The following is a 63035-nucleotide window of genomic DNA, read 5'->3' on the forward strand; positions in this document are numbered from 1 at the left end:
TAATCCCACCTTCTCCCGTATCCCTCAATCCCACCTTCTCCCCGTATCCCTCCATCCCACCGTCGCCCCGTATCACTCAATCCACCGTCTCCCGTATCCCTCAATTCCACCATCGCCCCGTATCCTCCATCCCACCTTCTCCCCGTATCCCTCCATCCACCTTCTCCCGTATCCTCCATCCCACCATCTCCCCGTATCCCTCCATCCCACCTTCTCCCCGTATCCCTCCATCCCACCTTCTCCCGTATCCCTCCATCCCACCTTCTCCCTGTATCCCTCCGATCCACCTTCTCCCGTATCCCTCCATCCCACCTTCTCCCCGTATCCCTCCATCCCACCGTCGCCCCGTATCACTCAATCCCACCGTCTCCCCGTATCCTCAATCCACCATCGCCCGTATCCCTCCATCCCACCTTCTCCCCGTATCCCTCCATCCCACCTTCTCCCGTATCCCTCAATCCCACCTTCTCCCCGTATCCCTCCATCCCACCGTCTCCCCGTATCCCTCCATCCCACCATCTCCCCGTATCCCTCCATCCCACCTTCTCCCGTATCCCTCCATCCCACCATCTCCCGTCCCGTATCCCTCAATCCCACCTTCTCCCCGTGTCCCTCAATCCACCTTCTCCCCGTATCCCTCCATCCCACCGTCTCCCCGTATCCCTCCATCCCACCATCTCCCGTATCCCTCCATCCCACCTTCTCCCCGTATCCCTCCATCCCACCTTCTCCCCGTATCACTCAATCCCACCTTCTCCCCGTATCCCTCCATCCCACCTTCTCCCCGTATCCCTCCATCCCACCATCTCCCCGTATCCCTCCATCCCACCGTCTCCCCGTATCCTCCATCCCACCTTCTCCCCATCCCACCGTCTCCCGTATCCCTCCATCCCACCGTCTCCCGTATCCCTCCATCCACCTCTCCCAATCCACCTTCTCCCCGTATCCCTCCATCCCACCTTCTCCCCGTATCCTCAATCCACCTTCTCCCCAATCCACCGTCTCCCCGTATCCCTCCATCCCACCGTCTCCCCGTATCCCTCCATCCACCTCTCCCGTATCACTCAATCCCACCTTCTCCCGTATCCCTCCATCCACCTTCTCCCGTATCCTCCATCCCACCATCTCCCCGTATCCCTCCATCCCACCGTCTCCCCGTATCCCTCCATCCCACCTTCTCCCCAATCCCACCGTCTCCCCGTATCCCTCCATCCCACCGTCTCCCCGTATCCCTCCATCCCACCTTCTCCCCAATCCACCTTCTCCCGTATCCCTCAATCCACCTTCTCCCGTATCCCTCAATCCCACCTTCTCCCAATCCCACCTTCTCCCCGTATCCCTCCATCCCACCTTCTCCCCGTATCCCTCAATCCCACCTTCTCCCCGTATCCCTCATCCCACCTTCTCCCCAATCCCACCTTCTCCCGTATCCCTCCATCCCACCTTCTCCCCAATCCCACCGTCTCCCGTATCCTCCATCCCACCGTCTCCCCGTATCCCTCCATCCCACCTTCTCCCCAATCCCACCGTCTCCCCGTATCCCTCCATCCCACCGTCTCCCCGTATCCCTCCATCCCACCTTCTCCCCAATCCCACCGTCTCCCCGTATCCCTCCATCCACCGTCTCCCCGTATCCCTCAATCCCACCTTCTCCCCGTATCCCTCAATCCCACCTTCTCCCCAATCCCACCGTCTCCCCGTATCCCTCCATCCCACCGTCTCCCCGTATCCTCCATCCCACCTTCTCCCCGTATCCCTCCATCCCACCATCTCCCCGTATCCCTCCATCCCACCTTCTCCCCGTATCCCTCCATCCCACCTTCTCCCGTATCCCTCCATCCACCTTCTCCCGTATCCCTCCATCCCACCTTCTCCCGTATCCCTCCATCCCACCGTCGCCCCGTATCACTCAATCCCACCGTCTCCCCGTATCCTCAATCCCACCATCGCCCCGTATCCCTCCATCCCACCTTCTCCCCGTATCCCTCCATCCCACCTTCTCCCCGTATCCCTCAATCCCACCTTCTCCCCGTATCCCTCAATCCCACCGTCTCCCGTATCCCTCCATCCCACCATCTCCCCGTATCCCTCCATCCCACCTTCTCCCCGTATCCCTCCATCCACCATCTCCCCGTATCCCCGTATCCCTCAATCCCACCGACTCCCCGTGTCCCTCAATCCCACCTTCTCCCCGTATCCCTCCATCCCACCTTCTCCCCGTATCCCTCCATCCCACCTTCTCCCGTATCACTCAATCCCACCTTCTCCCCGTATCCCTCCATCCCACCTTCTCCCGTATCCCTCCATCCCACCATCTCCCCGTATCCCTCCATCCCACCGTCTCCCCAATCCCACCGTCTCCCCGTATCCCTCCATCCCACCGTCTCCCCGTATCACTCAATCCCACCTTCTCCCCGTATCCCTCTATCCCACCTTCTCCCCGTATCCCTCCATCCCACCATCTCCCCGTATCCCTCCATCCCACCTTCTCCCAATCCCACCGTCTCCCCGTATCCCTCCATCCCACCGTCTCCCCGTATCCCTCCATCCCACCTTCTCCCCAATCCCACCTTCTCCCCGTATCCCTCCATCCCACCTTCTCCCCGTATCCCTCAATCCCACCTTCTCCCCGTATCCCTCAATCCCACCTTCTCCCCAATCCCACCGTCTCCCCGTATCCCTCCATCCCACCGTCTCCCCGTATCCCTCCATCCCACCGTCTCCCCGTATCACTCAATCCCACCTTCTCCCCGTATCCCTCCATCCCACCTTCTCCCCGTATCCCTCCATCCCACCGTCTCCCGTATCCCTCCATCCCACCTTCTCCCAATCCCACCGTCTCCCCGTATCCCTCCATCCCACCGTCTCCCCGTATCCCTCCATCCCACCTTCTCCCAATCCCACCTTCTCCCCGTATCCCTCAATCCCACCTTCTCCCCGTATCCCTCAATCCCACCTTCTCCCCAATCCCACCTTCTCCCCAATCCCACCTTCTCCCGTATCCCTCCATCCCACCTTCTCCCCAATCCCACCGTCTCCCCGTATCCCTCCATCCCACCGTCTCCCCGTATCCCTCCATCCCACCTTCTCCCCAATCCCACCGTCTCCCCGTATCCCTCCATCCCACCGTCTCCCCGTATCCCTCCATCCCACCTTCTCCCCAATCCCACCGTCTCCCGTATCCCTCCATCCCACCGTCTCCCCGTATCCCTCCATCCCACCGTCTCCCGTATCCCTCCATCCCACCTTCTCCCCAATCCCACCTTCTCCCCGTATCCCTCAATCCACCTTCTCCCCAATCCCACCTTCTCCTGTATCCCTCCATCCCACCTTCTCCCGTATCCCTCAATCCCACCGTCTCCCCGTATCCCTCCATCCCACCTACACCATTTACCTCAGTGCCCTTCCCCGGGAATTTATCCCACACCCTTTGGGTGATGAGTTCCTCCTGGACTGACCTTCACCCCCACAATTCCTCATGTTTAACCTACGACCCCCTGACATTTGAACCCTTTCACCTCAGCGAACGACTTAACGGGAAGATGGTGATGGAAGGCCTTCACAAACCAATTCCAGGCCCCCCCGACGTCTCTTTCCCAAAGACCCGACTCCCTTAACCTTTCTGTGGAGCGGAGATTCCTCCTACCCCCCCCCCCCGGACACTCCTGCCTTGCGTCCCTCAGGGAGGCAGCGATATCCCCCTTCTGCTGACACAACCCTGTTAAATGTTTGAAAGCAGTTGTCTTGACTCGAATATCTCAGCATCCAGGCTGAGGCGAGGTCCACGTGGGCCAATGGAGTACTTTTTGTTGAAGTGTCGTCACTGTCGTTATGTAGAAACGCGGCAGACGATGTGTGCACAGCAAGATCCCACAAACAGCAATGTGATAAACGACCAGATCGTCTGTTTTTAGGTGTTGGTCGAGGGATAAATCTCGGCCCCAGGACCCCGGGGAGAACTCCCTCCCGCCGCCTCTGCTCTTCGTCCAATAGCGGCCGTAGGATCTTTACGTCCCACCTCGGTTTAACGTCTCATCCGAAAGACGGCCCCTCCGACAGTGCGGCGCTCCCTCAGTACCGGCACCGCGGGGGGAGTGTCGGGGCCTGGATTACGGGGCTCGAGTCTCTGGAGTGGGGGCTCGAACCCTCGACCCTCTGACTCCGAGGGGGGAAGAGTGAGGCCCCACTGAGCCAGGGCTGTGTCTGCTCCCTCTCGTCAGGCGCCCTCCCCTCCAAATGAGGGGAGCTCCGCCACATTTATCGGGCCCTCGGTGAACGTGGGGCGCTGGCGGAGAGTTTGAGGGAGGAGGGGGTCTCGATGGGACGGTGTAATGGTGGGCCTCCTGTTCCAGCAGGTGCCGTTTCCCTTGGACGTGAGAGGATTCCTGTGGCTTATCAGGTGTCAGTGGGAGCCAGGGAGGGGGCTGGGGCGGTTGACCGAGGAGCTGAAGGTATCCGGAAGAGATGATGGCATCGAGGCCATGAGATCGGAGAGGGAACTACTGAGGTTTCTGGGTGAGGAATTGACGTAATGGTACTGGGGGGGGGGGGGGAGAGAGAAAGAGAGAGACAGGGACAGACAGACAGAGAGGGACAGAGAGAGAGGGAGGGAGGGACAGAGAGAGAGGGAGGGAGGGACAGAGAGAGAGAGGGAGGGAGGGACAGAGAGAGAGGGAGGGAGGGACAGAGAGAGAGGGAGGGAGGGACAGAGAAAGGGGAGGGAGGGACAGAGAGAGGGAGGGGGGGACAGAGGGAGGGAGGGAGGGACAGAGAGAGGGGGGGAGGGACAGAGAGAGGGGAGGGAGGGACAGAGAGAGGGAGGGAGGGACAGAGAGAGGGAGGGAGGGACAGAGAGAGGGGGGGAGGGACAGAGAGAGGGGAGGGAGGGACAGACAGAGAGAGACAGAGACAGAGAGAGAGGGAGGGAGGGACAGAGGGAGGGAGGGACAGAGAGAGGGGAGGGAGGGACAGACAGACAGAGGGAGGGAGGGACAGAGAGAGGGAGGGAGGGACAGAGAGAGGGGAGGGAGGGACAGACAGAGAGAGAGGGAGGGAGGGACAGACAGAGAGAGAGGGAGGGAGGGACAGACAGAGAGAGAGGGAGGGAGGGACAGAGAGAGAGGGGAGGAGGGACAGACAGACAGAGAGAGGAGGGAGGGAGGGACAGACAGAGAGAGAGGGGAGGGAGGGACAGACAGACAGAGAGGGAGGGAGGGACAGACAGACAGAGAGAGAGAGGGGAGGGAGGGACAGACAGAGAGAGAGAGAGGGGAGGGAGGGACAGACAGACAGGGAGAGAGACAGACAGAGAGAGAGGGAGGGACAGACAGAGAGGGAGGGACTGACAGAGAGGGAGGACTGACAGAGAGGGAGGGACTGACAGAGAGGGAGGGACTGACAGAGAGGGAGGGACTGACAGAGAGGAGGGACTGACAGAGAGGGAGGGACTGACAGAGAGGGAGGGACTGACAGAGAGGGAGGGACTGACAGAGAGGGAGGGACTGACAGAGAGGGAGGGACTGACAGAGAGAGGGGAGGGAGGAGGACAGAGAGAGAGAGAGAGAGGAGGGACAGACAGAGAGAGAGAGAGAGGAGGGACAGACAGAGAGAGAGAGAGAGGAGGGACAGACAGAGAGAGAGAGGGGAGGGAGGGACAGACAGAGAGAGAGAGGGGAGGGAGGGACAGACAGAGAGAGAGGAGGGACAGACAGAGAGAGAGAGGGGAGGGAGGGACAGACAGAGAGAGAGAGAGAGGGGAGCGAGGGACAGACAGGGAGGGAGGGGAGGGAGGGACAGACAGAGAGAGAGGAGGGACAGACAGAGAGAGAGAGGGGAGGGAGGGACAGACAGACCGACAGAGAGAGAGAGAGAGGGAGGGACAGAGAGAGAGGGGAGGGAGGGACAGACAGAGAGAGAGGGGAGGGAGGGACAGACAGACAGGGAGGGAGGGACAGACAGAGAGAGGGGAGGGAGGGAGGGACAGACAGAGAGAGAGAGAGAGAGGAGGGACAGACAGAGAGAGAGAGAGAGGAGGGACAGACAGAGATAGAAAGAGAGGGAGGGAGGGAGGGAGGGACAGACAGAGAGAGAGAGAGGGAGGAGGGTCAGAGAGAGAGAGAGACAGGGACAGACAGAGAGAGAGAGAGGGGAGGGAGGGACAGACAGACAGGGAGGGAGGGACAGACAGGAGGGAGGGAGGGAGGGACAGACAGAGAGAGAGAGAGGAGGGACAGACAGAGAGAGAAAGGGAGGGACAGACAGAGAGAGAGAGAAAGAGGGACAGACACAGAGAGAGAGAGAGGGACAGACACAGAGAGAGAGAGAGGGACAGACACAGAGAGAGAGGGACAGACAGAGAGAGAGAGAGGGACAGAGAGAGAGAGAGAGAGGGACAGACAGAGAGAGAGAGAGAGGAGGGACAGACAGAGATAGAAAGAGAGGAGGGAGGGAGGGAGGGACAGACAGAGAGAGAGAGAGGGAGGAGGGTCAGAGAGAGAGAGAGGGGAGGAGGGACAGACAGACAGGAGGGAGGGAGGGAGGGACAGACAGGGAGGGAGGGAGGGACAGACAGAGAGAGGGAGGGAGGGAGGGACAGACAGACAGAGAGAGAGAGAGAGAGGAGGGACAGACAGAGAGAGGGGAGGGAGGGAGGGACAGACAGAGAGAGAGAGAGGAGGGACAGACAGAGAGAGAAAGGGAGGGACAGACAGAGAGAGAGAGGAGGACAGACAGAGAGAGAGAGAGAAAGAGAGGGACAGACAGAGAGAGAAAGAGAGGGACAGACACAGAGAGAGAGAGAGGGACAGACACAGAGAGAGAGAGAGGGACAGACAGAGAGAGAGAGAGAGAGGGACAGACAGAGAGAGAGAGAGGGACAGAGAGAGAGAGAGAGGGACAGACAGAGAGAGAGAGAGAGAGGGACAGGACAGAGAGAGAGAGGGGGACAGACAGACAGAGAGAGAGAGAGAGGGACAGACAGAGAGAGAGAGAGAGGGACAGACAGAGAGAGAGAGAGAGAGGGACAGACAGAGAGAGAGAGAGAGGGACAGACAGAGAGAGAGAGAGGGACAGACAGAGAGAGAGAGAGAGAGGGACAGACAGAGAGAGAGAGAGAGAGGGACAGACAGAGAGAGAGAGAGAGAGGGACAGACAGAGAGAGAGAGAGAGAGGGACAGAGAGAGAGAGAGAGAGAGGGACAGAGAGAGGGAGGGAGGGACAGACAGAGAGAGAGAGAGAGGAGGGACAGACAGAGAGAGAGAGGGAGGGAGGGACAGACAGAGAGAGAGAGAGAGAGGAGGGACAGACAGAGAGAGAGAGAGAGAGGGACAGACAGAGAGAGAGAGAGAAAGAGAGGGACAGACAGAGAGAGAGAGAGAAAGAGAGGGACAGACAGAGAGAGAGAGAGAAAGAGAGGGACAGACAGAGAGAGAGAGAGAGGGACAGACAGAGAGAGAGAAAGAGAGGGACAGACAGAGAGAGAGAGAGAGGGACAGACAGAGAGAGAGAAAGAGAGGGACAGACAGACAGAGAGAGAGAGAGAGGGACAGACAGAGAGAGAGAGAGAGAGGGACAGACAGAGAGAGAGAGAGAGGGACAGACAGAGAGAGAGGGACAGAGAGAGAGAGAGAAAGAGACTGACCAGTGTGGACCCGGACGAGGTGCCTCCGTGCGATGCCGGACAGATTGTCAGCGTTCAGTCTCCCAGGTGATACTGGAGCCGAGTTTGTTGTTCACACTTTCAGTGGACTGAGGACATTGGCCGATCACCGGGGCGGGAACTGAAACCGATTGTCACGGTCTCCGGCCGCTGCCCCCAGGATCAGCTCTCTCTCTCACCTCCCTCCCTTATCCCACTCACTTTCTCCCTTCTCCCCGCCCCCCCCCTCTCCATGCTCCCGGTGCCAGGGTCTGAAAGTTGTCTGCCGCCCTGCTGTTACCACAGTTACCGACACCCCCACCCCCCTCCTCAGGCGAGCCCTTCCTGGAGTTACAGCTTTCACCCTGGCTCAGCTCCCCAGCAAAGTTGCCCGTTCCTTCCCGTGCATGTCCCGGACAGCGAATGGCGGGTGGATCTTCCACTGGGTGGGGCGTCACAGCCGCGCCCCAGTCTCCTGCCCTCACCAGTCAGGTACTTTCCAATTGCAGTCACTTGGTGGCGATCAGGAGCAGGACTCTTGGACAATTCACCCACCAACCCAGGATGTCTGATGCCAGCTGTGGCGCCCACTTACTCCCTCCACCTCTGGCAGGGGTGGCACCTGCGACTTGGGCAGTGGGGCTCAGTACCAGGCCGATGGTCCATTTAACCCATGGAACCATGAGTGAGGGCAGAGAGAGCGTTCAATGTCCCTTCCTTGCTGTGAAGGGCTGATGTTGGTGGTGACAGACATCAGCACTCCGGATAAAACCTCATTACATCCACAACCGGAGTCAAACGTACAAGAATCCGGCCGAGGTTCTCCTGAGCACACGGCAGGTACTCGATTTACAGATCTGGGGGTTGCCTGACCTCCATACGTTCCACACCCTCTCGACCTCTCCGTTCCCCAGTGTTCCACTCTCTCTCTCTCTACCTCTCCGTTCCCCAGTGTTCCACTCTCTCTCTCTACCTCTCCGTTCCCCGGTGTTCCACTCTCTCTCTCTCTCTACCTCTCCGTTCCCCGGTGTTCCACTCTCTCTCTCTCTACCTCTCCGTTCCCCAGTGTTCCACTCTCTCTCTCTACCTCTCCGTTCCCCAGTGTTCCACTCTCTCTCTACCTCTCCGTTCCCCAGTGTTCCACTCTCTCTCTCTACCTCTCCGTTCCCCAGTGTTCCACTCTCTCTCTCTCTACCTCTCCGTTCCCCAGTGTTCCACTCTCTCTTTCTCTACCTCTCCGTTCCCCACTGTGTTCCACTCTCTCTCTCTCCACCTCTCCGTTCCCCAGTGTTCCACTCTCTCTCTCTACCTCTCCGATCCCCAGTGTTCCACTCTCTCTCTCCACCTCTCCGTTCCCCAGTGTTCCACTCTCTCTCTCTACCTCTCCATTCCCCAGTGTTCCACTCTCTCTCTCCACCTCTCCATTCCCGTGTTCCACTCTCGACCTCTCCGTTCCCCACTGTGTTCTACTCTCTCTCTACCTCTCCGTTCCCCAGTGTGTTCCACTCTCTCTCTCTCTCCACCTCTCCATTCCCCAGTGTTCCACTCTCTCTCTCTCTACCTCTCCATTCCCCACTGTGTTCCACTCTCTCTACCTCTCCGTTCCCCAGTGTTCCACTCTCTCTCTCCACCTCTCCGTTCCCGTGTTCCACTCTCTCTCTCTACCTCTCCATTCCCCACTGTGTTCCACTCTCTCTCTCTACCTCTCCGTTCCCCACTGTGTTCCACTCTCTCTCTCTACCTCTCCATTCCCGTGTTCCACTCTCTACCTCTCCGTTCCCCACAGTATTCCACTCTCTCTCTCTACCTCTCCGTTCCCCACTGTGTTCCACTCTCTCTCTCGACATCTCCGTTCCCCACTGTGTTCCACTCTCTCTCTCTACCTCTCCATTCCCCAGTGTTCCACTCTCTCTCTCTCTACCTCTCCGTTCCCCACTGTGTTCCACTCTCTCTCTCTACCTCTCCATTCCCGTGTTCCACTCTCTACCTCTCCGTTCCCCACTGTGTTCCACTCTCTCTCTCTACCTCTCCGTTCCCGTGTTCCACTCTCTACCTCTCCGTTCCCCACAGTATTCCACTCTCTCTCTCTACCTCTCCGTTCCCCACTGTGTTCCACTCTCTCTCTCTACCTCTCCATTCCCCACTGTGTTCCACTCTCTCTCTCTACCTCTCCGTTCCCCACTGTGTTCCACTCTCTCTCTCTACCTCTCCATTCCCGTGTTCCACTCTCTACCTCTCCGTTCCCCACAGTATTCCACTCTCTCTCTCTACCTCTCCGTTCCCCACTGTGTTCCACTCTCTCTCTCTACATCTCCGTTCCCCACTGTGTTCCACTCTCTCTCTCTACCTCTCCATTCCCCAGTGTTCCACTCTCTCTCTCTCTACCTCTCCGTTCCCCACTGTGTTCCACTCTCTCTCTCTACCTCTCCATTCCCGTGTTCCACTCTCTACCTCTCCGTTCCCCACTGTGTTCCACTCTCTCTCTCTACCTCTCCGTTCCCGTGTTCCACTCTCTACCTCTCCGTTCCCCACAGTATTCCACTCTCTCTCTCTACCTCTCCGTTCCCCACTGTGTTCCACTCTCTCTCTCTACCTCTCCGTTCCAGTATTCCACTCTCTCTCTCTACCTCTCCGTTCCCCACTGTGTTCCACTCTCTCTCTCTACCTCTCCGTTCCAGTGTTCCACTCTCTCTCTCTACCTCTCCGTTCCAGTGTTCCACTCTCTCTCTCTACCTCTCCATTCCCCAGTGTTCCACTCTCTCTCTACCTCTCCATTCCCCAGTGTTCCACTCTCTCTCTCTACCTCTCCGTTCCCCACTGTGTTCCACTCTCTCTCTCTACCTCTCCGTTCCAGTGTTCCACTCTCTCTCTCTACCTCTCCATTCCCCAGTGTTCCACTCTCTCTCTCTACCGCTCCATTCCCCAGTGTTCCACTCTCTCTCTCTACCTCTCCGTTCCCCAGTGTTCCACTCTCTCTCTCTACCTCTCCGTTCCCCACTGTGTTCCACTCTCTACCTCTCCGTTCCCCAGTGTTCCACTCTCTCTCTCGACCTCTCCGTTCCCCACTGTGTTCCACTCTCTACCTCTCCGTTCCCCACTGTGTTCCACTCTCTCTCTCCACCTCTCCGTTCCCGTGTTCCACTCTCTCTCTCTACCTCTCCATTCCCCACTGTGTTCCACTCTCTCTCTCTACCTCTCTGTTCCCCACTGTGTTCCACTCTCTCTCTCTACCTCTCCATTCCCGTGTTCCACTCTCTACCTCTCCGTTCCCCACAGTATTCCACTCTCTCTCTCTACCTCTCCGTTCCCCACTGTGTTCCACTCTCTCTCTCTACCTCTCCATTCCCGTGTTCCACTCTCTACCTCTCCGTTCCCCACTGTGTTCCACTCTCTCTCTCTACCTCTCCGTTCCCGTGTTCCACTCTCTACCTCTCCGTTCCCCACAGTATTCCACTCTCTCTCTCTACCTCTCCGTTCCCCACTGTGTTCCACTCTCTCTCTCTACCTCTCCGTTCCAGTGTTCCACTCTCTCTCTCTACCTCTCCATTCCCCAGTGTTCCACTCTCTCTCTACCTCTCCATTCCCCAGTGTTCCACTCTCTCTCTCTACCTCTCCGTTCCAGTGTTCCACTCTCTCTCTCTACCTCTCCATTCCCCAGTGTTCCACTCTCTCTCTCTACCTCTCCGTTCCCCACTGTGTTCCACTCTCTCTCTCTACCTCTCCGTTCCAGTGTTCCACTCTCTCTCTCTACCTCTCCATTCCCCAGTGTTCCACTCTCTCTCTCTACCGCTCCATTCCCCAGTGTTCCACTCTCTCTCTCAACCTCTCCGTTCCCCAGTGTTCCACTCTCTCTCTCTACCTCTCCGTTCCCCAGTGTTCCACTCTCTACCTCTCCGTTCCCCACTGTGTTCCACTCTCTACCTCTCCGTTCCAGTGTTCCACTCTCTCTCTCTACCTCTCCATTCCCCAGTGTTCCACTCTCTCTCTCCACCTCTCCGTTCCCCACTGTGTTCCACTCTCTCTCTCTACCTCTCCATTCCCGTGTTCCACTCTCTACCTCTCCGTTCCCCACTGTGTTCCACTCTCTCTCTCTACCTCTCCGTTCCCGTGTTCCACTCTCTACCTCTCCGTTCCCCACTGTGTTCCACTCTCTCTCTCTACCTCTCCGTTCCCGTGTTCCACTCTCTACCTCTCCGTTCCCCACTGTGTTCCACTCTCTCTCTCTACCTCTCCGTTCCCGTGTTCCACTCTCTACCTCTCCGTTCCCCACTGTGTTCCACTCTCTCTCTCTACCTCTCCGTTCCCCAGTGTTCCACTCTCTCTCTCTTCCTCTCCATTCCCCAGTGTTCCACACTCTCTCTACCTCTCCGTTCCCCACTGTGTTCCACTCTCTCTCTCTACCTCTCCATTCCCGTGTTCCACTCTCTATCTCTCCATTCCCCAGTGTTCCACTCTCTACCTCTCCGTTCCCCAGTGTTCCACTCTCTCTCTCTACCTCTCCGTTCCCCAGTGTTCCACTCTCTACCTCTCCGTTCCCCAGTGTTCCACACTCTCTCTACCTCTCCGTTCCCCACAGTGCTCCACTCTCTCTCTCTACCTCTCCGTTCCCCAGTGTTCCACTCTCTACCTCTCCATTCCCCAGTGTTCCACTCTCTCTCTCTCTACCGCTCCATTCCCCAGTGTTCCACACTCTCTCTACCTCTCCGTTCCCCACTGTGTTCCACTCTCTCTCTCTACCTCTCCATTCCCGTGTTCCACTCTCTATCTCTCCATTCCCCAGTGTTCCACTCTCTACCTCTCCGTTCCCCAGTGTTCCACTCTCTCTCTCTACCTCTCCGTTCCCCAGTGTTCCACTCTCTACCTCTCCGTTCACCAGTGTTCCACACTCTCTCTACCTCTCCGTTCCCCACAGTGCTCCACTCTCTCTCTCTACCTCTCCGTTCCCCAGTGTTCCACTCTCTACCTCTCCATTCCCCAGTGTTCCACTCTCTCTCTCTCTACCGCTCCATTCCCCAGTGTTCCACTCTCTCTCTACCTCTCCATTCCCCACTGTGTTCCACTCTCTCTCTCTACCTCTCCATTCCCGTGTTCCACTCTCTACCTCTCCGTTCCCCACTGTGTTCTACTCTCTCCCTCTCCGTTCCCCACTGCGTTCCACTCTCTGTCTCTCCACCTCTCCGTTCCCCAGTGTTCCACTCTCTCTCTCTACCTCTCCGTTCCCCACTGTGTTCCACTCTCTCTCTACCTCTCCATTCCCGTGTTCCACTCTCTACCTCTCCGTTCCCCACTGTGTTCCACTCTCTCTCTATCTACCTCTCCGTTCCCCACTTTGTTCCACTCTCTACCTCTCCGTTCCCCAGTGTTCCACTCTCTCTCTCTACCTCTCCATTCCCCAGTGTTCCACTCTCTCTCTCTACCTCTCCGTTCCCCACTGTGTTCCACTCTCTCTCTCTACCTCTCCGTTCCCCAGTGTTCCACTCTCTCTCTACCTCTCCGTACCCGTGTTCCACTCTCTCTCTCTCTACCTCTCCGTTCCCCAGTGTTCCACTCTCTACCTCTCCGTTCCCCAGTGTTCCACACTCTCTCTACCTCTCCGTTCCCCACTGTGTTCCACTCTCTCTCTCTACCTCTCCGTTCCCCACTGTGTTCCACTCTCTCTCTCTACCTCTCCATTCCCGTGTTCCACTCTCTACCTCTCCGTTCCCCAGTGTTCCACTCTCTCTCTCTACCTCTCCGTTCCCGTGTTCCACTCTCTACCTCTCCGTTCCCCACTGTGTTCTACTCTCTCCCTCTACCTCTCCGTTCCCCACTGTGTTCCACTCTCTGTCTCTCAACCTCTCCGTTCCCCAGTGTTCCACTCTCTCTCTCTACCTCTCCGTTCCCGTGTTCCACTCTCTACCTCTCCGTTCCCCACTGTGTTCCACTCTCTACCTCTACATCTCCATTCCCCAGTGTTCCACTCTCTACCTCTCCGCTCCCCACTGTGTTCCACTCTCTCTCTCTACCTCTCCGCTCCCCACTGTGTTCCACTCTCTCTCTCTACCTCTCCGTTCCCCAGTGTTCCACTCTCTCTCTCTCTACCTCTCCATTCCCCAGTGTTCCACTCTCTCTCTCCACCTCTCCGTTCCCCACTGTGTTCCACTCTCTCTCTCTACCTCTCCGTTCCCGTGTTCCACTCTCTACCTCTCCGTTCCCCACTGTGTTCTACTCTCTCCCTCTACCTCTCCGTTCCCCACTGTGTTCCACTCTCTGTCTCTCCACCTCTCCGTTCCCCAGTGTTCCACTCTCTCTCTCTACCTCTCCGTTCCCGTGTTCCACTCTCTACCTCTCCGTTCCCCATTGTGTTCCACTCTCTGTCTCTCCACCTCTCCGTTCCCCAGTGTTCCACTCTCTCTCTACCTCTCCATTCCCGTGTTCCACTCTCTACCTCTCCGTTCCCCACTGTGTTCCACTCTCTCTCTCTACCTCTCCATTCCCCAGTGTTCCACTCTCTACCTCTCCGTTCCCCACTGTGTTCCACTCTCTCTCTCTACCTCTCCGTTCCCCAGTGTTCCACTCTCTCTACCTCTCCGTTCCCCACAGTATTCCACTCTCTCTCTCTACCTCTCCGTTCCCCACTGTGTTCCACTCTCTCTCTCTACCTCTCCGTTCCAGTGTTCCACTCTCTCTCTCTACCTCTCCATTCCCCAGTGTTCCACTCTCTCTCTACCTCTCCATTCCCCAGTGTTCCACTCTCTCTCTCTACCTCTCCGTTCCCCACTGTGTTCCACTCTCTCTCTCTACCTCTCCGTTCCAGTGTTCCACTCTCTCTCTCTACCTCTCCATTCCCCAGTGTTCCACTCTCTCTCTCTACCGCTCCATTCCCCAGTGTTCCACTCTCTCTCTCTACCTCTCCGTTCCCCAGTGTTCCACTCTCTCTCTCTACCTCTCCGTTCCCCACTGTGTTCCACTCTCTACCTCTCCGTTCCCCAGTGTTCCACTCTCTCTCTGTACCTCTCCGTTCCCCACTGTGTTCCACTCTCTACCTCTCCGTTCCAGTGTTCCACTCTCTCTCTCTACCTCTCCATTCCCCAGTGTTCCACTCTCTCTCTCCACCTCTCCGTTCCCCACTGTGTTCCACTCTCTCTCTCTACCTCTCCATTCCCGTGTTCCACTCTCTACCTCTCCGTTCCCCACTGTGTTCCACTCTCTCTCTCTACCTCTCCGTTCCCGTGTTCCACTCTCTACCTCTCCGTTCCCCACTGTGTTCCACTCTCTCTCTCTACCTCTCCGTTCCCGTGTTCCACTCTCTACCTCTCCGTTCCCCACTGTGTTCCACTCTCTCTCTCTACCTCTCCGTTCCCCAGTGTTCCACTCTCTCTCTCTTCCTCTCCATTCCCCAGTGTTCCACACTCTCTCTACCTCTCCGTTCCCCACTGTGTTCCACTCTCTCTCTCTACCTCTCCATTCCCGTGTTCCACTCTCTATCTCTCCATTCCCCAGTGTTCCACTCTCTACCTCTCCGTTCCCCAGTGTTCCACTCTCGACCTCTACCTCTCCGTTCCCCAGTGTTCCACTCTCTACCTCTCCGTTCCCCAGTGTTCCACACTCTCTCTACCTCTCCGTTCCCCACAGTGCTCCACTCTCTCTCTCTACCTCTCCGTTCCCCAGTGTTCCACTCTCTACCTCTCCATTCCCCAGTGTTCCACTCTCTCTCTCTCTCTCTACCGCTCCATTCCCCAGTGTTCCACACTCTCTCTACCTCTCCGTTCCCCACTGTGTTCCACTCTCTCTCTCTACCTCTCCATTCCCGTGTTCCACTCTCTATCTCTCCATTCCCCAGTGTTCCACTCTCTACCTCTCCGTTCCCCAGTGTTCCACTCTCTCTCTCTACCTCTCCGTTCCCCAGTGTTCCACTCTCTACCTCTCCGTTCACCAGTGTTCCACACTCTCTCTACCTCTCCGTTCCCCACAGTGCTCCACTCTCTCTCTCTACCTCTCCGTTCCCCAGTGTTCCACTCTCTACCTCTCCATTCCCCAGTGTTCCACTCTCTCTCTCTCTACCGCTCCGTTCACCAGTGTTCCACACTCTCTCTACCTCTCCGTTCCCCACAGTGCTCCACTCTCTCTCTCTACCTCTCCGTTCCCCAGTGTTCCACTCTCTACCTCTCCATTCCCCAGTGTTCCACTCTCTCTCTCTCTACATCTCCGTTCCCCAGTGTTCCACTCTCTACCTCTCCGTTCCCCACTGTGTTCCACTCTCTCTCTCTACCTCTCCGTTCCCCACTGTGTTCCACTCTCTCTCTCTACCTCTCCATTCCCGTGTTCCACTCTCTACCTCTCCGTTCCCCAGTGTTCCACTCTCTCTCTCTACCTCTCCGTTCCCGTGTTCCACTCTCTACCTCTCCGTTCCCCACTGTGTTCTACTCTCTCCCTCTACCTCTCCGTTCCCCACTGTGTTCCACTCTCTGTCTCTCAACCTCTCCGTTCCCCAGTGTTCCACTCTCTCTCTCTACCTCTCCGTTCCCGTGTTCCACTCTCTACCTCTCCGTTCCCCACTGTGTTCCACTCTCTACCTCTACATCTCCATTCCCCAGTGTTCCACTCTCTACCTCTCCGCTCCCCACTGTGTTCCACTCTCTCTCTCTACCTCTCCGCTCCCCACTGTGTTCCACTCTCTCTCTCTACCTCTCCGTTCCCCAGTGTTCCACTCTCTCTCTCTCTACCTCTCCATTCCCCAGTGTTCCACTCTCTCTCTCCACCTCTCCGTTCCCCACTGTGTTCCACTCTCTCTCTCTACCTCTCCGTTCCCGTGTTCCACTCTCTACCTCTCCGTTCCCCACTGTGTTCTACTCTCTCCCTCTACCTCTCCGTTCCCCACTGTGTTCCACTCTCTGTCTCTCCACCTCTCCGTTCCCCAGTGTTCCACTCTCTCTCTCTACCTCTCCGTTCCCGTGTTCCACTCTCTACCTCTCCGTTCCCCACTGTGTTGTACTCTCTCCCTCTACCTCTCCGTTCCCCACTGTGTTCCACTCTCTGTCTCTCCACCTCTCCGTTCCCCAGTGTTCCACTCTCTCTCTACCTCTCCATTCCCGTGTTCCACTCTCTACCTCTCCGTTCCCCACTGTGTTCCACTCTCTCTCTCTACCTCTCCATTCCCCAGTGTTCCACTCTCTACCTCTCCGTTCCCCACTGTGTTCCACTCTCTCTCTCTACCTCTCCGTTCCCCAGTGTTCCACTCTCTCTACCTCTCCGTTCCCCACTGTGTTCCACTCTCTCTCTCTACCTCTCCGTTCCCCAGTGTTCCACTCTCTCTACCTCTCCGTTCCCCACTGTGTTCCACTCTCTCTCTCTACCTCTCCGTTCCCCAGTGTTCCACTCTCTCTACCTCTCCATTCCCCACTGTGTTCCACTCTCTCTCTCTCTACCTCTCCATTCCCCACTGTGTTCCACTCTCTCTCTCTCTACCTCTCCATTCCCCAGTGTTCCACTCTCTCTCTCTACCTCTCCGTTCCCCAGTGTTCCACTCTCTCTCTCTACCTCTCCATTCCCCACTGTGTTCCACTCTCTCTCTCTCGACCTCTCCATTCCCCAGTGTTCCACTCTCTCTCTCTACCTCTCCGTTCCCCAGTGTTCCACTCTCTCTCTCTACCTCTCCGTTCCCCAGTGTTCCACTCTCTACCTCTCCGTTCACCAGTGTTCCACACTCTCTCTACCTCTCCGTTCCCCACAGTGCTCCACTCTCTCTCTCTACCTCTCCGTTCCCCAGTGTTCCACTCTCTACCTCTCCATTCCCCAGTGTTCCACTCTCTCTCTCTCTACCGCTCCGTTCACCAGTGTTCCACACTCTCTCTACCTCTCCGTTCCCCACAGTGCTCCACTCTCTCTCTCCACCTCTCCGTTCCCCAGTGTTCCACTCTCTACCTCTCCATTCCCCAGTGTTCCACTCTCTCTCTCTCTACCTCTCCGTTCCCCAGTGTTCCACTCTCTACCTCTCCGTTCCCCACTGTGTTCCACTCTCTCTCTCTACCTCTCCGTTCCCCACTGTGTTCCACTCTCTCTCTCTACCTCTCCATTCCCGTGTTCCACTCTCTACCTCTCCGTTCCCCAGTGTTCCACTCTCTCTCTCTACCTCTCCGTTCCCGTGTTCCACTCTCTACCTCTCCGTTCCCCACTGTGTTCTACTCTCTCCCTCTACCTCTCCGTTCCCCACTGTGTTCCACTCTCTGTCTCTCAACCTCTCCGTTCCCCAGTGTTCCACTCTCTCTCTCTACCTCTCCGTTCCCGTGTTCCACTCTCTACCTCTCCGTTCCCCACTGTGTTCCACTCTCTACCTCTACATCTCCATTCCCCAGTGTTCCACTCTCTACCTCTCCGCTCCCCACTGTGTTCCACTCTCTCTCTCTACCTCTCCGCTCCCCACTGTGTTCCACTCTCTCTCTCTACCTCTCCGTTCCCCAGTGTTCCACTCTCTCTCTCTCTACCTCTCCATTCCCCAGTGTTCCACTCTCTCTCTCCACCTCTCCGTTCCCCACTGTGTTCCACTCTCTCTCTCTACCTCTCCGTTCCCGTGTTCCACTCTCTACCTCTCCGTTCCCCACTGTGTTCTACTCTCTCCCTCTACCTCTCCGTTCCCCACTGTGTTCCACTCTCTGTCTCTCCACCTCTCCGTTCCCCAGTGTTCCACTCTCTCTCTCTACCTCTCCGTTCCCGTGTTCCACTCTCTACCTCTCCGTTCCCCACTGTGTTGTACTCTCTCCCTCTACCTCTCCGTTCCCCACTGTGTTCCACTCTCTGTCTCTCCACCTCTCCGTTCCCCAGTGTTCCACTCTCTCTCTACCTCTCCATTCCCGTGTTCCACTCTCTACCTCTCCGTTCCCCACTGTGTTCCACTCTCTCTCTCTACCTCTCCATTCCCCAGTGTTCCACTCTCTACCTCTCCGTTCCCCACTGTGTTCCACTCTCTCTCTCTACCTCTCCGTTCCCCAGTGTTCCACTCTCTCTACCTCTCCGTTCCCCACTGTGTTCCACTCTCTCTCTCTACCTCTCCGTTCCCCAGTGTTCCACTCTCTCTACCTCTCCGTTCCCCACTGTGTTCCACTCTCTCTCTCTACCTCTCCGTTCCGCAGTGTTCCACTCTCTCTACCTCTCCATTCCCCACTGTGTTCCACTCTCTCTCTCTCTACCTCTCCATTCCCCACTGTGTTCCACTCTCTCTCTCTCTACCTCTCCATTCCCCAGTGTTCCACTCTCTCTCTCTACCTCTCCGTTCCCCAGTGTTCCACTCTCTCTACCTCTCCATTCCCCACTGTGTTCCACTCTCTCTCTACCTCTCCGTTCCCCAGTGTTCCACTCTCTCTACCTCTCCGTTCCCCACTTTGTTCCACTCTCTCTCTCTACCTCTCCGTTCCCCAGTGTTCCACTCTCTCTCTCTCTACCTCTCCATTCCCCAGTGTGTTCCACTCTCTCTCTCTACCGCTCCATTCCCCAGTGTTCCACTCTCTCTCTCTACCTCTCCGTTCCCCAGTGTTCCACTCTCTCTCTCTACCTCTCCGTTCCCCACTGTGTTCCACTCTCTCTCTCTCTCTCTCTCTACCGCTCCATTCCCCAGTGTTCCACTCCCTCTCTCTACCTCTCCGTTCCCCACTGTGTTCCACTCTCTCTCTCTACCTCTCCGTTCCCCACTGTGTTCCACTCTCTCTCTCTACCTCTCCGTTCCCCAGTGTTCCACTCTCTCCCTCTCCGTTCCCCACTGTGTTCCACTCTCTCTCTCTACCTCTCCGTTCCCCAGTGTTCCACTCTCTCCCTCTCCGTTCCCCACTGTGTTCCACTCTCTCTCTACCTCTCCGTTCCCCACTGTGTTCCACTCTCTCTCTCTACCTCTCCATTCCCCAGTGTTCCACTCTCTCTCTCTCTCTCTCTACCGCTCCATTCCCCAGTGTTCCACTCTCTCTCTCCACCTCTCCGTTACCCAGTGTTCCACTCTCTACCTCTCCGTTCCCCAGTGTTCCACTCTCTCTACCTCTCCGTTCCCCACTGTGTTCCACTCTCTCTCTCCACCTCTCCGTTCCCCACTGTGTTCCACTCTCTCTCTCCACCTCTCCGTTCCCCAGTGTTCCACACTCTACCTCTCTATTCCCCAGTGTTCCACTCTCTCTCTCTCTACCTCTCCGTTCCCCACTGTGTTCCACTCTCTCTCTCTACCTCTCCGTTCCCGTGTTCCACTCTCTACCTCTCCGTTCCCCACTGTGTTCCACTCTCTCTACCTCTCCGTTCCCCAGTGTTCCACACTCTACCTCTCTATTCCCCAGTGTTCTACTCTCTCCCTCTACCTCTCCGTTCCGCACTGTGTTCCACTCTCTGTCTCTCCACCTCTCCGTTCCCCACTGTGTTCCTCTCTCTCTCTCTCCACCTCTCCGTTCCCCACTTTGTTCCACTCTCTACCTCTCCGTTCCCAACTGTGTTCCACTCTCTCTCTACCTCTCCGTTCCCCAGTGTTCCACTCTCTCTCTCTCTCTACCTCTCCGTTCCCCAGTGTTCCACACTCTCTCTACCTCTCCGTTCCCCACAGTGCTCCACTCTCTCTCTCTACCTCTCCGTTCCCCAGTGTTCCACTCTCTACCTCTCCGTTCCCCAGTGTTCCACTCTCTACCTCTCCGTTCCCCAGTGTTCCACTCTCTCTCTACCTCTCCATTCCCCACTGTGTTCCACTCTCTCTCTCTACCTCTCCGTTCCCCACTGTGTTCCACTCTCTCTCTCTACCTCTCCGTTCCCCACTGTGTTCCACTCTCTCTCTCTACCTCTCCGTTCCCCACTGTGTTCCACTCTCTCTACCTCTCCGTTCCCCACTGTGTTCCACTCTCTCTCTCTACCTCTCTATTCCCCAGTGTTCCACTCTCTCTCTCTCTACCTCTCCGTTCCCCACTGTGTTCCACTCTCTCTCTCTACCTCTCCGTTCCCGTGTTCCACTCTCTACCTCTCCGTTCCCCACTGTGTTCTACTCTCTCCCTCTACCTCTCCGTTCCGCACTGTGTTCCACTCTCTGTCTCTCCACCTCTCCGTTCCCCACTGTGTTCCACTCTCTCTCTCTCTCCACCTCTCCGTTCCCAACTGTGTTCCACTCTCTCTCTCTCTACCTCTCCGTTCCCCACTGTGTTCCACTCTCTCTCTCTCTCTACCTCTCCGTTCCCAACTGTGTTCCACTCTCTCTACCTCTCCGTTCCCCAGTGTTCCACTCTCTCTCTCTCTCTACCTCTCCGTTCCCCAGTGTTCCACACTCTACCTCTCCGTTCCCCACAGTGCTCCACTCTCTCTCTCTACCTCTCCGTTCCCCAGTGTTCCACTCTCTACCTCTCCATTCCCCAGTGTTCCACATTCTCTCTACCTCTCCATTCCCCACTGTGTTCCACTCTCTCTCTCTACCTCTCCGTTCCCCACTGTGTTCCACTCTCTCTCTCTACCTCTCCATTCCCGTGTTCCACTCTCTACCTCTCCGTTCCCCACTGTGTTCTACTCTCTCCCTCTCCGTTCCCCACTGTGTTCCACTCTCTGTCTCTCCACCTCTCCGTTCCCCAGTGTTCCACTCTCTCTCTACCTCTCCATTCCCGTGTTCCACTCTCTACCTCTCCGTTCCCCACTTTGTTCCACTCTCTACCTCTCCGTTCCCCAGTGTTCCACTCTCTCTCTCTCTCTCTCTACCTCTCCGTTCCCCAGTGTTCCACACTCTCTCTACCTCTCCGTTCCCCACAGTGCTCCACTCTCTCTCTCTACCTCTCCGTTCCCCACAGTGTTCCACTCTCTCTCTCTACCGCTCCATTCCCCAGTGTTCCACTCTCTCTCTCTACCTCTCCGTTCCCCACAGTGTTCCACTCTCTCTCTCTACCGCTCCATTCCCCAGTGTTCCACTCTCTCTCTCTACCTCTCCGTTCCCCACAGTGTTCCACTCTCTCTCTCTACCTCTCCATTCCCCAGTGTTCCACTCTCTCTCTCTACCGCTCCATTCCCCAGTGTTCCACTCTCTCTCTCTACCTCTCCGTTCCCCACTGTGTTCCACTCTCTCTCTCTCTCTACCTCTCCGTTCCCCAGTGTTCCACTCTCTCTCTACCTCTCCGTTCCCGTGTTCCACTCTCTCTCTCTCTACCTCTCCGTTCCCCAGTGTTCCACTCTCTACCTCTCCGTTCCCCAGTGTTCCACTCTCTCTCTCTACCTCTCCGTTCCCCACTGTGTTCCACTCTCTCTCTCTACCTCTCCATTCCCGTGTTCCACTCTCTACCTCTCCGTTCCCCAGTGTTCCACTCTCTCTCTCTACCTCTCCGTTCCCCACTGTGTTCCACTCTCTCTCTCTACCTCTCCGTTCCCCACTGTGTTCCACTCTCTCTCTCTACCTCTCCATTCCCGTGTTCCACTCTCTACCTCTCCGTTCCCCACTGTGTTCTACTCTCTCCCTCCACCTCTCCGTTCCCCACTGTGTTCCACTCTCTCTCTCTACCTCTCCATTCCCGTGTTCCACTCTCTACCTCTCCGTTCCCCAGTGTTCCACTCTCTCTCTCCACCTCTCCGTTCCCGTGTTCCACTCTCTACCTCTCCGTTCCCCACTGTGTTCTACTCTCTCCCTCCACCTCTCCGTTCCCCAGTGTTCCACTCTCTGTCTCTCCACCTCTCCGTTCCCCAGTGTTCCACTCTCTGTCTCTCCACCTCTCCGTTCCCCAGTGTTCCACTCTCTACCTCCACATCTCCATTCCCCAGTGTTCCACTCTCTACCTCTCCGCTCCCCACTGTGTTCCACTCTCTCTCTCTACCTCTCCGCTGCCCACTGTGTTCCACTCTCTCTCTCTACCTCTCCGTTCCCCAGTGTTCCACTCTCTCTCTCTCTACCTCTCCATTCCCCAGTGTTCCACTCTCTCTCTCTACCTCTCCGTTCCCCACTGTGTTCCACTCTCTCTCTCTACCTCTCCGTTCCCCAGTGTTCCACTCTCTCTCTCTACCTCTCCGTTCCCGTGTTCCACTCTCTACCTCTCCGTTCCCCACTGTGTTCTACTCTCTCCCTCGACCTCTCCGTTCCCCACTGTGTTCCACACTCTGTCTCTCCACCTCTCCGTTCCCCACTGTGTTCCACTCTCTCTACCTCTCCGTTCCCCAGTGTTCCACACTCTACCTCTCTATTCCCCAGTGTTCTACTCTCTCCCTCTACCTCTCCGTTCCGCACTGTGTTCCACTCTCTGTCTCTCCACCTCTCCGTTCCCCACTGTGTTCCTCTCTCTCTCTCTCCACCTCTCCGTTCCCCACTTTGTTCCACTCTCTACCTCTCCGTTCCCAACTGTGTTCCACTCTCTCTCTACCTCTCCGTTCCCCAGTGTTCCACTCTCTCTCTCTCTCTACCTCTCCGTTCCCCAGTGTTCCACACTCTCTCTACCTCTCCGTTCCCCACAGTGCTCCACTCTCTCTCTCTACCTCTCCGTTCCCCAGTGTTCCACTCTCTACCTCTCCGTTCCCCAGTGTTCCACTCTCTACCTCTCCGTTCCCCAGTGTTCCACTCTCTCTCTACCTCTCCATTCCCCACTGTGTTCCACTCTCTCTCTCTACCTCTCCGTTCCCCACTGTGTTCCACTCTCTCTCTCTACCTCTCCGTTCCCCACTGTGTTCCACTCTCTCTCTCTACCTCTCCGTTCCCCACTGTGTTCCACTCTCTCTACCTCTCCGTTCCCCACTGTGTTCCACTCTCTCTCTCTACCTCTCTATTCCCCAGTGTTCCACTCTCTCTCTCTCTACCTCTCCGTTCCCCACTGTGTTCCACTCTCTCTCTCTACCTCTCCGTTCCCGTGTTCCACTCTCTACCTCTCCGTTCCCCACTGTGTTCTACTCTCTCCCTCTACCTCTCCGTTCCGCACTGTGTTCCACTCTCTGTCTCTCCACCTCTCCGTTCCCCACTGTGTTCCACTCTCTCTCTCTCTCCACCTCTCCGTTCCCAACTGTGTTCCACTCTCTCTCTCTCTACCTCTCCGTTCCCCACTGTGTTCCACTCTCTCTCTCTCTCTACCTCTCCGTTCCCAACTGTGTTCCACTCTCTCTACCTCTCCGTTCCCCAGTGTTCCACTCTCTCTCTCTCTCTACCTCTCCGTTCCCCAGTGTTCCACACTCTACCTCTCCGTTCCCCACAGTGCTCCACTCTCTCTCTCTACCTCTCCGTTCCCCAGTGTTCCACTCTCTACCTCTCCATTCCCCAGTGTTCCACATTCTCTCTACCTCTCCATTCCCCACTGTGTTCCACTCTCTCTCTCTACCTCTCCGTTCCCCACTGTGTTCCACTCTCTCTCTCTACCTCTCCATTCCCGTGTTCCACTCTCTACCTCTCCGTTCCCCACTGTGTTCTACTCTCTCCCTCTCCGTTCCCCACTGTGTTCCACTCTCTGTCTCTCCACCTCTCCGTTCCCCACTGTGTTCCACTCTCTGTCTCTCCACCTCTCCGTTCCCCAGTGTTCCACTCTCTCTCTACCTCTCCATTCCCGTGTTCCACTCTCTACCTCTCCGTTCCCCACTTTGTTCCACTCTCTACCTCTCCGTTCCCCAGTGTTCCACTCTCTCTCTCTCTCTCTCTACCTCTCCGTTCCCCAGTGTTCCACACTCTCTCTACCTCTCCGTTCCCCACAGTGCTCCACTCTCTCTCTCTACCTCTCCGTTCCCCACAGTGTTCCACTCTCTCTCTCTACCGCTCCATTCCCCAGTGTTCCACTCTCTCTCTCTACCTCTCCGTTCCCCACAGTGTTCCACTCTCTCTCTCTACCGCTCCATTCCCCAGTGTTCCACTCTCTCTCTCTACCTCTCCGTTCCCCACAGTGTTCCACTCTCTCTCTCTACCTCTCCATTCCCCAGTGTTCCACTCTCTCTCTCTACCGCTCCATTCCCCAGTGTTCCACTCTCTCTCTCTACCTCTCCGTTCCCCACTGTGTTCCACTCTCTCTCTCTCCCTACCTCTCCGTTCCCCAGTGTTCCACTCTCTCTCTACCTCTCCGTTCCCGTGTTCCACTCTCTCTCTCTCTACCTCTCCGTTCCCCAGTGTTCCACTCTCTACCTCTCCGTTCCCCAGTGTTCCACTCTCTCTCTCTACCTCTCCGTTCCCCACTGTGTTCCACTCTCTCTCTCTACCTCTCCATTCCCGTGTTCCACTCTCTACCTCTCCGTTCCCCAGTGTTCCACTCTCTCTCTCTACCTCTCCGTTCCCCACTGTGTTCCACTCTCTCTCTCTACCTCTCCGTTCCCCACTGTGTTCCACTCTCTCTCTCTACCTCTCCATTCCCGTGTTCCACTCTCTACCTCTCCGTTCCCCACTGTGTTCTACTCTCTCCCTCCACCTCTCCGTTCCCCACTGTGTTCCACTCTCTCTCTCTACCTCTCCATTCCCGTGTTCCACTCTCTACCTCTCCGTTCCCCAGTGTTCCACTCTCTCTCTCCACCTCTCCGTTCCCGTGTTCCACTCTCTACCTCTCCGTTCCCCACTGTGTTCTACTCTCTCCCTCCACCTCTCCGTTCCCCAGTGTTCCACTCTCTGTCTCTCCACCTCTCCGTTCCCCAGTGTTCCACTCTCTGTCTCTCCACCTCTCCGTTCCCCAGTGTTCCACTCTCTACCTCCACATCTCCATTCCCCAGTGTTCCACTCTCTACCTCTCCGCTCCCCACTGTGTTCCACTCTCTCTCTCTACCTCTCCGCTGCCCACTGTGTTCCACTCTCTCTCTCTACCTCTCCGTTCCCCAGTGTTCCACTCTCTCTCTCTCTACCTCTCCATTCCCCAGTGTTCCACTCTCTCTCTCTACCTCTCCGTTCCCCACTGTGTTCCACTCTCTCTCTCTACCTCTCCGTTCCCCAGTGTTCCACTCTCTCTCTCTACCTCTCCGTTCCCGTGTTCCACTCTCTACCTCTCCGTTCCCCACTGTGTTCTACTCTCTCCCTCGACCTCTCCGTTCCCCACTGTGTTCCACACTCTGTCTCTCCACCTCTCCGTTCCCCAGTGTTCCACTCTCTCTCTACCTCTCCATTCCCGTGTTCCACTCTCTACCTCTCCATTCCCCAGTGTTCCACTCTCTCTCTCTACCTCTCCGTTCCCCACTGTGTTCCACTCTCTCTCTCTACCTCTCCGTTCCCCAGTGTTCCACTCTCTCTCTCTACCTCTCCATTCCCGTGTTCCACTCTCTACCTCTCCGTTCCCCACTTCGTTCCACTCTCTACCTCTCCGTTCCCCACTGTGTTCCACTCTACCTCTCCATTCCCCAGTGTTCCACTCTCTACCTCTCCGTTCCCCACTGTGTTCCACTCTCTCTCTCTCTCTCTCTACCGCTCCATTCCCCAGTGTTCCACTCTCTCTCTCTACCTCTCCGTTCCCCAGTGTTCCACACTCTCTCTACCTCTCCGTTCCCGTGTTCCACTCTCTCCCTCTCCGTTCCCCACTGTGTTCCACTCTCTCTCTCAACCTCTCCATTCCCCAGTGTTCCACTCTCTCTCTCTACCGCTCCATTCCCCAGTGTTCCACTCTCTCTCTCAACCTCTCCGTTCCCCAGTGTTCCACTCTCTCCCTCTCCGTTCCCGTGTTCCACTCTCTCCCTCTCCGTTCCCCACTGTGTTCCACTCTCTCTCTCAACCTCTCCATTCCCCAGTGTTCCACTCTCTCTCTCTACCTCTCCGTTCCCCAGTGTTCCACTCTCTACCTCTCCGTTCCCCAGTGTTCCACACTCTACCTCTCTATTCCCCAGTGTTCCACTCTCTCTCTCTCTACCTCTCCGTTCCCCACTGTGTTCCACTCTCTCTCTCTCTCTACCTCTCCGTTCCCGTGTTCCACTCTCTACCTCTCCGTTCCCCACTGTGTTCTACTCTCTCCCTCTACCTCTCCGTTCCGCACTGTGTTCCACTCTCTGTCTCTCCACCTCTCCGTTCCCCACTGTGTTCCACTCTCTCTCTCTCTCTACCTCTACCTCTCCGTTCCCCACTTTGTTCCACTCTCTACCTCTCCGTTCCCCACTGTGTTCCACTCTCTCTCTCTACCTCTCCATTCCCCAGTGTTCCACTCTCTACCTCTCCGTTCCCCACTGTGTTCCACTCTCTCTCTCTCTACCGCTCCATTCCCCAGTGTTCCACTCTCTCTCTCTACCTCTCCGTTCCCGTGTTCCACTCTCTCCCTCTCCGTTCCCCACTGTGTTCCACTCTCTCTCTCAACCTCTCCGTTCCCCAGTGTTCCACTCTCTCTCTCTCTCTCTCTACCGCTCCATTCCCCAGTGTTCCACTCTCTCTCTACCTCTCCGTTCCCCAGTGTTCCACTCTCTACCTCTCCGTTCCCCAGTGTTCCACTCTCTACCTCTCCGTTCCCCAGTGTTCCACTCTCTCCCTCTCCGTTCCCCACTGTGTTCCACTCTCTCTACCTCTCCGTTCCCCACTGTGTTCCACTCTCTCTACCTCTCCGTTCCCCACTGTGTTCCACTCTCTCTCTCTACCTCTCCGTTCCCCAGTGTTCCACACTCTACCTCTCCGTTCCCCAGTGTTCCACTCTCCCTCTCCGTTCCCCACTGTGTTCCACTCTCTCTCTCTACCTCTCCGTTCCCCAGTGTTCCACTCTCTCTCTCTGCCTCTCCATTCCCCAGTGTTCCACTCTCTCTCTACCTCTCCGTTCCCCACTGTGTTCCACTCTCTCTCTCTACCTCTCCGTTCCCGTGTTCCACTCTCTACCTCTCCGTTCCCCACTGTGTTCCACTCTCTCTCTCTACCTCTCCGTTCCCCAGTGTTCCACTCTCTACCTCTCCGTTCCCCAGTGTGTTCCACTCTCTCTCTCTCTACCTCTCCGTTCCCGTGTTCCACTCTCTACCTCTCCGTTCCCCACTGTGTTCCACTCTCTCTCTCTACCTCTCCGTTCCCCACTGTGTTCCACTCTCTACCTCTCCGTTCCCCAGTGTGTTCCACTCTCTCTCTCTCTACCTCTCCGTTCCCGTGTTCCACTCTCTACCTCTCCGTTCCCCACTGTGTTCCACTCTCTCTCTCTACCTCTCCGTTCCCCAGTGTTCCACTCTCTACCTCTCCGTTCCCCACTGTGTTCCACTCTCTCTCTCTACCTCTCCGTTCCCGTGTTCCACTCTCTACCTCTCCGTTCCCCAGTGTTCCACACTCTCTCTACCTCTCCGTTCCCCACAGTGCTCCACTCTCTCTCTCTACCTCTCCGTTCCCCACAGTGTTCCACTCTCTCTCTCTACCGCTCCATTCCCCAGTGTTCCACTCTCTCTCTCTACCTCTCCGTTCCCCACAGTGTTCCACTCTCTCTCTCTACCGCTCCATTCCCCAGTGTTCCACTCTCTCTCTCTACCTCTCCGTTCCCCACAGTGTTCCACTCTCTCTCTCTACCTCTCCATTCCCCAGTGTTCCACTCTCTCTCTCTACCGCTCCATTCCCCAGTGTTCCACTCTCTCTCTCTACCTCTCCGTTCCCCACTGTGTTCCACTCTCTCTCTCTCTCTCTCTCTCCGTTCCCCAGTGTTCCACTCTCTCTCTACCTCTCCGTTCCCGTGTTCCACTCTCTCTCTCTCTACCTCTCCGTTCCCCAGTGTTCCACTCTCTACCTCTCCGTTCCCCAGTGTTCCACTCTCTCTCTCTACCTCTCCGTTCCCCACTGTGTTCCACTCTCTCTCTCTACCTCTCCATTCCCGTGTTCCACTCTCTACCTCTCCGTTCCCCAGTGTTCCACTCTCTCTCTCTACCTCTCCGTTCCCCACTGTGTTCCACTCTCTCTCTCTACCTCTCCGTTCCCCACTGTGTTCCACTCTCTCTCTCTACCTCTCCATTCCCGTGTTCCACTCTCTACCTCTCCGTTCCCCACTGTGTTCTACTCTCTCCCTCCACCTCTCCGTTCCCCACTGTGTTCCACTCTCTCTCTCTACCTCTCCATTCCCGTGTTCCACTCTCTACCTCTCCGTTCCCCAGTGTTCCACTCTCTCTCTCCACCTCTCCGTTCCCGTGTTCCACTCTCTACCTCTCCGTTCCCCACTGTGTTCTACTCTCTCCCTCCACCTCTCCGTTCCCCAGTGTTCCACTCTCTGTCTCTCCACCTCTCCGTTCCCCAGTGTTCCACTCTCTACCTCTACATCTCCATTCCCCAGTGTTCCACTCTCTACCTCTCCGCTCCCCACTGTGTTCCACTCTCTCTCTCTACCTCTCCGCTCCCCACTGTGTTCCACTCTCTCTCTCTACCTCTCCGTTCCCCAGTGTTCCACTCTCTCTCTCTACCTCTCCGTTCCCGTGTTCCACTCTCTCTCTCTACCTCTCCGTTCCCGTGTTCCACTCTCTACCTCTCCGTTCCCCACTGTGTTCTACTCTCTCCCTCCACCTCTCCGTTCCCCAGTGTTCCACTCTCTGTCTCTCCACCTCTCCGTTCCCCAGTGTTCCACTCTCTACCTCTACATCTCCATTCCCCAGTGTTCCACTCTCTACCTCTCCGCTCCCCACTGTGTTCCACTCTCTCTCTCTACCTCTCCGCTGCCCACTGTGTTCCACTCTCTCTCTCTACCTCTCCGTTCCCCAGTGTTCCACTCTCTCTCTCTCTACCTCTCCATTCCCCAGTGTTCCACTCTCTCTCTCTACCTCTCCGTTCCCCACTGTGTTCCACTCTCTCTCTCTACCTCTCCGTTCCCCAGTGTTCCACTCTCTCTCTCTACCTCTCCGTTCCCGTGTTCCACTCTCTACCTCTCCGTTCCCCACTGTGTTCTACTCTCTCCCTCTACCTCTCCGTTCCCCACTGTGTTCCACACTCTGTCTCTCCACCTCTCCGTTCCCCAGTGTTCCACTCTCTCTCTACCTCTCCATTCCCGTGTTCCACTCTCTACCTCTCCGTTCCCCACTGTGTTCCACTCTCTCTCTCTCTCTCTACCTCTCCGTTCCCCACTTCGTTCCACTCTCTACCTCTCCGTTCCCCACTGTGTTCCACTCTACCTCTCCATTCCCCAGTGTTCCACTCTCTACCTCTCCGTTCCCCACTGTGTTCCACTCTCTCTCTCTCTCTCTCTCTACCGCTCCATTCCCCAGTGTTCCACTCTCTCTCTCTACCTCTCCGTTCCCCAGTGTTCCACACTCTCTCTACCTCTCCGTTCCCGTGTTCCACTCTCTCCCTCTCCGTTCCCCACTGTGTTCCACTCTCTCTCTCAACCTCTCCATTCCCCAGTGTTCCACTCTCTCTCTCTCTACCGCTCCATTCCCCAGTGTTCCACTCTCTCTCTCAACCTCTCCGTTCCCCAGTGTTCCACTCTCTCCCTCTCCGTTCCCGTGTTCCACTCTCTCCCTCTCCGTTCCCCACTGTGTTCCACTCTCTCTCTCTCAACCTCTCCATTCCCCAGTGTTCCACTCTCTCTCTCTACCTCTCCGTTCCCCAGTGTTCCACTCTCTACCTCTCCGTTCCCCACTGTGTTCCACTCTCTCTACCTCTCCGTTCCCCACTGTGTTCCACTCTCTCTCTCTACCTCTCCGTTCCCCAGTGTTCCACACTCTACCTCTCTATTCCCCAGTGTTCCACTCTCTCTCTCTCTACCTCTCCGTTCCCCACTGTGTTCCACTCTCTCTCTCTCTCTACCTCTCCGTTCCCGTGTTCCACTCTCTACCTCTCCGTTCCCCACTGTGTTCTACTCTCTCCCTCCACCTCTCCGTTCCCCACTGTGTTCCACTCTCTCTCTCTCTCTACCTCTACCTCTCCGTTCCCCACTTTGTTCCACTCTCTACCTCTCCGTTCCCCACTGTGTTCCACTCTCTCTCTCTACCTCTCCATTCCCCAGTGTTCCACTCTCTACCTCTCCGTTCCCCACTGTGTTCCACTCTCTCTCTCTCTACCGCTCCATTCCCCAGTGTTCCACTCTCTCTCTCTACCTCTCCGTTCCCGTGTTCCACTCTCTCCCTCTCCGTTCCCCACTGTGTTCCACTCTCTCTCTCAACCTCTCCGTTCCCCAGTGTTCCACTCTCTCTCTCTCTCTCTCTACCGCTCCATTCCCCAGTGTTCCACTCTCTCTCTACCTCTCCGTTCCCCAGTGTTCCACTCTCCACCTCTCCGTTCCCCAGTGTTCCACTCTCTCTCTACCTCTCCGTTCCCCAGTGTTCCACTCTCTACCTCTCCGTTCCCCAGTGTTCCACTCTCTACCTCTCCGTTCCCCAGTGTTCCACTCTCTCCCTCTCCGTTCCCCACTGTGTTCCACTCTCTCTACCTCTCCGTTCCCCACTGTGTTCCACTCTCTCTACCTCTCCGTTCCCCACTGTGTTCCACTCTCTCTCTCTACCTCTCCGTTCCCCAGTGTTCCACACTCTACCTCTCCGTTCCCCAGTGTTCCACTCTCCCTCTCCGTTCCCCACTGTGTTCCACTCTCTCTCTCTACCTCTCCGTTCCCCAGTGTTCCACTCTCTCTCTCTGCCTCTCCATTCCCCAGTGTTCCACTCTCTCTCTACCTCTCCGTTCCCCACTGTGTTCCACTCTCTCTCTCTACCTCTCCGTTCCCGTGTTCCACTCTCTACCTCTCCGTTCCCCACTGTGTTCCACTCTCTCTCTCTACCTCTCCGTTCCCCAGTGTTCCACTCTCTACCTCTCCGTTCCCCAGTGTGTTCCACTCTCTCTCTCTCTACCTCTCCGTTCCCGTGTTCCACTCTCTACCTCTCCGTTCCCCACTGTGTTCCACTCTCTCTCTCTACCTCTCCGTTCCCCACTGTGTTCCACTCTCTACCTCTCCGTTCCCCAGTGTGTTCCACTCTCTCTCTCTCTACCTCTCCGTTCCCGTGTTCCACTCTCTACCTCTCCGTTCCCCACTGTGTTCCACTCTCTCTCTCTACCTCTCCGTTCCCCAGTGTTCCACTCTCTCTCTCTGCCTCTCCATTCCCCAGTGTTCCACTCTCTCTCTACCTCTCCGTTCCCCACTGTGTTCCACTCTCTCTCTCTACCTCTCCGTTCCCGTGTTCCACTCTCTACCTCTCCGTTCCCCACTGTGTTCCACTCTCTCTCTCTACCTCTCCGTTCCCCAGTGTTCCACTCTCTACCTCTCCGTTCCCCAGTGTGTTCCACTCTCTCTCTCTCTACCTCTCCGTTCCCGTGTTCCACTCTCTACCTCTCCGTTCCCCACTGTGTTCCACTCTCTCTCTCTACCTCTCCGTTCCCCACTGTGTTCCACTCTCTACCTCTCCGTTCCCCAGTGTGTTCCACTCTCTCTCTCTCTACCTCTCTGTTCCCGTGTTCCACTCTCTACCTCTCCGTTCCCCACTGTGTTCCACTCTCTCTCTCTACCTCTCCGTTCCCCAGTGTGTTCCACTCTCTCTCTCTCTACCTCTCCGTTCCCGTGTTCCACTCTCTACCTCTCCGTTCCCCACTGTGTTCCACTCTCTCTCTCTACCTCTCCGTTCCCCAGTGTTCCACTCTCTACCTCTCCGTTCCCCACTGTGTTCCACTCTCTCTCTCTACCTCTCCGTTCCCGTGTTCCACTCTCTACCTCTCCGTTCCCCAGTGTTCCACACTCTCTCTACCTCTCCGTTCCCCACAGTGCTCCACTCTCTCTCTCTACCTCTCCGTTCCCCACAGTGTTCCACTCTCTCTCTCTACCGCTCCATTCCCCAGTGTTCCACTCTCTCTCTCTACCTCTCCGTTCCCCACAGTGTTCCACTCTCTCTCTCTACCGCTCCATTCCCCAGTGTTCCACTCTCTCTCTCTACCTCTCCGTTCCCCACAGTGTTCCACTCTCTCTCTCTACCTCTCCATTCCCCAGTGTTCCACTCTCTCTCTCTACCTCTCCGTTCCCCACTGTGTTCCACTCTCTCTCTCTCTCTCTCTCCGTTCCCCAGTGTTCCACTCTCTCTCTACCTCTCCGTTCCCGTGTTCCACTCTCTCTCTCTCTACCTCTCCGTTCCCCAGTGTTCCACTCTCTACCTCTCCGTTCCCCAGTGTTCCACTCTCTCTCTCTACCTCTCCGTTCCCCACTGTGTTCCACTCTCTCTCTCTACCTCTCCATTCCCGTGTTCCACTCTCTACCTCTCCGTTCCCCAGTGTTCCACTCTCTCTCTCTACCTCTCCGTTCCCCACTGTGTTCCACTCTCTCTCTCTACCTCTCCGTTCCCCACTGTGTTCCACTCTCTCTCTCTACCTCTCCATTCCCGTGTTCCACTCTCTACCTCTCCGTTCCCCACTGTGTTCTACTCTCTCCCTCCACCTCTCCGTTCCCCACTGTGTTCCACTCTCTCTCTCTACCTCTCCATTCCCGTGTTCCACTCTCTACCTCTCCGTTCCCCAGTGTTCCACTCTCTCTCTCCACCTCTCCGTTCCCGTGTTCCACTCTCTACCTCTCCGTTCCCCACTGTGTTCTACTCTCTCCCTCCACCTCTCCGTTCCCCAGTGTTCCACTCTCTGTCTCTCCACCTCTCCGTTCCCCAGTGTTCCACTCTCTGTCTCTCCACCTCTCCGTTCCCCAGTGTTCCACTCTCTACCTCTACATCTCCATTCCCCAGTGTTCCACTCTCTACCTCTCCGCTCCCCACTGTGTTCCACTCTCTCTCTCTACCTCTCCGCTCCCCACTGTGTTCCACTCTCTCTCTCTACCTCTCCGTTCCCCAGTGTTCCACTCTCTCTCTCTACCTCTCCGTTCCCGTGTTCCACTCTCTCTCTCTACCTCTCCGTTCCCGTGTTCCACTCTCTACCTCTCCGTTCCCCACTGTGTTCTACTCTCTCCCTCCACCTCTCCGTTCCCCAGTGTTCCACTCTCTGTCTCTCCACCTCTCCGTTCCCCAGTGTTCCACTCTCTACCTCTACATCTCCATTCCCCAGTGTTCCACTCTCTACCTCTCCGCTCCCCACTGTGTTCCACTCTCTCTCTCTACCTCTCCGCTGCCCAGTGTTCCACTCTCTCTCTCTACCTCTCCGTTCCCCAGTGTTCCACTCTCTCTCTCTCTACCTCTCCATTCCCCAGTGTTCCACTCTCTCTCTCTACCTCTCCGTTCCCCACTGTGTTCCACTCTCTCTCTCTACCTCTCCGTTCCCCAGTGTTCCACTCTCTCTCTCTACCTCTCCGTTCCCGTGTTCCACTCTCTACCTCTCCGTTCCCCACTGTGTTCTACTCTCTCCCTCTACCTCTCCGTTCCCCACTGTGTTCCACACTCTGTCTCTCCACCTCTCCGTTCCCCAGTGTTCCACTCTCTCTCTACCTCTCCATTCCCGTGTTCCACTCTCTACCTCTCCGTTCCCCACTGTGTTCCACTCTCTCTCTCTCTCTCTACCTCTCCGTTCCCCACTTCGTTCCACTCTCTACCTCTCCGTTCCCCATTGTGTTCCACTCTACCTCTCCATTCCCCAGTGTTCCACTCTCTACCTCTCCGTTCCCCACTGTGTTCCACTCTCTCTCTCTCTCTCTCTACCGCTCCATTCCCCAGTGTTCCACTCTCTCTCTCTACCTCTCCGTTCCCCAGTGTTCCACACTCTCTCTACCTCTCCGTTCCCGTGTTCCACTCTCTCCCTCTCCGTTCCCCACTGTGTTCCACTCTCTCTCTCAACCTCTCCATTCCCCAGTGTTCCACTCTCTCTCTCTCTACCGCTCCATTCCCCAGTGTTCCACTCTCTCTCTCAACCTCTCCGTTCCCCAGTGTTCCACTCTCTCCCTCTCCGTTCCCGTGTTCCACTCTCTCCCTCTCCGTTCCCCACTGTGTTCCACTCTCTCTCTCAACCTCTCCATTCCCCAGTGTTCCACTCTCTCTCTCTACCTCTCCGTTCCCCAGTGTTCCACTCTCTACCTCTCCGTTCCCCACTGTGTTCCACTCTCTCTACCTCTCCGTTCCCCACTGTGTTCCACTCTCTCTCTCTACCTCTCCGTTCCCCAGTGTTCCACACTCTACCTCTCTATTCCCCAGTGTTCCACTCTCTCTCTCTCTACCTCTCCGTTCCCCACTGTGTTCCACTCTCTCTCTCTCTCTACCTCTCCGTTCCCGTGTTCCACTCTCTACCTCTCCGTTCCCCACTGTGTTCTACTCTCTCCCTCTACCTCTCCGTTCCGCACTGTGTTCCACTCTCTGTCTCTCCACCTCTCCGTTCCCCACTGTGTTCCACTCTCTCTCTCTCTCTACCTCTACCTCTCCGTTCCCCACTTTGTTCCACTCTCTACCTCTCCGTTCCCCACTGTGTTCCACTCTCTCTCTCTACCTCTCCATTCCCCAGTGTTCCACTCTCTACCTCTCCGTTCCCCACTGTGTTCCACTCTCTCTCTCTCTACCGCTCCGTTCCCCAGTGTTCCACTCTCTCTCTCTACCTCTCCGTTCCCGTGTTCCACTCTCTCCCTCTCCGTTCCCCACTGTGCTCCACTCTCTCTCTCAACCTCTCCGTTCCCCAGTGTTCCACTCTCTCTCTCTCTCTCTCTACCGCTCCATTCCCCAGTGTTCCACTCTCTCTCTACCTCTCCGTTCCCCAGTGTTCCACTCTCTACCTCTCCGTTCCCCAGTGTTCCACTCTCTACCTCTCCGTTCCCCAGTGTTCCACTCTCTCCCTCTCCGTTCCCCACTGTGTTCCACTCTCTCTACCTCTCCGTTCCCCACTGTGTTCCACTCTCTCTACCTCTCCGTTCCCCACTGTGTTCCACTCTCTCTCTCTACCTCTCCGTTCCCCAGTGTTCCACACTCTACCTCTCCGTTCCCCAGTGTTCCACTCTCCCTCTCCGTTCCCCACTGTGTTCCACTCTCTCTCTCTACCTCTCCGTTCCCCAGTGTTCCACTCTCTCTCTCTGCCTCTCCATTCCCCAGTGTTCCACTCTCTCTCTACCTCTCCGTTCCCCACTGTGTTCCACTCTCTCTCTCTACCTCTCCGTTCCCGTGTTCCACTCTCTACCTCTCCGTTCCCCACTGTGTTCCACTCTCTCTCTCTACCTCTCCGTTCCCCAGTGTTCCACTCTCTACCTCTCCGTTCCCCAGTGTGTTCCACTCTCTCTCTCTCTACCTCTCCGTTCCCGTGTTCCACTCTCTACCTCTCCGTTCCCCACTGTGTTCCACTCTCTCTCTCTACCTCTCCGTTCCCCACTGTGTTCCACTCTCTACCTCTCCGTTCCCCAGTGTGTTCCACTCTCTCTCTCTCTACCTCTCCGTTCCCGTGTTCCACTCTCTACCTCTCCGTTCCCCACTGTGTTCCACTCTCTCTCTCTACCTCTCCGTTCCCCAGTGTGTTCCACTCTCTCTCTCTCTACCTCTCCGTTCCCGTGTTCCACTCTCTACCTCTCCGTTCCCCACTGTGTTCCACTCTCTCTCTCGACCTCTCCGTTCCCCACTGTGTTCCACTCTCTACCTCTCCGTTCCCCAGTGTGTTCCACTCTCTCTCTCTCTACCTCTCCGTTCCCGTGTTCCACTCTCTACCTCTCCGTTCCCCACTGTGTTCCACTCTCTCTCTCTACCTCTCCGTTCCCCAGTGTGTTCCACTCTCTCTCTCTCTACCTCTCCGTTCCCGTGTTCCACTCTCTACCTCTCCGTTCCCCACTGTGTTCCACTCTCTCTCTCTACCTCTCCGTTCCCCAGTGTTCCACTCTCTACCTCTCCGTTCCCCACTGTGTTCCACTCTCTCTCTCTACCTCTCCGTTCCCGTGTTCCACTCTCTACCTCTCCGTTCCCCACTGTGTTCCACTCTCTCTCTCTACCTCTCCGTTCCCCAGTGTGTTCCACTCTCTACCTCTCCGTTCCCCAGTGTGTTCCACTCTCTCTCTCTCTACCTCTCCGTTCCCGTGTTCCACTCTCTACCTCTCCGTTCCCCACTGTGTTCCACACTCTCTCTACCTCTCCGTTCCCCAGTGTTCTACTCTCTCTCTACCTCTCCATTCCCCACTGTGTTCCACACTCTCTCTCTACCTCTCCGTTCCCCAGTGTTCCACACTCTCTCTACCTCTCCGTTCCCCAGTGTTCTACACTCTCTCTCGACCTCTCCGTTCCCCAGTGTTCCACACTCTCTACCTCTCCGTTCCACACTGTGTTCTACTCTTTCTCTCTACCGCTCCATTCCCCAGTGTTCCACTCTCTCTCTCTACCGCTCCATTCCCCAGTGTTCCACACTCTCTCTACCTCTCCGTTCCCCACTGTGTTCCACTCTCTCTCTCTACCTCTCCGTTCCCCAGTGTTCCACTCTCTCTCTACCTCTCCGTTCCCGTGTTCCACTCTCTCTCTCTCCCTCTCCGTTCCCCAGTGTTCCACTCTCTACCTCTCCGTTCCCCAGTGTTCCACACTCTCTCTACCTCTCCGTTCCCCACTGTGTTCCACTCTCTCTCTCTACCTCTCCGTTCCCCACTGTGTTCCACTCTCTCTCTCTACCTCTCCATTCCCGTGTTCCACTCTCTACCTCTCCGTTCCCCAGTGTTCCACTCTCTCTCTCTACCTCTCCATTCCCGTGTTCCACTCTCTACCTCTCCGTTCCCCACTGTGTTCTACTCTCTCCCTCTACCTCTCCGTTCCCCACTGTGTTCCACTCTCTGTCTCTCCACCTCTCCGTTCCCCAGTGTTCCACTCTCTACCTCTACATCTCCATTCCCCAGTGTTCCACTCTCTACCTCTCCGCTCCCCACTGTGTTCCACTCTCTCTCTCTACCTCTCCGCTCCCCACTGTGTTCCACTCTCTCTCTCTACCTCTCCGTTCCCCAGTGTTCCACTCTCTCTCTCTCTACCTCTCCATTCCCCAGTGTTCCACTCTCTCTCTCTACCTCTCCGTTCCCCACTGTGTTCCACTCTCTCTCTCCACCTCTCCGTTCCCCAGTGTTCCACTCTCTCTCTCTACCTCTCCGTTCCCGTGTTCCACTCTCTACCTCTCCGTTCCCCACTGTGTTCTACTCTCTCCCTCTACCTCTCCGTTCCCCACTGTGTTCTACTCTCTGTCTCTCCACCTCTCCGTTCCCCAGTGTTCCACTCTCTCTCGACCTCTCCATTCCCGTGTTCCACTCTCTACCTCTCCGTTCCCCACTGTGTTCCACTCTCTCTCTCTACCTCTCCGTTCCCCACTTTGTTCCACTCTCTACCTCTCCGTTCCCCACTGTGTTCCACTCTCTCTCTCTACCTCTCCATTCCCCAGTGTTCCACTCTCTACCTCTCCGTTCCCCACTGTGTTCCACTCTCTCTCTCTCTCTCTACCTCTCCGTTCCCCACTTTGTTCCACTCTCTACCTCTCCGTTCCCCACTGTGTTCCACTCTCTCTCTCTACCTCTCCATTCCCCAGTGTTCCACTCTCTCTCTCTACCTCTCCGTTCCCCACTGTGTTCCACTCTCTCTCTCTCTACCGCTCCATTCCCCAGTGTTCCACTCTCTCTCTCTACCTCTCCGTTCCCCAGTGTTCCACACTCTCTCTACCTCTCTGTTCCCCAGTGTTCCACTCTCTCCCTCTCCGTTCCCCACTGTGTTCCACTCTCTCTCTCTACCGCTCCATTCCCCAGTGTTCCACTCTCTCTCTCTCTACCTCTCCATTCCCCAGTGTTCCACTCTCTCTCTACCTCTCCGTTCCCCACTGTGTTCCACTCTCTCTCTCTACCTCTCCGTTCCCCAGTGTTGCACTCTCTCTCTCTACCTCTCCGTTCCCGTGTTCCACTCTCTACCTCTCCGTTCCCCACTGTGTTCTACTCTCTCCCTCTCCGTTCCCCACTGTGTTCCACTCTCTCTCTCTACCTCTCCGTTCCCCAGTGTTGCACTCTCTCTCTCTACCTCTCCGTTCCCCAGTGTTGCACTCTCTCTCTCTACCTCTCCGTTCCCGTGTTCCACTCTCCACCTCTCCGTTCCCCAGTGTTCCACTCTCTCTCGACCTCTCCATTCCCGTGTTCCACTCTCTACCTCTCCGTTCCCCACTGTGTTCCACTCTCTCTCTCTACCTCTCCGTTCCCCACTTTGTTCCACTCTCTACCTCTCCGTTCCCCACTGTGTTCCACTCTCTCTCTCTACCTCTCCATTCCCCAGTGTTCCACTGTCTACCTCTCCATTCCCCAGTGTTCCACTCTCTCTCTCTACCTCTCCGTTCCCCAGTGTTCCACACTCTCTCTACCTCTCCGTTCCCGTGTTCCACTCTCTCCCTCTCCGTTCCCCACTGTGTTCCACTCTCTCTCTCTCTACCGCTCCATTCCCCAGTATTCCACTCTCTCTCTCTCCCTCCCTCTCCGTTCCCCAGTGTTCCACACTCTCTCTACCTCTCCGTTCCCGTGTTCCACTCTCTCCCTCTCCGTTCCCCACTGTGTTCCACTCTCTCTCTCAACCTCTCCGTTCCCCAGTGTTCCACTCTCTCTCTCTACCGCTCCATTCCCCAGTGTTCCACTCTCTCTCTACCTCTCCGTTCCCCAGTGTTCCACTCTCTACTTCTCCGTTCCCCAGTGTTCCACTCTCTCTCTACCTCTCCGTTCCCCACTGTGTTCCACTCTCTCTCTCTCAACCTCTCCATTCCCCAGTGTTCCACTCTCTCTCTCTACCGCTCCATTCCCCAGTGTTCCACTCTCTCTCTCCACCTCTCCGTTCCCCAGTGTTCCACTCTCTACCTCTCCGTTCCCCAGTGTTCCACTCTCTCCCTCTCCGTTCCCCACTGTGTTCCACTCTCTCTACCTCTCCGTTCCCCACTGTGTTCCACTCTCTCTCTCTACCTCTCCGTTCCCCAGTGTTCCACACTCTACCTCTCTATTCCCCAGTGTTCCACTCTCTCTCTCTCTCTCTCTACCTCTCCGTTCCCCACTGTGTTCCACTCTCTCTCTCTACCTCTCCGTTCCCGTGTTCCACTCTCTACCTCTCCGTTCCCCACTGTGTTCTACTCTCTCCCTCTACCTCTCCGTTCCGCACTGTGTTCCACTCTCTGTCTCTCCACCTCTCCGTTCCCCACTGTGTTCCACTCTCTCTCTCTCTCTCTACCTCTCCGTTCCCCACTGTGTTCCACTCTCTCTCTACCTCTCCATTCCCCAGTGTTCCACTCTCTACCTCTCCGTTCCCCACTGTGTTCCACTCTCTCTCTCTCTACCGCTCCATTCCCCAGTATTCCACTCTCTCTCTCTCCCTCCCTCTCCGTTCCCCAGTGTTCCACACTCTCTCTACCTCTCCGTTCCCGTGTTCCACTCTCTCCCTCTCCGTTCCCCACTGTGTTCCACTCTCTCTCTCTACCGCTCCATTCCCCAGTGTTCCACTCTCTCTCTACCTCTCCGTTCCCCAGTGTTCCACTCTCTACTTCTCCGTTCCCCAGTGTTCCACTCTCTCTCTACCTCTCCGTTCCCCACTGTGTTCCACTCTCTCTACCTCTCCGTTCCCCACTGTGTTCCACTCTCTCTCTCTACCTCTCCGTTCCCCAGTGTTCCACACTCTACCTCTCCGTTCCCCAGTGTTCCACTCTCCCTCTCCGTTCCCCACTGTGTTCCACTCTCTCTCTCTACCTCTCCGTTCCCCAGTGTTCCACTCTCTCTCTCTGCCTCTCCATTCCCCAGTGTTCCACTCTCTCTCTACCTCTCCGTTCCCCACTGTGTTCCACTCTCTCTCTCTCTACCTCTCCGTTCCCGTGTTCCACTCTCTACCTCTCCGTTCCCCAGTGTTCCACACTCTCTCTACCTCTCCGTTCCCGTGTTCCACTCTCTCCCTCTCCGTTCCCCACTGTGTTCCACTCTCTCTCTCTCAACCTCTCCATTCCCCAGTGTTCCACTCTCTCTCTCTACCGCTCCATTCCCCAGTGTTCCACTCTCTCTCTCCACCTCTCCGTTCCCCAGTGTTCCACTCTCTACCTCTCCGTTCCCCAGTGTTCCACTCTCTCCCTCTCCGTTCCCCACTGTGTTCCACTCTCTCTACCTCTCCGTTCCCCACTGTGTTCCACTCTCTCTCTCTACCTCTCCGTTCCCCAGTGTTCCACACTCTACCTCTCTATTCCCCAGTGTTCCACTCTCTCTCTCTCTCTCTCTACCTCTCCGTTCCCCACTGTGTTCCACTCTCTCTCTCTACCTCTCCGTTCCCGTGTTCCACTCTCTACCTCTCCGTTCCCCACTGTGTTCTACTCTCTCCCTCTACCTCTCCGTTCCGCACTGTGTTCCACTCTCTGTCTCTCCACCTCTCCGTTCCCCACTGTGTTCCACTCTCTCTCTCTCTCTCTACCTCTCCGTTCCCCACTGTGTTCCACTCTCTCTCTACCTCTCCATTCCCCAGTGTTCCACTCTCTACCTCTCCGTTCCCCACTGTGTTCCACTCTCTCTCTCTCTACCGCTCCATTCCCCAGTATTCCACTCTCTCTCTCTCCCTCCCTCTCCGTTCCCCAGTGTTCCACACTCTCTCTACCTCTCCGTTCCCGTGTTCCACTCTCTCCCTCTCCGTTCCCCACTGTGTTCCACTCTCTCTCTCAACCTCTCCGTTCCCCAGTGTTCCACTCTCTCTCTCTACCGCTCCATTCCCCAGTGTTCCACTCTCTCTCTACCTCTCCGTTCCCCAGTGTTCCACTCTCTACTTCTCCGTTCCCCAGTGTTCCACTCTCTCTCTACCTCTCCGTTCCCCAGTGTTCCACTCTCCCTCTCCGTTCCCCACTGTGTTCCACTCTCTCTCTCTACCTCTCCGTTCCCCAGTGTTCCACTCTCTCTCTCTGCCTCTCCATTCCCCAGTGTTCCACTCTCTCTCTACCTCTCCGTTCCCCACTGTGTTCCACTCTCTCTCTCTACCTCTCCGTTCCCGTGTTCCACTCTCTACCTCTCCGTTCCCCACTGTGTTCCACTCTCTCTCTCTACCTCTCCGTTCCCCAGTGTTCCACTCTCTCTCTACCTCTCCGTGTTCCACTCTCTCTCTCTACCTCTCCGTTCCCCACTGTGTTCCACTCTCTCTCTCTACCTCTCCGTTCCCCGCTGTGTTCCACTCTCTGCCTCTCCGTTCCCCAGTGTTCTACTCTCTCTCTACCTCTCCGTTCCCCAGTGTTCCACTCTCTCTCTACCTCTCCGTTCCCCAGTGTTCCACTCTCTACCTCTCCGTTCCCCACTGTGTTCCACTCTCTACCTCTACCTCTCCGTTCCCGTGTTCCACTCTCTACCTCTCCGTTCCCCACTGTGTTCCACTCTCTCTCTCTCTACCTCTCCGTTCCCGTGTTCCACTCTCTACCTCTCCGTTCCCCACTGTGTTCCACACTCTCTCTACCTCTCCGTTCCCCAGTGTTCTACTCTCTCTCTACCTCTCCGTTCCCCAGTGTTCTACTCTCTCTCTACCTCTCCGTTCCCCAGTGTTCCACACTCTCTCTACCTCTCCATTCCCCACTGTGTTCCACACTCTCTCTACCTCTCCATTCCCCACAGTGCTCCACTCTCTCTCTACCTCTCCGTTCCCCACTGTGTTCCACACTCTCTCTACCTCTCCGTTCCCCAGTGTTCCACACTCTCTCTCTACCTCTCCGTTCCCCACTCTCTCTCTACCTCTCCGTTCCACACTCTCTCTCTACCTCTCCGTTCCCCACTGTGTTCCACTCTCTCTCTCTCTCTACCTCTCCGTTCTCCACTGTGTTCTACTCTTTCTCTCTACCTCTCCGTTCCCCACTGTGTTCCACTCTCTCTCTCTCTACCTCTCCACTGTGTTCTACTCTTTCTCTCTTCCTCTCCGTTCCCCACTGTGTTCCACTCTCTCTCTCTACCTCTCTGTTTCCCATTCTCTCTCCCTCTCCATTCCCCACTGTTGTGTTCCACACACTCTCCACATCTCCGTTTCCCTCTTGGGTTCCACACACACTCTCTACCTCTCTGTGGCGGTCGCTGTCGATACAGTCTGTGGCAATGCACAATGCTGATACCCTGTCTGTTTGTATCGAACAGACTAAACTTTCTGAAGCTTCAGCGGGGAGCCTGTTTGAATATATGATGGAGATGGGACGGGAAGGCCTGGCTGCTCTGTTGTGACAGAAGGTGCGGGGAGCAGAGCCAACGACGTCCCGGTTGCTGTGGACAATTCCAGTGTTTTACCCCCTCCTCCGACGACCCTGAATGTGCCGAGAGAGGGTTGGCAGTCAACTGTGGGAAGCATCACAGTAGCGTCCCATCTTGTCCTCAGCCAGCAGCAGTTGCGAGCCAAGGCAAACTGTCCACTTACCAGCCCCTTAAGCCTGTGACACAGGAACAGGAGGAGGCCATTCAGCCCCTCGAACCTGTTACATAGGAACAGGAGGAGGCCATTCAGCCCCTCAAGCCTGTTGCATAGGAACAGGAGGAGGCCATTCAGCCCCTCAAGCCTGTTGCATAGGAACAGGAGGAGGCCATTCAGCCCCTCGAACCTATTCCGCCATTCAATTAGATGGTGGAGGGTGCGGGTTTGGGAGGCGCAGAGGCCAATTCTCGCCCCAATTGCCAGCACGGCCGAGACCAGCGCGGTCCGGGACGGTTCTTAGCCTGAGCTGGGCCGTGCACAAACTCCAGCCACTGGCGAAACGAGCAACTCAGCCTCCGACGGCGGAGGGTGGCAGCAAAGGCGGGTTTACGGGGGTCGAGGCACAGGGCAGCCACGATCGAGGGGCTGAGCGGCCTCCTCCTGATCCTCGCTCCACCCGCCCAGCGAACCCGCAGCATCCATACCACACGCTGCTTCATGACCACGACAGAATTTATTTCACAAAGTCTCCCAGCCATTCCTTTACAACAGTCCAGTGACCCAAAGGATTGTAGCCCTTAATAAAATATCATCTATTTTACACGACCTGCCAACCTCTGGCTGAGACGATTGGACAGGGAGGAGTGTTTGAAACATCGCTGTCTCTTCTGCTGCACAATGTGCGTCAAACGCCACTCTCGGGACCTGGGCACGTGCGAGCGATCCGAAACTGGGCATGCCTCTTGTCCAGAGAGCGCCGCAGGGCCCCCCCCGATAATATCTCACCGTTTGCACTGGAGGCAGGACGAAGGATAAACAGTCCCCCCCGGTAAACCCTTGTGTCATTCGGGAGGCTCCTCGACGAGCCACAGTTCCACCTCTCTGCCACCAGGTGAGGCTAAAGGTGAAGATGCCAAATGCAAGGCAGAGGGGGACGGGACGGGTCAAGGTGCAGAGGTCACGGGCCTGTCACTGCCAAACACACTCAGGTCACGTAAAGTGTTGGTTCGAGCCTTGAATGGACAGGGCTCTCTCTCTCTCTCTCCCCCATCCCAGAGTGGGATCAGCGTCAGTCGGCCATTCTTCGCTTTGTGTTCCCACAACCCCAAGACAGCGGCGTTCGAGCTGCAAGGGGACACGGGCAGCTGAATCGGGGGGGGGAGAAAAGAGACGACAGCTGCCCCGCGGGTCACCGTCGGCAACAGACCACTCTGGAAATGCACTGCTCTGGGGGAGGGAGGGCAAACCCACCCCAGGCCCCGTGCCCGCAGAACACGCCGCAGGCACTCCCCCCGAGCCTCTTTTTAAAAAAAAACACACACTGTGGGGGGGGGGGGCCTGCTGCTCGCGGGCACCGACTTCAGTCAGAGGAGTGCTGGCACGGCCGACCCGGGCAGGCACAGCGAGGGCGGCCAGCCGGCTCGCTACAGCAGGGAGAGGAAGCCGTTGTCGGCACTGTCCAGCCGGTCGGTGCCCGGCCTGGCGCCCTTGGAGCCCCGGCTGGGGTTGGGGGTGGTGGAGTATTTGAGCGGTGAGCGGATGAAGAGCTGGTCCTCCTCCTTCTTGATCCAGTGCAGCAGCTTGGTGATAATGTTGATGGCGGCAGCCTTGGTCACCAAGGGACTGAAACACGTATACAGCTCAAACTTGCCCGTCACCTGCGAGGGGGCGGGAAAAAAAAGAGAGAAAGAGGAGGCAGATTTTACATTAACACCCCACTAGAACCCTCAAATACGCCCCCCCCCCCCACCACCAAACACACTCGCAGGCGCCAGCTGCTCGACTGCAGAGGGCATCGCGTCCTCGCACGTCCGTGCACACCAGGGGTGGGAGACCTGGCTGACTGCCCAGGGAGCAGCGAGACTAGCTGTACTACCCCCCTACCCCGTCCTGGTTCTCGTTGTGTCGCACTACAGGGCTCCAGGGAGCTTGGAGAAGCGTCCTGAGCCGAGGCACTATCGAGAACGGACCTGCTGTCTGACTGCGTCCCGAAGCGTTTCACAGGCAGTGCGGTGATTTGTTCCGACGGGAACGGGGCGGCCAACTTGTGCACAGCAAGATTCCGCAAATAAGGTGAATCACCAGTTCAGCTGGTTTTTTTTGAGTGGGTGTTGGTCGAGGGATAAATATCGGCCCCAGGACACCGGGGAGAACTCCCCCACCCTCCCTCTGCTCTTCTTCCAATAGCGGCAGTGGGATCTTTCACGTCCGACCCGAGAGGGCAGACGGGGGGCCTCGGTTTAATGTCTCATCCTGAAAGACGGCCCCGCCCTCAGTACTTGAATTCCTGGGCTTGCTCACAGGTGGGACACACCCCACCAACACTGGCTGAATCCACCCCCTACGCAGGCTGCTCTAACCACGAGGGGAGCCTCCACCCATCACCACAAACCTGCTGCGTGTCAGCCTCCAAGGGGACTGGATGAAGGAATGCTGCAGCACCACTTACCCAGGCTAAGAGAGTCTCTTTCTCTGCCACGTGGTAGATGAGTTTGAGGGGCCGTGCCAAGCTGTGAATCCTGCTGTGCAAGTACTGATACAAGTCAAACAAGTGCTCCTTCTCTTGGTCTGTCGAGTATGGAGCTTCGATTTCAGGGCTGAGAGAGAGAGAGAGAGAGACATATAAATAAATATACAGGAACCGACTGCATAGAATTACATTCGGCCCAACTGGTCTGTGCTGGCGATAATGCACCACACGAACTCCATCTCCCCCTATCACCATATCCTTCTATTCCTTTCTCCCTCATGTGTTTATCGAGCTTCCCCTTAAATCCATCGATTCTATTCCCCTCGACCACTCCCTGTGGGAGTGAGTTCCACATTCTCACCGCTCTCTGGGTAAAGAAGTAAAGAAACATCTTCTCTACGTCTACCCTATCGAAACCCCTTTCATAATTTTAAAGCCCTCTATCAGGTCACCCCTCAGCCTTCTCTTTTCGAGAGAAAAGAGCCCCAGCCTGTTCAGCCTTTCCTGATATTTATAACCTCTCAGTTCTGGTATCATCCTTGTAAATCTTTTTTGCACCTTCTCCAGTGCCTCTATATCCTTCTTATAATATGGAGACCAGAACTGTGCCCAGTGCTCCAAGTATGATATGGAGACCAGAACTGTGCCCAGTGCTCCAAGTGTGATATGGAGACCAGAACTGTGCCCAGTGCTCCAAGTGTGATATGGAGACCAGAACTGTGCCCAGTGCTCCAAGTGTGATATGGAGACCAGAACTGTGCCCAGTGCTCCAAGTGTGATATGGAGACCAGAACTGTGCCCAGTGCTCCAAGTGTGATATGGAGACCAGAACTGTGCCCAGTGCTCCAAGTGTGATATGGAGACCAGAACTGTGCCCAGTATTCCAAGTGTGATACGGAGACCAGAACTGTGCCCAGTGCTCCAAGTGTGATATGGAGACCAGAACTGTGCCCAGTATTCCAAGTGTGATATGGAGACCAGAACTGTGCCCAGTATTCCAAGTATGATATGGAGACCAGAACTGTGCCCAGTGCTCCAAGTATGATATGGAGACCAGAACTGTGCCCAGTGCTCCAAGTGTGATACGGAGACCAGAACTGTGCCCAGTGCTCCAAGTGTGATATGGAGACCAGAACTGTGCCCAGTGCTCCAAGTGTGATATGGAGACCAGAACTGTGCCCAGTATTCCAAGTGTGATACGGAGACCAGAACTGTGCCCAGTGCTCCAAGTGTGATATGGAGACCAGAACTGTGCCCAGTGCTCCAAGTGTGATATGGAGACCAGAACTGTGCCCAGTGCTCCAAGTGTGATATGGAGACCAGAACTGTGCTCAGTGCTCCAAGTGTGATATGGAGACCAGAACTGTGCACAGTATTCCAAGTGTGATACGGAGACCAGAACTGTGCCCAGTGCTCCAAGTGTGATATGGAGACCAGAACTGTGCCCAGTGCTCCAAGTGTGATATGGAGACCAGAACTGTGCCCAGTGCTCCCAGTGTGATATGGAGACCAGAACTGTGCCCAGTATTCCAAGTGTGATACGGAGACCAGAACTGTGCCCAGTATTCCAAGTGTGATATGGAGACCAGAACTGTGCCCAGTGCTCCAAGTGTGATATGGAGACCAGAACTGTAAACAATATTCTAAGTGTGGTCCAACCAAGGTTCAATACAAGTTTAACAAAACTTCCCTTAATCAAGACCATGCGACTTCTGGGCTGTAGGGCTCGGTGTACAACGAATCACTGTTGTGCGGACAAACCTAGAAGCCATTCTGCTCACAACATCCCAGAGAGAACCAACGAGATGGATGGCCAGTTGGTGGTGTGGGTTGGAGGAGCAACGTCAGGCAGGGCACCAAGAGCAGCTGATCGAGACCTGAAGCCCAGTCTGAAACAGGCCGATGACTCGATCTGGGTTAATGCAATCCCAAAACGGAATCGCAGAATGTTTCCAAGAAGGTCAAAGGTTGCGGCTGGCTCTTAAAGGGGCAGCGCCGCCAGGAAAAAAAAGCAATGGGCGTCTCAGTGGAAGCAGGGACATCTGTGTGACTTTTGTTTAATTGTTCATCTCGGCTGAGGAAAGGGCGGGGGAGAAAAGGGAGAGAGGCAGGACAGCTTATAATGGGGGGTCCAAACGATTCGGTGCCGGTACTGAGGGGCCGGCATTTGGATGAGACGTTAAACAGAGGTCCCCGTCTGCCCTCTCAGGTGGACGTAAAAGACCCCACGGCCCACTACTGGGAGAAGAGCAGAGTGGGGGGGGGGGGGTGAAATAAGAGTGCTTCCCGGTGTCCTGGGGCCGATATTTATCCCTCAACTGACATCGCTAAAAAAAGATGATCTGGTCATTTATGATCGCTGTCTGTGGGATCTTGCTGTGCACAAATTGGCCGTCACGTTTCCTACATTACAAGTGATTGCACTTCAAAAAGTGCTCCGTTGGCTGTGAAACACTTTGGGACGTCCTGAGGCGGTGAAAGGGGCTGTAGAAATGCACGTTCTTTCTTTAATGCTTATATATTTATAAAGGAGTACATGGCTCGGTCCCTCCCTCCCTGCAGTTACTTTAGCCGGTTCCCTTTCTCCCAATCAAAGAATTGGAAGCCACCATTCCCAAAGCAGAAACAGGGAGGAGAGAAGGCGGGGTTCAGGATCCACGCATTACGTAGCGCCAGGAGGTGGGGGGGGGGGGGGGGGGGGGGACAGCGACAGGCTCCTGCGTCCGCTGGCAACCACAGGCCGAGCCGCCTGCGGAGAGCGCGCGCTGTCCCCTGACCGCAGGTCGATCGGTAACGAGCCTGGTCCCGTTCCACGCAGCCCCGGCACGATCACAAACCCCCCTCGCCGAAAGCCGGGAATTCAAGACTCGTTCACATCGCAGCTCGGAAAGCTTCGCCACCAATGAAACGCGGCCGCTGATACCGGCCAACACAGCAGCCATTTTTGCACAGCAAGATCCCAAACAACGAGCAGTTAATCTGTTCTTTTCGCTGTTGGATTGGAACGCAGGACCAGGAGGCCATTCAGTCCCCTCGAGTCTGTTCCGCCACTCGATCGGATCACGGCTGATCTGTATCCTGACTCCATCGGCCGGCCGTGGTTCTGTAACCCTTACATGCCTGGGCAGGGGAGAGAGAGCGCGGGAGAGAGAATGATGTCCCCCCGACACGGAGTTGCTCGCCTCACCTGGTGTACTGCGTCAGCTGCTTGTGGTTGTCGGGTATGTCCAGGGGCTTGTACATGAAGTGCCAGAGGTCAGAGACCCCCACGTGCGAGGCACTGGCCACGTTGCTCCGCAGGGCGCTGGCGATGGCCTGCAGCAGGCCCTGGCCCCGCAGGCTCTCCTCAATCCTCTTCTTGCAGTCCGACACGCTGTAGAAGGCCGTCTTGTCGGTGGAGATGAGCAGCAGGCAGACGGTGCAGGCCGGGTCCAGGTAGGAGATGTAGGCGTAGAAGTAGCTGTCAGGGTACAGCCGGGGCAGGCAAATAGGAGTCCAGACCTCGCCCGCCTGGAAGGAGGAGGAGCCAGTGATGAGGTTGAAGAGCAGGTGCAGGTCGACGGGGTCCAGCCGCGAGTCCTCGATCACCGCCTTCTCCTGCACGATGGCGACCAGCTGGCTCCTCGCGATCAGGATGGAGAAGACCAGGTTGGGGGTGACGGCCTTCTGCAGGATCTGGCTGACCGAGTCGCGCACGGAGGAGGGGAGCGGGAGGCACTGCACGGCCCCCAGGAGGAAGCTGGGGTCCGAGTCCATGCGGTCGAGCAGGGTGTGCAGGATCTTCTCCGAGCCAGCCAGCAGCCGCCGCAGGTCGTAGTTCTTCTTGCGCTCGAAGATGCGGGTGACGGTGACCTGGGTCAGCATGCTGATGATCTGGTAGTAGACGTAAAGGAGCTCACGGCAGAGCTGCACCTCCGACTGCCTCGTCCGCGACACAGACACCAGCACCAGCGGGCCCTGCTGGCTGAACACCACCTTGTAGTCGTCTGAAAGGTAAAAAGGGGGAGGTGGTCACTTGTCGCCATGACCCGCCTGCCTTGGTTACAGATCGCCCCCCCGCTCCCCTCTGCCCGCCCGATCGGAGTCACTCTCACCGATCCCCAAGTATCCCCACCCTACCTGGAGCTAACTGGTCCCCGAGATACAACCCAGGGCCATTTGGAGCCTGCCTTCCCTTCAATAAAGCGCCAGCCGAGGCTCACTCTCGGAGTCAGAAGGCCGTGGGCTCGAGCCCCCGCTCCAGAGACTCGAGCCCCGCAATCCAGGCCCGACACCCCCCCCCGACCCCGTACCAGTACTGAGGGAGCGCCGCACTGTCCGGAGTGGGGGGGCCGTCTTTCGGGTGAGACGTTAAACCGAGGCCCCCGCGTTTGCCCTCTCAGGTGGACGTAAAAGATCCCACGGCCGCTATTGGAAGAAAAGTGGGGCCGGTGGGAGGGGTTCTCCCCGGTGTCCGAGGGCCGATATTTATCCCTTACCCCACACCACTAAAAAAGATTATCTGGTCATTATCACATTGCTGTTTGTGGGATCTTGCTGTGCACAAATTGGCTGCTGCATTTCCCACATTACAACAGTGACTACACTTCAAAAAATACTTCATTGACTGTGAAACGCTTTGGGGTGAACTGAGGTGGGGAACGGGGCTGGAGAAATGGGAGGTCTCTCTCTTTCTTTTCATGCGCTGTGCACTCAGGCCAACCATCAGGACACAATAAAACTGGTGAAAGCAGCTCACTAAAAGACACAGAACAGTGCAGTGTCTCAGGGAAGTATTAGGCTGGACAGACAGTCACGCGCGCCTCAGTGCGTGTGACTGCCCTTGGCTACGAGCCAGGCTGTCATGCGGCTTCAGAATGCCAGCAGAAAGGAGAAGGAGCACCTTCAGCTTCCCCAGGTGGGCACGCACCAAGCCTTCAGTCCTCCCCCGCCCCGTCTTGCTGCGTCCAACGGCGATACATGTCCCCGACCACGCGGGGCCGAGAGGATGCTACGTGACCCCCACCCCCCCTTTAAATCAAACGACAGGGGCTCCAGAGCACGAGATCGACAACTGGTTAACACTCTGGTTGGCAGACAGATCAGGGAGATGGGGAAGTGGTTTCAGCAACTGCCAGCTATTTGCAGCACACGTTCAGAGAAAAAGCAACCAGGAGAGAGAGAGACACGTACACTCACAGCCAATTAGGAGACTGCCCAACCTGGGTCACCACCCTCCAGTTAACTGGCCCTGTCTGCCAGTAAACTCATTTAACCCCAGATTGGAAGTCAAACATTACATTGAGTATCTGGCACCGAGCCACCAGTGTTAAAATAACATAAGAATAAAACTGATTAGTACCAACACAGATCGATACGTGTACCCCCCGATTAGATTCCAGTCTGTAACTCACTCCAGGGTATCTGTTATTCTATATATAAACCCCCCGAACCCCTCGATTAGATTCCAGCCTGTAACTCACTCCCGGGTATCTGTTATTCTATATATAAACCCCCCGAACCCCTCGATTAGATTCCAGTCTGTAACTCACTCCCGGGTATCTGTTATTCTATATATAAACCCCCCGAACCCCTCGATTAGATTCCAGCCTGTAACTCTCTCCCGGGTACCTGTTATTCTATATATAAACCCCCCGAACCCCTCGATTCGATTCGAGACGCCCCCGGCTCCTGCTGCTACAATGACTCACCTACCTGATTGGATAGAGCGGATCACGTTGTCTCCGGCCTGGACGAAGGACACGAGCGCCATCATCACGCCCATGGTGGAGGAGAGCGCCTCCTCGTTGCCGTAGCGCGAGTAGATGGGCTTGCCCGCCTCGCTCAGCACGAACACGTGCTTGCGGTGGGTGCGCCAGCCCTCCGCCATGACGTCCTCGTCCCTGTGCGGCGGCGGCGCCAGGGGAGGGGCCAGGTCCTCAGGGTCCCGCCGCTCGGGCTCAGGCTCGGCCCCCGGCGACTGGCCTGAATCCTCCTCCTCTGCCGCCGCGGAGCCGGAGAGGTCGTCCTCGGCCGGCTGGCGGGGCTCGTCCCCTTGCGAGCCGGGGTCCAGTTCTTCGACGGGGGAGCTCGGGCGATCCGGGTCTAGGGGAACAGAAACAAATCAGTCAACGCAGGAGCAATGCAACTCACTTCCGAGTCGAGGGGGGGGGGGGGGGGGGGCGGGGTCGCAAAAAGGAACGCTCCAATAGCTGGACCACCGCTCCGAGTCACCACCAGCCATTTAATGGACTACAGGTGAGCTGGGAACGTCAGGGACAGGAGGAGGCCATTCAGCCCCTCGGGCCTGCTCCGCCATTCAATCAGATCATGCCTGATCTGTAACTCGATCCCGTTTACCCGCCTTGATACCCAACAAAAATCTACCCATCGCAGTCTTGAAAGCTTCAATGGAACCCCAGCATCCATAGCCTTTCGGGGGGGGCGAGGGGGGAGAAAGTGTTCCAGATTCTCGCCAGCCTCCGTGACACGGAGCAGGAGGTCCGCCGAGGGGCCGGCCTCAGCTCAAGCACCGCTGTCAGGGATCGGCCGGCTCGAGTCCCCGACAGGTTGCCAGGAGGCGTGGAGCGATTCAGCGGCAGGAGTCCCTCCAATTCTGGTGCTCGTCCGTCCCCCTGCTCCCGCTCACCTGAACCCCAACTGACCCCCGGTATCCACAGCTTTTTGGGGGAGAGAGTTCCAGATTTCCCACTCCCCTTTGTGTGAGGAAGTGCTTCCTGACATCACCCCTGAACGGCCTGGCTCTAATTTTAAGATTATGCCCCCTTGTTCTGGACTCCCCCCACCAGAGGAAATAGTTTCTCTCCATCGACCCTATCGAATCCTTTAATCATCTTAAACCCCTCGATTAGATCACCCCTTAATCTTCTACACTCGAGGGAATACAAGCCGAGTCTGTGCAACCTCTCCTCGGGATTTAACCCTTTAAGTCCCGGTTTAATTCTGGTGGGGTCGGTGTCCCGCTCTGGGACCAGGCCTCACCTGCAGCCGTCTCTTCCCCCTGTCCGGGTGCCGGGGAGGGAGACTGGCGGTCGGCGGGGACGCCGATCGACGGTTGCTCACCGAGCGCTGCCTCTGCGGCCTCACTGCTCAGTTGCTCGGCCTCCATCTCGACATCCCAGGAACAGCTACCTGCACAAAGACACAACCAGACTTTTAGCCAGAGAGGGGACGGGGGAAGGAGAGGGAAAGAGAACAGGTTTGGCGAAGCCAGCGGCCGAGTCGTGACGATCTGCATGCACTGGGCCTGTTTGAAAGCGGTCACACATTCGATGCAAAAAGAACAGAACCTGCGTTTCTACAGCTCCTTTCACCACCTCAGGACGTCCCAAAGCGTCTCACAGCCAATGGAGTGCTTTTGAAGTGTGGGCACTGTTTTAATGTAGGAAACATGGCAGCCAATGCGTGCACAGCAAGATCCCACAAATAAGCACTGAAATGACTAGATAATCTGTTTTTTTTAGTGATGTTGGTCGAGGATAAATATTGGCCCCAAAACACCAGGGAGAACTCCCCCTCCCCCTGCTCTTCTTCCAATAGCGGCCGTGGGATCTTTTACACCCACCTGAGAGGACAGACGGGGGCCTCAGTTTAACGTCTCATCCGAAAGACGGCCCCTCCGACAGTGCGGCGCTCCCTCAGTACCGGCACCGGGGCTCGAGTCTCTGGAGTGGGGGCTGGAACCCACGACTTGAGTTAGAGTGGGAAACGGTGTGATGTCCCGAGTCCAACACAATAACAACATGCATTTATACAGAGTCTTTAACGTAGTAAAACGTCCCAAGGTGCTTCACAGGAGCGATTATCAATCAAAATTTGACACCGAGTCACATAAGGAGACATCCGGACAGACGATCAAAAGCTCGGTCAAAGAGGTAGGTTTTAAGGAGCGTCTTAAAGGAGGAGAGAGAGAGAGGCGGAGAGGTTTAGGGAGGGAATTCCAGAGCTTAGGGCCCAGGCAGCTGAAGGCACGGCCGCCAATGGTGGAGCGATGGGAATCGGGGATGATCAAGAGGCCGGAATTGGAGGAGCGCAGAGATCTCGGAGGATTGGAGGAGGTTACAGAGTTAGGGAGGGGGGGGGGTGGTGGCGAGGGCCATGGGGGGATTTGAACATGAGGATGAGAATTTTAAATTGGAGGTGCTGGTGGACCGGGAGCCAATGTAGGTCAGAGAGCACTGGGGAGGGGTGATGGGCGAACGGGACTCGGAGAGAGTTTTGGACGAGCTGAAGTTTACGGATTGTGTAAGGTGGGAGACCGGTCAGGACACAGTCGAGTCCGATCACGGGAGACGTCCCAAGTGCCTCGTCAGCAGGCGATGTCACGTTTTTCCCGCTGTTAAGCACGCTGCGCTCACGCCTGATTTAAGGGGGAAGGAGGTACTTACCTGGAGATGAAGTGGGGGGTTTCCCCTCTGTCGAGTCGGTTCTGCGTCGCGGTGAACGGTTCACATCAGCACTCATCTGGCGACGCACCGCGGCTGGTGACACGGCATCGCTGGCAAGAGCCTCTCCTCGCCAGTCAGCGGAAAGTCGGCCCTGCGGGCTGGAGAGACGGTAGAACAAATCAATGCTGGAGGGAGAACTTCACCATCCTTCCACTGGCCTGGACCACTGCAACCTCCTGCAGCCCTGACAGAGCCCTCCACCCTTCCAACTCTTGACATGCAGTAGTGTCCCCCTGCTCCATCCATGCCAATGTCTTCAATCACTTCACTCCCCCCTAAACTCTGGAATCCTCTCCCCAATCACTCCGTCCTGCCACATCTCTCAGCGACTCCTTTAAGGTGCGAGCTGTGGCTCAGCGGGTCCCACTCTCGCCTCGGAGTCAGAAGCTCGTGGGCTCGAGTCCCCACTCCAGAAACTGGAAGTCTCCGTCTCGGCCGACAGTCCCGATGCCGGTACTGAGGGAGCGCCGCACTGTCGGAGGTGCCGTCTTTCAGACGAGGCGTTAAACCGAGGCCCCCCGTCTGCCCTCTCAGGTGGACGTTAAAGATCCCACGGCCGCTATTGGAAGAAGAGCAGGGCGGGGAGTTCTCCCCGATGTCCTGAGGCCGATATTTATCCCTCATCACTTAAAAAGTTTCTCTGGTCATTATCGCATCGCTGTTTGTGGGATCTTGCTGTGTGCAAACTGGCTGCTGCGTTTCCTACATTACAACAGTGACTACACTTCATTAAAAAGTACTTCACTGGCTGTAAAGTGTTGTGGGATGTCCTGAGGCGGTGAACAGTGGTGTAGAAATGCAAGTCTTTCTTTGTGACCAAACCTAAGGCTCCTCCCTCTCTGGTCTGTCTTGCCACTTTGTGAGTTGCCTTGGGACATTCTACATTAACGATGCGGTATGAACACACACAGCCGAGGCACTCTCGTATCTGGTTTCAGGAAGCGGCACGCAGTACTATCCCTGGTCGGTGCTAGATTGGCTGACAGGCCGTGGCGAGGGGCCCCGGGGGAAAAGAGAATTCGGGTTCCCACTACCGATTTCTGGGACCCCTGCTGTGGACATTGGGCCAGGTCGGGATTGTCTTGCTGGTGCCACTGGCTGACGTTATGTACAATCCACGGGGCGCATTGCAGTGACTCGCCGAGCTTTAGGGAGGGAATTCCAGAGCTTAGGGCCCAGGCGGCTGAAGGCACGGCCGCCAATGGCGGAGCGATGGAAACCAGGGATGTGCGAGAGGCCAGAATTAGAGGAGCGCAGAGATCTCGGAGGGTTGTCGGGGCTGGAGGAGGTTACAGAGATAGGGAGGGGGGCGAGGGCCATGGAGGGATCTGAAAACAAGGATAAGAATTTTAAAATGGAGACATTGCTGGACCGGAAGCCAATGGAGGTCAGCGAGCACAGGGGATGATGGGTGAACGGGACTTGGTGCGAGTTAGGATACGAGTAGCAGAGTTTTGGATGAGCTGGAGTTTACAGAGGGTGGAAGATGGGAGGACAGCCAGGAGAGCATTGGAATAGGAGAGTCTGGAGGTAACAAAGGCACGGACGAGGGTTTCAGCAACAGATGAGCTGAGTTGGGGCGGAGACGGGCGATAGACGGAGGCGACCCTGGTGATGGAGCAGATATGTTGTTGGAAGCTCTTCTCGGGATCAAAGAGGACGCCGAGGTCGCGAACAGTCTGGTTCAGCCTCAGGCAGTGGCCAGGGAGGGGGGGGGGAAATAGAGTCGGCAGACGGACTGCAGCAGCTCAGGAAGGCCCACCACCACTCTCTCAGGGCAGCTAGGGATTGGATAACTAAACGTCGGCCCTGCCAGCAGTGCCAACACCCCGAGAACAGATTAGAAAACGGAACGCAGTCCCTGAGTGGCAGAACGCACATTCAAACTGACTGCCAGGAAAGGACACCGCAAGATACTCTACTTGGACATGTAAAAGAACAAACTCCCGTTTCTCCAGCCCCTTTCACCACCTCAGGACGTCCCAAAGCACTTCACAGCCAATGGAGTACTTTTGGAAGTGTAGTGACTTTGTAATGTAGGAAACGTGGCAGCCAATTTGTGCACAGCAAGATCCCACAAACAGCAACGAGGTAAATGACCAGATCATCTGCTTTGGTGATGCTGGTTGAGAGATAAATATTGGCCCCAGGACACCGGGGAGAACCCCTCCCCCCCCCGAATCCCACCCTGCTCTTCTTCCATGGGATTTTTTACGTCCACTCGAGGGGGCAGACAGGGGCCCTCGGTTTAACGTCACATCTGACAGTGCAGCGCTCCCTCGGTGCTGCATGGGGACGCGAGAGGAGAACAAGGCTAAAAGCGGGTTGCCGCAACAAGGCTGGTGACTGAACGCGTAGAACGGAGACGATAAACCTTTTACAAATGGGGAACTCGAGGTCGAGCGGTTACAACAGGCTGCGCCGAAAGAGGCTGAGAAATAGTTTCCAGTCGGTCAGTGACACAACCGTGTGGTCAGTCAGTCAACAGCGAGCATCCGAGGGGTGCTCTATAAGGAGGTGAGGCGCAGAAAGAAGCGAGGGAGATCTGCACACACCAGACTCGATCGGTGGCTGTATGCGGGCCCACTCTAGTTATTTATACCCACGACCACACAGGCGCTCCAGAAAAGGAATTAACTTTTAGACTTCAACTTGAACAAAGTATATTTTTGCTTTGTCGAATGCAATCTGCAACAGAGAGAGAGAGACCGACCTCAAGGGCCATCACTCCCACCCCACGCAGAGTCCGTGTCTCTCATGGACTGCCTCCTCCGATAGTTCCCTTTTATGAATGAAAGTTCCTTTTCCTCCCCTGCCTGAAATAAAATTTCTGGCTTTGTAACCTGACCCATTGTGCATTCAGAACTGTTTTCTGTGGCTAACCTGTCTGAACACCAACGACACCTTTGATTGGTGTAAGCGTGTCCCAGCCTAATATAAGATATGCGATTTGAGAACCTTTCACTCACTCACTCACCTGACGAAGGAGATAATCTCCGAAAGCTTGTGATTTTAAAATAAAATTGTTGGACTATAACCTGGTGTTGTAAGATTCCTTACATTTGAAATAAAATTGAGTATTGCTACTAATATCGCTCAAACCTTCAATCCTCCTCAACGGGCATCCGTACAGCTCCTTCTTTACTGGGTCAATGCAGCCCAAACCCACTCCCTTCTCTGAAAGTCTGCCCCGTAAAATTGGTCCCTCCTGCTCTGTCCCCGTAGCCCTGCAAAATTTTTCCTTTTCAATTCCCTTTTGAAAGTTATTATTGAATCTGCTTCCACCGCCCGTTCAGGCAGTGAATTCCAGATCAGAACAACTCGCTGCGTAAAAAAACATTCTCCTCATCTCCCCCTCTGGGTCTTTTCCCGATTATCTTAAATCTGTGTCCTCTGGTTACCGACCCTCCTGCCCACTGGAAACAGTTTCTCCTTATTTACTCTATCAAAACCCTTCCTGATTTTGAACACCTCGATCAAATCTCCCCTTAACCTTCTCTGCTCTGAGGAGAACAATCCCAGATTCTCCAGTCTCGCCCTATAACTGAAGTCCCTCATCCCTGGAACCATTCTGGTAAATCTCCTCTGCACCCTCTCTAAGGCCTTGACATCCTTCCTAAAGTGCGGTGCCCAGAATTGGACACAATACTCCAGTTGTCCAAGGGAGTTTCCTTTTGTGTTCTAAAGGCTGGTCAATCTTGTACTCGTGGTCTTTGGATCCAGGCTCACAGGCAGACTCTTCAATACCTTTCATTATTTTAAAGGTCCGATTGTTTGGGGGGCAGGGGTACAAGAGGGGGAACAAAAGAAAGAATCACCAAGGGTTCCCTCCCTGTCTCTCTCTCTCTCTCTCTCTCTCTAATGGCTCCTGCTGCAACATAGAGGCCAGGCAGATTGCCTGAAGACAGCATTGGATTTCAGTGTCTCTGTAACCTCCTCCAGCCCAACGACCCTCCGAGGTCTCCAATTCCGGCCTCTTGCACATCCCTGATTTTTTTTTTTAAAAATCGCTCCACCATTGGCGGCCGTGCCTGCAGCTGCCCCGGCCCTAAGCTCTGGAATTACCTCCCTAAACCTCTCCGCCTCCCTCTCTCTACCCCTTTGACTGAGTTCTCGGTCACCTGTTCTGATCTCTGATGTGGCAAATTTTGTCTGTGAAGCCCCTTGGGGTGTTTTCACTACGTTAACGGCACTGTACAAATGCATGTTGTTGTGAGACCCTCTGTGGTCGAACAGACTCCAGGGACTCGCTGTGCGGGCTCACACGTGACGAGTGAGCACTTGGTAAGATACTGGAGAGCAGTCGGTGCCAGTGAAACTACGCCCCAGGAGCTTCAACAGGGGCTCGTTAAAACCTCATCAAATGAGGATGTGGAGCAGGGACAGCGAGAGCAGCTCAGCACCCTACAGCATTACAGAGAGGACCTAAGCAATATCCAATATGGGCGCAGTACTCAACACACACGCAGCACTCTTAATCCATCACCTCAAGCTGCTCCCTCACTGTATGGTTCAGGGGGGCCTCGTCACACACACCCCAGTTTGGACTGAATTATATCTGGGAAAAGTCTTTAAACACGTGTCAAATAGACACTGGGAATCTCACACAGCCACCACTTCACTCAGATGGTAGTGACAGCCCTTGGGAAGGAGTGACAGAGGAAGAGTCAGTGACAGCTCACACCCTGCTCAACCCTCTCCCAACACACTCCCCACCCTCACCAGTCCCCCCTCCCACTCTCCCTCCCCACAAGGGTACGGTAGCATAGTGGTTATGTTACTGGACTAATAATCCAGAGTCATGAGTTCAAATCCCACCACGGCAGCTGGTGAATTTAAATTCAATTAATTAAATTCAATTAATTAAATAAAATCTGCAATTAAAATACGACTATCAGTAATGGTGGCCATGAAACTACCGGATTGTCGTAAAAACCCATCTGGTTCACGAATGTCCTTTAGGGAAGGAAACCTGCCGTCCTTACCTGGTCTGGCCTACATGTGACTCCAGACCCACAGCAATGTGGTTGATTCTTAATCGCCCTCTGAAATGGCCTAGCAAGCCACTCAGTTGTAAAATCTCGCTACAAAAAGTCATAATAAGAATAAAACTGGACGGACCACCCGGCATCAGACCACTAGGCACCGGACACGACAACGGCAAAACACCAAGCCCAGTCGACCCTGCAAAGTCTTTCTCACTAACATCTGGGGACTTGTGCCAAAATTGGGAGAGCTGTCCCACAGGCGAGTCAAGCAACAGCCTGACATAGCCATACTCACAGAATCAAACCTTTCAGCCAACGTCCCAGACTCTTCCATCACCATCCCTGGGTATGTCCTGTCCCACCGACAGGACAGACCCACCAGAGGTGGTGGTACAGTGATATACAGTCAGGAGGGAGTGGCCCTGGGAGTCCTCAACATTGACTCTGGGCCCCATGAAATCTCATGGCATCAGGTCAAACATGGGCAAGGAAGCCTCCTGCTGATTACCACCTACTGTCCTCCCTCAGCTGATGAATCAGTCCTCCTCCATGTTGAACACCACTTGGAGGAAGCACTGAGGGTAGCATGGGGACAGAATGTACTCTGGGTGGGGGATTTCAATGTCCATCACCAAGAGTGGCTCGGTAGCACCACTACTGACCGAGCTGGCCGAGTCCTGAAGGACATAGCTGCTAGACTGGGCCTGCGGCAGGTGGTGAGCGAACCAACACGAGGGAAAAACATACTTGACCTCGTCCTCACCAATCTACCTCTCGCAAATGCATCTATCCATGACAGTATTGGTAGGAGTGACCTCATGGAGATGAAGTCCCAACTTCGCAGTGAGGACACCATCCAACGTGTTGTGTGGCACTACCACCGTGCTAAATGGGATAGATTCAGAACAGATCTAGCAGCTCAAAACTGGGCATCCATGAGGCGCTGTGGGCCATCAGCAGCAACAGAATTGTATTCCAGCACAATCTGTGACCTCATGGCCCGGCATATTCCTCACTCTACCATTACCAACAAGCCTGGGGATCAACCCTGGTTCAATGAGGAATGTAGAAGAGCAATGCCAGGAGCAGCATCAGGCGTACCTAAAAATGAGATGCCAACCTGGTGAAGCTACAACAAGTTCCATCCCACCATCAAGCTCACCATGGACCACTCCTCGGAATCAGTTTCTTTCTTGGACACACGAATCTCCATCAAAGACGGGCACCTCAGCACCTCACTCTACCGCAAGCCCACGGACAACCTCACGATGCTCCACTTTTCCAGCTTCCACCCTAACCACGTCAAAGAGGCCATCCCCTGTGGACAGGCCCTGCGAATACACAGGGTCTGCTCAGACGAGGAGGAACGCGATGGACACCTACAGACGCTGAAAGACGCCCTAGTAAGAACGGGATATGACGCTCGACTCGTCGATCGACAGTTCCGACGGGCCACAGCGAAAAATCGCGTACACCTCCTCAGAAGACTAACACGGGACACAACCAACAGAGTACCTTCGTCGTCCAGTACTTCCCCGGAGCGGAGAAACTACGCCATGTTCTCCGCAGCCTTCAACATGTCATCAATGATGATGAACACCTCGCTATGGCCATCCCCACACCTCCACTGCTCGCCTTTAAACAGCCACCCAACCTCAAACAGACCATTGTTCGCAGCAAATTACCCAGCTTTCAGGAGAACAGCGTCCACGACACCACACAACCCTGCCACGGTAACCTCTGCAAGACATGCCAGATCATCGACACAGATACCACCATCACACGAGAGGACACCACCCACCAGGTGCACGGTTCATACTCCTGTGACTCGGCCAACGTTGTCTACCTCATACGTTGCAGGAAAGGATGCCCCAGAGCATGGTACATTGGCGAGACCATGCAAACACTGCGACAACGGATGAACGGACACCGCGCAACAATCGCCAGACAGGAGGGTTCCCTCCCAGTCGGGGAACACTTCAGCAGTCAAGGACATTCAGCCACTGACCTTCGGGTAAGCGTCCTCCAAGGCGGCCTTCGAGACACACGACAACGCAAAATCGTCGAGCAGAAATTGATAGTCAAGTTCCGCACCCATAAGGACGGCCTCAACCGGGATCTTGGGTTCATGTCACGCTACACGTTACCCCACCAGCAAACAAATGTTATCTGTTTTTAATATAACGGGTCAATTGCTGTCTTTTCCTTCCGGATGTTTCTATGTTTCTACCTCTTTCGCTCTGTTTTTTTTTAATTGGCATCTCCACATCATCTGTTTTTTTTAGTTCTGGCCGTTTGTATATTCAGTGGGCCTGTAGGTAACACCTATCTGTCTGAACACTTTGGTTGCCTTGGCAACGGGCAGTTGCAAAGACTCTCTGTAATCACCAGGTATTGTTCTGTGATTTATAAATGCGAAGGGTTCGAGGATTTCAGTTCCACATTCACCTGAGGAAGGAGGAAGCCTCCGAAAGCTTGTGGATTTCAAAATAAAATGTTGGACTATAACTTGGTGTTGTAAAATTGTTTACAATTGTCAACCCCAGTCCATCACCGGCATCTCCACATTACAACTCAGGACGACATGCATGCTAAACAGCGGAAGCAATATGCTATAGATAGGGCTCAGTGATTCCACAACCAACGGATCAGATCAAAGCTCTGCAGTCCTGCCACATCCAGTCATGAATGGTGGTGGACAATTAAACAACTAACGGAGGAGGAGGCTCTGCAAACATCCCCATCCTCAACGATGGCGGAGTCCAGCACGTGAGTGCAAAAGACAAGGCTGAAGCGTTTGCAACCATCTTCAGCCAGAAGTGCCGAGTGGATGATCCATCTCGGCCTCCTCCCGATATCCCCACCATCACAGAAACCAGTCTTCAGCCAATTCGACTCACTCCACATGATATCAAGAAACGGCTGAGTGCACTGGATACAGCAAAGGCTATGGGCCCCGGCAACATCCCAGCTGTAGTGCTGAAGACTTGTGCTCCAGAACTAGCTGCGCCTCTAGCCAAACTGTTCCAGTACAGCTACAACACTGTCATCTACCCGACAATATGGAAAATTGCTCAGGTGTGTCCTGTCCACAAAAAGCAGGACAAATCCAATCCGGCCAATTACCGCCCCATCAGTCTACTCTCACTCATCAGCAAAGTGATGGAAGGTGTCGTCGACAGTGCTGTCAAGCGGCACTTACTCACCAATAACCTGCTCACCGATGCTCAGTTTGGGTTCCGCCAGGACCACTCGGCTCCAGACCTCATTACAGCCTTGTTCCAAACATGGACAAAAGAGCTGAATTCCAGAGGTGAGGCGAGAGTGACTGCCCTTGGCATTAAGACAGCATTTGACCGAGTGTGGCACCAAGGAGCCCTAGTAAAATTGAAGTCAATGGGAATCAGGGGGAAAACTCTCCAGTGGCTGGAGTCATACCTAGCACAAAGGAAGATGGTAGTGGTTGTTGGAGGCCAATCATCTCAGCCCCAGGACATTGCTGCAGGAGTTCCTCAGGGCAGTGTCCTAGGCCCAGCCATCTTCAGCTGCTTCATCAATGACCTTCCCTCCATTATAAGGTTTGAAATGGGGATGTTCGCAGATGATTGCACAGTGTTCAGTTCCATTCGCAACCCCTCAGATAATGAAGCAGTCCATGCCCGCATGCAGCAAGACCTGCACAACATCCAGGCTTGTGCTCATAAGTGGCAAGTAACATTCGCGCCAGACAAGTGCCAGGCAATGACCATCTCCAACAAGAGAGAGTCTAACCACCTCCCCTTGACATTCAACGGCATTACCATCAACGAATCCCCCACCATCAACATCCTGGGGGTCACCATTGACCAGAAACTTAACTGGACCAGCCACATAAATACTGTGGCTACAAGAGCAGGTCAGAGGCTGGGTATTCTGCGGCGAGTGACTCACCTCCTGACTCCCCAAAGCCTTTCCACCATCTACAAGGCACAAGTCAGGAGTGTGATGGAATACTCTCCACTTGCCTGGATGAGTGCAGCTCCAACAACACTCAAGAAGCTCGACACCGTCCAGGACAAAGCAGTCCGCTTGATTGGCACCCCATCCACCGCCCTAAACATTCACTCCCTTCACCACCGGCGCACAGTGGCTGCAGTGTGCACCATCCACAGGATGCACTGCAGCAACTCGCCAAGGCTTCTTCGACAGCACCTCCCAAACCCACGACCTCTACCACCGAGAAAGACAAGAGCAGCAGGCACATGGGAACAACACCACCTGCACGTTCCCCTCCGAGTCACACACCATCCCGACTTGGAAATATATCGGCCGTTCCTTCATCGTCGCTGGGTCAAAATCCTGGAACTCCCTTCCTAACAGCACTGTGGGAGAACCGTCACCACACGGACTGCAGCGGTTCAAGAAGGCGGCTCACCACCACCTTCTCAAGGGCAATTAGGGATGGGCAATAAATGCCGGCCTCGCCAGCGACGCCCACATCCCAA

General features: G+C 55.6%; 1 protein-coding gene across 1 annotated transcript; it reads right to left on the reverse strand.

The window, feature by feature from the left end:
* Positions 1 to 43141: 43141 nt before the first annotated feature.
* On the reverse strand, positions 43142 to 53659 carry LOC137307553 (vacuolar fusion protein MON1 homolog A-like). Its single transcript, XM_067976866.1, has 6 exons — positions 53504 to 53659; positions 52098 to 52247; positions 50811 to 51200; positions 48304 to 49102; positions 45096 to 45243; positions 43142 to 44304 (listed from the first exon to the last, which is right to left on the reverse strand). The coding sequence occupies exons 1-6, from the start codon at positions 53577 to 53579 to the stop codon at positions 44071 to 44073; spliced, it is 1797 nt and encodes a 598-aa protein (XP_067832967.1). The 5' UTR covers positions 53580 to 53659; the 3' UTR covers positions 43142 to 44070.
* Positions 53660 to 63035: the final 9376 nt, after the last annotated feature.

The sequence above is a fragment of the Heptranchias perlo genome, unplaced genomic scaffold (genome assembly GCF_035084215.1).
Source record: "Heptranchias perlo isolate sHepPer1 unplaced genomic scaffold, sHepPer1.hap1 HAP1_SCAFFOLD_1042, whole genome shotgun sequence".
In the NCBI taxonomy this organism is placed as follows: domain Eukaryota; kingdom Metazoa; phylum Chordata; class Chondrichthyes; order Hexanchiformes; family Hexanchidae; genus Heptranchias; species Heptranchias perlo.

Excerpts from the sequence above, each read along its gene's own strand:
- LOC137307553 (XM_067976866.1), bottom strand. The coding sequence starts at position 53,579 with ATGAGTGCTGATGTGAACCGTTCACCGCGACGCAGAACCGACTCGACA. Across the intron at positions 52,248-53,503 it reads ACCCCCCACTTCATCTCCAG|GTAGCTGTTCCTGGGATGTC; the intron begins GTAAGTACCTCC and ends GTCTTTGTGCAG. Across the intron at positions 45,244-48,303 it reads CAGCTGACGCAGTACACCAG|CCCTGAAATCGAAGCTCCAT; the intron begins GTGAGGCGAGCA and ends TCTCTCTCTCAG.